We start from the raw sequence: 69,773 nt of genomic DNA, 5'->3' as shown, positions 1-69,773 counted from the left end.
ACCTTGTTCCCTTGCCTCGTTCCCTCACCTCGTTCCCTCGCCCCGTTCCCTTACCCCGTTCCCTCACCTCGTTCCCTCGCCTCGTTCCCTCACCCTGTTCCCTCGCCTTGTTCCCTCGCCTCGTTCCCTCGCCTCGTTCCCTCACCCTGTTCCCTCGCCTCGTTCCCTCGCCTCGTTCCCTTGCCTCGTTCCCTCACCTCGTTCCCTTGCCTCGTTCCCTCACCCTGTTCCCTCGCCTTGTTCCCTCACCTCGTTCCCTTGCCTCGTTCCCTCACCCTGTTCCCTCGCCTCGTTCCCTCGCCTCGTTCCCTCTCATGAAAGACGAGAACTGAAAACAAATAGAACAGAGAACGTGTTCCTGAATGAGGACCGAAGGAGACGAGTGGTGTTGAGTCTGATGCAACAAGCAGGCGACGGGAGGAGGGAAACACACACACACACACACACACACACACACACACACACACGTATGTACACACACACACACACACACGTATGTACACACACACACACACACACACACACACACACGTATGTACACACACACACACACACACGTATGTACACACACACACACACACGTATGTACACACACACACACACACGTATGTACACACACACACACACACGTACGAACACAGAGTTTTAAAAGGAAGCTAAAGGCCAAGAGGAATATTTTTCCACAAATCCATTAGCAGTGGTGAAACACACACACACACACACACACACACACACACACACACACACACACACACACACACACACACACACACACACACACAGGGTATCACTGGGTAAAGATACAGTTTCCATACGAGGATCAGCATGTTAATAAATCATTAGATTTTTAATTATCGTCTGTCAGCGGCTCTAAAGGACAGCGAGCGGAGACTCTCCAGACCTCCTCCAGGACTTCTGGAGATCTTTCCTTCCTTTTGGGTTTTTTTCACCATTCTTCTTCCTCTTCTTCTTCTTCTTCTTCTTCTTTTATGGATTGCACCTACAAAAACACAAAAGAGGTCTGGGCTCAGTGCAAAAGAATAAACATACTCTCATGCCTTTTGAAGTGTAATTTAGGAGCGAACAGGTTAATTTTTATTAAAGGATTAGACTGATTCTCAGTCGCCGAGCCAAAGGAAATACAGCCGACGGCCACGGAGCTTCATTCTTCATTCCTATTGGTTTAGAGCCAGCAAAACAAATGTAACAGCAACACGTTATTAATGGACCAAATACATACATTCAGAAATTATATTAAAACACAACACATTCTTCTACATGTTTCATCTTCATTCAACGTTTTAGGAGATTTCTTTGTTGTTGTTTTTTTACTTCATGGCAGTTTTCCTCGTTGTACTTATATATGGATGTGATTGGCTAAAAGGCGTCAGCCAGACATGAGTGATTTTAAGTATAATTATATAATTTCTGTTTTCTTAAAAAAAAAATTATTAGCGAGGATCGGACGCTGTAATAATTTGGAGATGAAAGAAAACACAGGAAATAAATGTGAGAGTAGAAACCCCCACGTAGATTTATTCCTCTGAAGATGAACTCGTGTAGAACTCGCCGGAGACGGATGGCGGCGGCGGCGGCTGTGTTTAAAAGGCGTGACTAACGGCTCCCTTTGGGCTGCAGTCAGTCTGAGGTCAGAGGTCAGGTCTAATTCCCCGTCTAATGAATACACGAGCATCTTTTTATAACGAGCCGGACGCATCACGTGTTTTCTAAATTACATTTTAGCTATTTGTTTTTGCTTTAGATGATAAGTGTGTGTGTGTGTGTGTGTGTGTGTGTGTGTGTGTGTGTGTGTGTGTGTGTGTGTGTGTGTGTGTGTGTGTGTGTGTGTGTGTGTGTGTGCAGGATGTGCGGCGGGTGCCCAGCATCGCTCCGGCCATCGTGCGGTCGGAAAGCAGCGAGAAGCGTCCCTTCATGTGTGCTTACCCAGGATGCAACAAACGTTACTTCAAGCTGTCTCACCTGCAGATGCACAGCCGCAAACACACAGGTGAGACACACTCTTTATATTTCACACTTTACCTAATAGAGTAAACAAAAACTACACATACACAACTACACAGACTCAAGGAGAAGTACACATACTCATGTAGAAGTACAGATACTCAAGGAGAAGTACAGATACTCGAGTAGAAGTACACATACTCAAATAGAAGTACAGATACTCAAGGAGAAGTACACATACTCAAGGAGAAGTACAGATACTCGAGTAGAAGTACACATACTCAAATAGAAGTACAGATACTCATGTAGAAGTACACATACTCATGTAGAAGTACACATACTCAAGGAGAAGTACACATACTCATGTAGAAGTACACATACTCAAGGAGAAGTACACATACTCATGTAGAAGTACACATACTCAAGGAGAAGTACACATACTCATGTAGAAGTACACATACTCAAGGAGAAGTACACATACTCAAGGAGAAGAACAGATACTTAAATAGAAGTACAGATACTCAAGTAGAAGTATAGATACTCAAGTAGCTCTGAAATGTACTGAAAGTAGAAAGTATCACTATGAAGTACATTTCTACTGGCTGTTTTTGATTATTACGTCATATTGATCTGAAAATTTAAAAAACGATCATTCTCCTCAAATGCATTAAAATGAAAGTTAGGATCCTGTTTGAAAAGTGAGGAGGAGAAAGTACAGATGTTTGTTTTAAAATGTATCGAGGAAAAGAGAAAAGATAGAATAAAACAAATAAAGGAGCAGAATATGTAGAAACTCAGAAACCCAGCAGACGGTCAGACCTGCTGCAGTAAAAACACAAAAACACACGTTTTCTGAATGGAGTCTGGTGCTCGGAGACACTACCGCTTTTGTCCACAGGGGCCGCCAGAATCACCACAGAAGTAAAGTTCCTGGGAGTAACTTTGAACTGTGTGTGTGTGTGTGTGTGTGTGTGTGTGTGTGTGTGTGTGTGCGTGTGTGCGTGTGCGCGTGTGCGCGCGCGTGTGTGTGTGTGTGTGTGTCTCCGTGTCTCCGTGTCTCCGTGTCTCCAGGGGAGAAACCCTACCAGTGTGAGTTCACAGACTGTGGACGGAGGTTTTCTCGCTCCGATCAGCTGAAACGACACCAGAGGAGACACACAGGTTTGATCACACTCTCTCTCTCTTCCTTTTCACTCCTTTGTATTTATTTGCTCTCCACCTCCACCTCTGCTTGTTTGCATGACGGCCATTTTGTTGACCCCCCCCCCCTCAGAAGAAGTTGCTATAAAGGCTGGTCAAACTTTTGGAATGGCTTCCCTCCAAACCTCTGCTCTACTGTATTTTTCTATCTCCCTCTGTGTGTGTGTGTGTGTGTGTGTGTGTGATGTTGAACATGTGTTTTCTGTATGTGTGTGTGTGTGTGTGTGTGTGTGTGTGCATGCACACTGTCCATGTGTTTAGGAGTTAAACCCTTCCAATGCGAGACGTGTCAGAGAAAGTTCTCTCGGTCTGACCACCTTAAGACTCACACCCGGACTCATACAGGTAAAACAAGTGCGTAAACTTTTTATTTTTCCCATTTCTTCTTCCATCCATTTAAAGTGTATTTAAAGTGTATTTATTCTCACTGGAGTCGAGCATTCATATTAGAGATTTAGTATAAATCTTCCCATTCAGGTGACAATCGGCGTAATATTCTAACGTCTTTCTTTTCTCTCCCGCCTCCCGTTGTTATCGTATCCTCCACCTCCTCCTCCTCCCCCTCCTCCTCCTCCCCCTCCTCCTCCTCCTCCTCCTCCCTCCTCCCCGTCTCCCCACCTGTCTCACCTCCCTCTCAGGTGAGAAGCCTTTTAACTGCCGGTGGCCAAACTGCCAGAAGAAGTTCGCCCGGAGCGACGAGCTGGTGCGACACCACAACATGCACCAGAGGAACCTCACCAAGCTGCAGCTCGCCATCTGAGGCCCCAAAAACAAATCTGCTTTTATTTTCTGTTTCTGTCCAAATCCCCAAAAACTGACTCCTTTAACTTAAGTTGCTTTTTGACATTTTTTCCCCAAATGGACAAAAAAAAAAAACCTGTTAATGAAATAAATATAAATATGAAAAGTGCTTTTATTTTCCGGAAGGTTCCTCATCGTTGCACGTCAGACGCTCGTGTTTCCATCTCATCTGTAATATTTCCTGCCGCCACCGTCACGTGTACAGTGAGGTCAAAGGTCAGCTACATACAGGGCCGGCCCAAGCCTTTTGGGGACCCCTAAGCTGAATTAGATTTGGGGACCCCCTCCCACCAACGTGGCGTCACCAGTGCTTGACGATTATTGACCCAAATGTCTCTCTAATGTTACATTTATTTGTATTAATACAGTGTAATCTGGGCACAGATGCATAAGGAACCCACCCCCATCCTATTTGTGCAAACGTGGGTGCAAATGGGGGAGGGGGGCCCATACAATAGCCCATTTGGTTGATGTAATTTCCTGTATTCTGCTGCATTTTGGGGGATGGCTAATACCTGAATTCATTAATATCCGCAGCCTAAAAATCTCCACACACGATGGCCACCAGGGGGCCCCAAGCAGCCGCTGAGTTTGCGTACGCCTCCGGCCGGCCCTACATGCTACCGCTGTAAATATCTGTTATGTTGAAACTACTTTTTTTATTTATTATCTTTTTGTGGGCAAAAAAAAAAAGCTTTCACTGGAATGATTTAAGGGAGCGAGCGTAGTTTCTTATAGTTTTCACAGCTTCGCCTTAAAAGATGATTCCATTCAAACGCATCGGATTCAGTGATTCATTATCATTCCGGTGTCAAACACAAATATGCCTTTATGGTTGTATTTAATTTGTCTTTGTTTTCTCTGTGGTGTGTAAATATTGCCGGACGTTTCTCTAAAATATGTCTGTTTTGGTCACACTGGCTCTGTGACGTCATGGTCGAGATGTAAATAATACTTCTTCACCGTGGGAAGAGGAAAAAAATAATAAAAATATCTGATATATATTTTAGTCTTTGGATGGATCCAGGAGGTGTTTATACGTTTCTTGGTTTATTTCTTTCGTGTGTATTAATATTTAGAGACTGTGTGAGATTATTGGACTTGATGGTTCCTCTCTTTAAATGTAATGTGACTGTTTTGATACCAGTTTGCCTCCGTGGTTTTTATTTATTCATTTCAAGGTTTTTATTTGTTGAAGGAAGGTGAATATAGATATCACCATTTCATTACATACATGTGCTTTTTATATATTATCGTATTAAATCGGAACAGTGGACGAAGCAAAGTTAAAAAAATCGTGTTTTATTTGTTGACGTATTTAAGTCAAAAGGTTTTAAAATAAATCTGAAAATACTGTAAAAAAAATCTGTTTTTTTGAGGAAATTAATGTTCTATAAATGAGGCTTTAGGGTTATAGATTGTAAAGTTACACTACAGTTAAACATTTTAAAGTAATATATATCAAATAAGTTTATTACTGATATTAAGACAGTTATTTTAATTAGAGACCTTATGAATATGCAAGTTCTGCATTATTGTATTAAATCAGTGCTGATTTACCAACATTTCCAGAACAGAAATTGAACGATTGTCGACGTATTTAAAGTCGACAGGTTTTTACAGAGAGGAATTATTTTCATCTCTCCATCAAATGAAAACAGTTCAGTTTAATAAAATGTTGTATAAATGCGGCTGTGAGTGATATATGAACAAACTGAATATAGATAGAACCGAGTTTACTGGAGACTTCTGTAATATTACACACATTTTTAAATAAATAGCTAAATAATACGTTGATTACTGACATTAAGACCATCATTTTGTTGGATGACAAGTTTTGTCAGTAATTCTGTTTAAAATGTTTAAAAACGTTTGGTGAGTTTATGGTAAATCACAAATAGACAAAGTAGTAAAATAAACACAGAGATGAGTATTTTTGGATGTTTTCTCACGGAAGCAGAAATAGCAAAAACTTGACCAGTGCATTGTTTTTCTGTATTTCTCGCCTGACGTCAGCCTTCATTTATTTATGTTGCATTATCGTCATAGAGACCAGCTCCTCCTCCTCCTCACAGGAAGTAATATCCATGAAGTACGGTCGGCCTCGTTATGTGTAATTCCATCTTATTATAATATGAAAAAGAAGAGAATCAGTCATGAGCTGACCTTGACTTTCCCACTGTAAGAAATGATAAAAACAAAGTGTAAAAGCTCTACGCACTAACAGAAACAGTTTCACATCATCATCATCATCATCATCAGTGCGATGCCGTCTGCTCTCCCTCGTTATCTCCAGATTCCTCCACACATTCCTCGGCTCGCCTCTCGCTGGAGAAAAAAATAAAAGGAGCAGCAAAGGAGATAAAAATGTTTTCATTCAAGCCGCGCTCGAATCTATGGAGGCTCATTTCTGCCACAGTCAGAAACAAAGAGAAATGATTTCAAAAGAATGATTTAGTGTGTCATTATTCTGAGATGATCAGTCAATATTTTGAGATACTTAGTCATTAATTACAGATACTTGCCTATTAAAGTCATTATTTTGATAAAGTTTCTCTTTATACTTCCTGTCTTATCTTTGACCTCATCAGCTTCACAATTACTTGTAACGATGCTTTTTTCCTTTCTTTTTAAAGGGAGGAAATTCAAACAGTCAACAACAACTCGTACACCTTCGGTGTATGAAAACAGTAACTCAGCTTTAAAACGCAGGCGACCGACAGCCACACAGTATTTATGGAGAGAGAGAGCGATCAGAAGACAGATGGAGGTAGAGATGGATAAAGACAGATACGGCAATGTTTCTTTTGTGAACTTTTATCATAAGTTTAGCCAAAGTGTTAGTGTAAATCAGACAACGTGTCCGATTCCCTCGCTGGAAATCCCCTGAAACTCCCCAGGGCTCTGGTGCTATATCTCAGCTGTCGGACGAGGCCTATATCTCTCATGTGTGTGTGTGTGTGTGTGTGTGTGTGTGTGTGTTTCATACGAAGCCTTTGAAGCAACAGAGCTGGTCAGTGTAACTGTAGTTTTTGTCCACTTCCAGTAGTCACATTAGACGCTGTATCTAAATGTTCTACTTAGAGTGGATGTAGAAAAACTTGGATTAGGACTCGTTGAAAAATACAGGGGGGGGGGGATCAGCCAATCAGCTTGCTGCTTTATTTTTGACCGCTAGCAAATAGCTCATTAGCTAGATTTAAGCTAATTAGAAAGAGACCCTAACTAAATGTTATTATCAGGCAGCAACCTCCGCCTCTGAAAAGTGAAGCCGAGGCTAAAGTGCCTTAAACCTATCATCCTCTCTGCTGGCCACCAGGGGGCGACTCCAGGGGATGCTTTAGGGGCGGGGCTTACCTGATGATTGACAGGTCACTACCACGCTACCAATGCTAGTTAGCTACTAAGATGACTTTAACACTTAGCTGTGAAGTTGAGTTGATGTCGTCTATGCTACTTACCATAGCGTTGCTGTCGGTGGGAAACCTTGTTTGTCCAAAATTGTTACTTTTGAGGAAAATATGAAACTTTTTTTTTTTACCAAAATCAAACTCACATGGAGTCATGAGGTTTCAGACCAGCGTTGATTTGATCAACGTCCTCTTCTTACATCTCTGGTCTAGTTGAGGCATCTAACGTGAACTGGGTTGCCATAGTAACGGCCATATCCCACCACATAAGTTCCCTCCTCGTCGTCGTTCTCTTGACCTCGCTGAAGAGGATTACCGCGGTGGAAGTGACTCTTCCATTGACCTTCGTTTCGCTCGCCAGGAACTTGTCAAAGCTTTTCGCTCGGTCCGGATCGGGGAGGAACATTCGCCGGCTTCCTGTTTTGTGCCGTCGAGCCGGGGGGGGGGGGGGGGCAAAATGGAAAACGCAGAGTGGCTGTTGTTGGAGGGGCTATAATCAGTGTTTTCTTGATGTTTAAAAAAAGATCACAGGACGCGCGACGAATGTGTTTCCTCGATCGCTCAGCGATGACTCAGCGGTTTTTAACATCAACGTCTTGGATCATCTTCATCCTCTCGGAGCAACTTGAGTCTTTGACAGCGAGTGAAGGAATGCAGCCTCTTGAGTGTGTGTGTGTGTGTGTGTATGTGTGTGTGTGTGTGTGTGTGTGTGTGTGTATGTGTGTGTGTGTGTGTTTGTGTGTGTGTGTGTGTGTGTGTGTGTGTGTGTGTGTGTGTGTGTGTGTGTGTGTGTGTGTGTGTGTATATGTGTGTGTGTGTGTGCATGTGTGTGTGTGGGGAACGGGTTGTGCTGAGTCGTACCAGGACCTATAAACATCCAGAGCATCATCTCCCGTTCTTCCACAGTTCTCAGAACATCATGACCGCAGAGGATGTCTTCTTTTAACTTCTTTTTTTTATCCTTTTAATCTTTCACCCAGCTTCTCTTCTTTCTTATCTCTGACTCTGGTGCTGTTTTATGTTTCAATGTAGCTGTTTATCTGTTGTTGTTGTTGTTTTTGTTTTTGTTTTTGCTCTTTTCCCCTTTTTTCTCTTTGTACTTTGGAGAAAGAATCAGATTTGTTTTTAATTTTTTAGTAATTAAGTGGAGTAAGTGGAAACCAGTGAGAAGGGAAATTTAATTCAGAATGAAGCCAACTCTGAAGTGCCTTAAACTGTCATTCTCTCTGGTTGTATAGAAGTCTATGAGATAATGGTCCTACTTCTCTCTGCTGGCCACCAGGGGGCGACTCCTCTCTGGTTGTATAGAAGTCTATGAGAAAATGGTCCTACTTCTCTCTGCTGGCCACCAGGGGGCGACTCCTCTCTGGTTGTATAGAAGTCTATGAGAAAATGGTCCTACTTCTCTCTGCTGGCCACCAGGGGGCGACTCCTCTCTGGTTGTATAGAAGTCTATGAGAAAATGGTCCTACTTCTCTCTGCTGGCCACCAGGAGGCGACTCCTCTCTGGTTGTATAGAAGTCTATGAGAAAATGGTCCTACTTCTCTCTGCTGGCCACCAGGGGGCGACTCCTCTCTGGTTGTATAGAAGTCTATGAGAAAATGGTCCTACTTCTCTCTGCTGGCCACCAGGGGGCGACTCCTCTCTGGTTGTATAGAAGTCTATGAGAAAATGGTCCTACTTCTCTCTGCTGGCCACCAGGGGGCGACTCCTCTCTGGTTGTATAGAAGTCTATGAGAAAATGGTCCTACTTCTCTCTGCTGGCCACCAGGGGGCGACTCCTCTCTGGTTGTATAGAAGTCTATGAGAAAATGGTCCTACTTCTCTCTGCTGGCCACCAGGGGGCGACTCCTCTCTGGTTGTATAGAAGTCTATGAGAAAATGGTCCTACTTCTCTCTGCTGGCCACCAGGGGGCGACTCCTCTCTGGTTGTATAGAAGTCTATGAGAAAATGGTCCTATGTTGATGATTATCAGGGTAATTATCGAAGGCGTTTTTGATTTTTACATGAAATGTTCCAATCGTCCCAAGATGAGCCCTTGTTTCAGCGTGTTTGCTGTTTGAGCGGAGGGAGGAGACGGTGATCACAAAGAAGAAGAGGCTGGGAGAGAATGATGAGCAGAGATGCTATCAGACAGAGTTTTACATTCCTTTCCCTCTCTGTATCTATCTGTTCCCACTCTGTGAATATATGCAAAAAAACAACATCTTAATCTTCCAAAGGGAATGTGTGGCGTTATTAGTGCAAACTCTGGATGTGATTGGCTGCCGTTACTGGGCTGAACAGCTACATCATCATATTTTTCTGACAACGTATTTAGTTTTACTTCACATTTAACAAAATCAAACACCTGTACTTTATACTTTCTACAGTAGAAATGTCCTTCATATGGGTACTTTTTATTTTATACTTTGAGTACATTTCAGAGAATCTACTGTTTCTACTTTTACTTGAGTAAACAAATTGAAACCGTCTACCAGTCATTTTGAACATGAGTATCTGTACTTCTACTTCAGTACAGCACGTCTATACTTTTACCTGTTAATGTGTATTGCAGGTTTTTATCTCCTTGGTCTTTAATTGGATGGTAAAGACATTTAAAAAATACAAAATATCTCCAGATTTCATCAAGTTACTCTTTTCTTTAGTTTCAGGCCCCGGTCTGTCTGGACCCTCTGGATGTCCACCAGTCCACCTGGAGACAGATCTCTGTCTCCACCTTGTGGTGGATCTCACGTACTGCGTTTAACTCCAGTTAAAGAGGTTTTATTCTCTCTTGTGTTCTGACTTTCTAGTTTTAATAATGACTCGAGATCTTAACGGGTGTTTATTCTGTTAACGGTTTTATTCCAGGTTTTAGTGTGCAGTCTAGTTTGCTAATGAAGTGTAGGATATGACATTGTGATGCATAGTCCATCCATCCATCCATCCATTTTCTACCGCTTATCCTGTATTTAGGGTCACGGGGGGGCTGGAGCCGATCCCAGCTGTCATTGGGCGAAGGCAGGGTACACCCTGGACAGGACGCCAGTCTATCACTGATGCATAGTCCAGTTAAATTAATTAAATTAAATGTATAACACATCTAAAAACAACAGAGGGACAGATATGGCAAGTCGTTTTAACATTTATGGCATTTCCAGTCAAAGTTGTATTCTTACTAATCAGATTTTGTTTGTGGAGCAGAAGATTGGCAGAAAAATAAATAAATAAAATTGAATAAATAAACTAACAAAAGCACTAATAATATGAATAGTATAATTTTAACCGAAATAATTATATTAACTGATCTAAATAACGTAAATTAAACTAAAGTATCTGCATTATTCCTGCTAAATCACTAATTAAAAGGCTTCGAGATTCTTGGATTTGGTGCCTGACTTCTCACCTGTCGCAACATCTCACGTGTCACATGATCGCCTCCCATTGGTTGTTTTTAAACGCTTTAAAATGTGCGGCCACACGGAGGTTTTAAGGTGGAAACATGGCGGTTCTTTTAACGCGTTACCCCGCTGGAATAAATCCTGGTCGCACACAACTTTGTGCGCATGAAACTAACAAAACAACAACAACAAAAAGGCAACGCTGACGCACTTCCGGTCAATTTAAACCTCATTAACATTACATTAATAATAATGAGCGAGTGTTTAACTTTCGTTTCTCTTCAGCCGACTCGTCTGTGTTTAGGGTTCGTTTTCCTCACTGAGAGATCGGGTCTACTTTCAGTTTCGATTCTGGGTCCTGGTGAGTCCCGCACACACACAGAGACGACATGTTTTCATGGGGAGAGGACAGTCAGCGGCTGAAAAGGGGCTCGGATGACGGGGAACGCGGTACGGACGGCGGCGTTCATGAATTAAACCTCGGCTATGACGTCACGGACCTGGCCGCGGGCCGCCGCGCGCTCGCCTTCGTCAAGAGTGACGGGAAGTCGTTCGTGGTCCGCGAGACGAGCAAGGACGGGAGACAGAGTGGGTATCACGTGTTTCTGCTCTTTATTTATAGGACCAAACCAAATAATTCCGATTTAACCTCCATTTATGTTAAACTGTGTAAAAGTCTTAAGTTGATTTAACTCAAATCATCCAACCTTGTTAATATTATCTAAAATAATTGCATTACTGATAAACGCCATTAAAATGCACTCATCAGAAGCAGCTTCTGGGTTAATGTTGGCTGCTTCCAGTTTTACGTTAGTGGCCCGGGTTGAGCTAGCCACTTAAATCAATTTAGATGCAGATTAGTGAAACAATATGTTTAACAATATCCTTTATGATACAAACTTCTGACCCCTAGCCACGCAAAAGAAAACAAAATAAAAAAGAATATTTAATTTTTATTGGCACCGTTGAATTTGTCATGCCAACATACATGTTGATGCTCCTATACTTTGGCCCCGCCCCCTCTGAGCTGTCAATCACAACAGAGCCAAGAGAGCATGAATGTTATTACGCCTAGAAAAATAGTTCCTTACGAGGTCTTGAATTTGAGCTAGAAGGAGGAACGGCGAGGTGAGTTTTAACCTCGACCAACATTTTCAGGTTTATTGAATACAAAAATGTATGTTGGTTTATGTACGATGTTTATTAAGTAACACTGGTTTGTAAACTCTTTATGAAGGTTTTTCACTGTAACCTGTTGGGTTCTGTCAGAGTTTGTGAAGTGCAGAGAGAAGATCCGTGCTGTGTGTTGTGCTGCTGATGATGATGATGATGACGAAGATGGTGAAGATGGTGGTGGTGATGTGGTCATGCTGCTCTCCGAAAAAGGAAAAGTTCTCTGCGTGGAGGCAACTCGCCCTAACGTTCCTCGGTAAGGAGACGGAAACCAGTGATTTTCAAACGTGAGATACAAAATCTTGACATTTTTTGAGCTCTGATTTTTCTGTTTTCTTTTTTCCCTAAGGCCGATGAAAGTGTTGCGCAACATCGCGGTCTCCCAGGTTGCTTGTGGGAACCAGCATTCAGTAGCGCTCACCAAAGGTACCGGCAGGTGTTCGTTAAACTAAATTTAATGTAGCTTTCATGTGCCGCAGTTTGGAGAAGCTTTTCTGCCTCGACCCCAAAACAATCAAATGCTCTGATTTGAAATTAAATTCAATGCCCTTTATTGGCTTGAATGGTATACAGCCGTTGTTGCCCAGGCAGAACAATCAAATACGCAAATAAAGCATTTAATACAATAATAATAAAGTTACTAACTGTGGAAGTCAATACATTTAATGTAATTCTTTTAATATAGAAGGAAACTTTTCAGTGTTTTATGGAGTTTTGGTGTTTTTTGGGTAAACCGACCTTTTAAGGGTTTATAAGGTTTTTTGTTGGCACCACATTGTCTCTACGTGGTCTCAACTGTTTCTTGTATCCAAACAGACGGTCAGGTGTACACGTGGGGGCGGGACTCGCGGGGCCAGCTGGGTCTGGGTGGGGGGAAGCCCGGCACCAGTTCCCCCCAACACCTCCGATCTCTGTCGGTGGTCCCCCTGGTCCAGATCGCCGCCGGGGGACGGCAGAGCTTCGCCCTCTCCATCTCCGGAGCTGTGTTCGGCTGGGGCAGAAACCACCGGGGGCAGCTCGGCCTTGGGGACACAACAGGTACTGCAGCGACAAGTCAGTTAATGAAAGTTATCGATACTATTTCCATCACATGCACATTTTATTTCCTACAGACAGAGATACACCGACTCCTGTCCTTTGCCTCAACATGAAGAAAACTATTCACATTTCCTGTGGAAAGGACCACACCGCCGTTCTGACCAAGGTTGGATCCCTGATCAGTACTTGTTCCTCTGTAACACTGTGTACTACACTGTAACCAGATGTGGTAACTATAGTCTGTAGGGAGGAAGTACAACCTCAGTAAGTACAACCGAATGCTTCCTCAGAACGGTGCAGTGTTAACGTTCGGCTCCGGTCAATATGGACAGCTCGGACACAACTCGTTCAGAGACGAACCGCGGCCTCGGCTCGTCGCGGAGCTCTGGGGGGCAAAGGTCACGGAGGTCGCGTGTGGACGGTATGGTGCATCACCTTTCGTAGTGCAATCATTCTGAGAATTTCATATATATCTATAAATATGTATAAATGTGTGTATCACCTGCTCAGACATCACACGTTAGTGTTGACGGACTCGAGGAGGGTCTACTCCTTCGGGCGTGGGGAGCAGGGGCAGCTGGGACGCCGGCAGGAGAGTCACCCGTCCGTGCCGCTGCCTGTCCAGCTGCCACCAGGTAACTCACATTACTAAAGTAACGCGGTTAAATCATGTGAATGGCAATTTTTAAAATATTATTATTATTATTATTACAGACACCGCTGATGCTACGAACATCAGAAACATCTTCGCAGGAGGAAACTGCTCATACGCGACCTGCACGTCTAACGAGGTGCCAGCACAGACCTGAACACATTAAAGCAGAGATCTTCAACCTGGGGTCTGGGACCCCTAGAGGGTCCACAGGGTTCCTGCAGGGGGTCCCTCCACCGGGTCTCTATAGGCCTTAGGGGTCCTCGGCCTGAAAACCTTGAAGTCCTCTGCATTAAAGACCACGATACTCAGGGTCTTAATGATGCAAATTTCGACTTGTTTATTTCTCAGAACGTCCGTGAGGAGACGAACGCTGCGGACGATGCAACGCCGCACCGCCTCGAAGACATGATCGACCGATGGACCTCCGGATGTGACTGGAGGTCCTGGGAGACGACGCGGCAGTGAGCATGTGGCTTTTTTTGTTTTCAAGATGTAACCCCTTTGTTGAGTCGCCTGTGGTCCCCCAGAGGTCTAGATAGTAGCTCACATTAGTCCAGAGACCAGACCAGACTATGTGGAGGAACCAGAGACTGTCTGTGGTCCCCCAGAGGTCTAGATAGTAGCTCACATTAGTCCAGAGACCAGACCAGACCAGACTATGTGGAGGAACCAGAGACTGTCTGTGGTCCCCCAGAGGTCTAGATAGTAGGTCACATTAGTCCAGAGACCAGACCAGACTATGTGGAGGAACCAGAGACTGTCTGTAGTCCAAACGGTCTCTGCTGTATTTATGTCTAGATGACCTTATTTGGAGTGTTGATGGAGCAGCTACAATGTTAGCGTAGCCTAGCACCCATCAACCAGACTCCATTCAGAAAACCAGCGTTTTAACAGTAGTTATCTTGTGGTCTTGCAGACAGACCTAACAAAGCATGACTCAGCACTTTTTACTGATCACCATCATGATGGAGTTATTTCGGTTTCATTTTTATCTGTTTATTGGAGTTAAATCACAACAAGATTTCTTATTTTGGGTTCATACCGCTGTAGTAAACCAGCAGATGTGTATCTTACTAGATACAGTGAGTACAGCTCAGTGAAATTCACAGCTTTCCCGGCGTATCTGGGACTTCACAGGTTCAAAGCAGCAATAGTGGTGATTTCAAAATGTTAAATCCTTACAGGGAAATCTGCAGGACGTTTTCCTCGGCATCCTGCATGAATGCCAGCTTCCTTGAGCAAAGGTAAACACAGTGTCTCTTTTTGAGAAAAAAAAAATAATAATAATTTGATCATGGTGACTTTTCATTATCGGGAATTAAATATTATAATAATAATATCGAAAAAGCTGTCTAGGTCCCTATCATGGTAGGGAAGTGAAAAATAGAGCCTGATACAAATATATTTTTTGTTTATTTATTCATCCTTTATTTATCCATATTATCTTAAATATCATGATATTTAATATTATTTGATTGTTTTTGACTAAAACAGGGTTTTCATCCATGATGCAATAAAAGTTTTTTTTTTTTTTACAAAATGTAAAGTTCTTCCAGTGTTTTTTTGTGCAATTTTTAAGATTTCAAGCATATTTTGATGATTATCGGGATAATATCACGAATCACAATTATTTCATCTCTTTTGTGATAATCGTGACATGGAATTTGTGAAGTCGTCCCATGCCTCGTATGAACATGAGTCTTTTTCTTTGTGTTTTTAGCAAAGATAAACATTTCCAGACTTCACCGAAGTACTCCGGCTTGGACTTGTCACTTGCTCGACTCGCTTTCAAGAAACTGCTGAAGAAGGCTGATGTTTTCGCAGAGGTACGTAACTGAAACGTGCTAGCGGGTTCTGGATAATCCTGCATGTGTTTCTCGTTGTGTTCGAACTCATCCGAGGCTTTCATTTCTGTCTTTCGAAGGTGGAGGCCGCCGTCCTGCAGCTGCTTCCTTCCCTCGATAAGGACCCGGTGGGGGTGGAGGGCTTGAGGATCTACCTTCTCCTCATCGAGCTCCTACATGGGATCCAGAGACGCAAACGTGGAGACCGGAGCGTGAAGCTCGCCGAGGCGGTCGCTTCGGCTGTACTCGGCTTGTCTGCTGACGGTCTCCAGGTCATCGGTATGGTTTCTACGTTATACAGCCATGAAATCAAAAACCCTGTTTTTTTTCAAATCTATTTATCATCTACATGTTTTCTGCGCCCCCGTGACCCTAAATACAGGATAAGCGGTAGAAAATGGATGGATGGATGGATGTTTTCTGCAACGGTCATTCAATGTATTTACATTTGGCGGTTACCGACAGACTGTGCACAAATTCACCCTTTTTCACGATTTATGCTGATTTATTTTATAGTTATGAATTTGGTTGCAGTGTCTGCTTGGGGAACACGTCTTTAAGGCACATCCAACCAACGACTCCGTTGTCTAAATGCTGTCTGACATCAATGTCCTCCGATCTCCATGTTGTCTCCTTCAGGGGACTGGTGGTCTTTGCTGCCGCCCCCCATCATGGAGACCCACGTGAAGGTGTGGACGAGGTTCCTCTCCGTGACCCTGTACTCGGTGCCTGATCCCCGAGGCTCAGGATCCCGAAACCTGCTGCAGGTCCTCCAGTTTATGTACGACGTAAGTATCAGTCAGCGGCCCTCGGGCCTGAAATGAGTCGATCCCAAACTTTTTTCCTTCCAAAAATGTAAATATGTCCCAAAAAATACACCTTAACATGAATACAACATATATTAAGCAAATATAAATATTCCTGTTTGTTTAATATTATGTTGAGAAATTGTATCACTGTATCCATCCAACATTACAAAGTACTGTTATACCTGAACTACAGGCTGCACTACACATTATTATTGGCTGCTTTAATGAGGAACACAGTTTTATATGACATGTAATAGAGGGTCCCTCCACCGGGTCTCTGTAGGTCTTGGGGTCCCTCCACCAGGTCTCTATAGGTCTTGGGGGTCCCTCCACTGGGTCTGGCCTTGGGGGTCCTCGGCCTGAAAATGTTGAAGACCTGGAAGTACGGCTTCTTACTTCGATGCATTGTTTTCTGTTTTAAAGACCAACAGTCGGACTGCAGGACCTCAAAGGTTGCCGGAAAGTGATTTTTGTGTGTCGATGGATGAAGACTTTCTTGACGAGGAACTGCAGCTCTGGCGTATGCGGGCAGGATCCAAGGTAAACCTAAAACAACACTCGACTGTACGTGTCTATGTTATTGTGGCATTAGCACCGCTGCTGCTTCATACTGTGATATAATAGTCTGCAAAATACGGCTTCTTACTGCGATGCATTGCTTCTCTCATATATCTCTCACACACTTGTTTTTAAGGCCATTGTTCAGACTCTTGAAGAAGCTGATGTAGAAGCTGATGAAGAAGCTGATCTGGAACTGCAGCTCTGTCGTATGTTTGCAGAAAGCGTGGTAAAAATAAAACAAGACATACGACTAATGTACATTTTATATTGTATTCACAATATCAGCTGACCTAGAACTCTGTAGGGGGTCTGAATTTAATGAGCAAGCTCTATTTTATGGGGGTTTGTTGCACTCTGGCAGATGAATTATGAATTGTGATATTAAAATATGTCCTGCAATTTCCAACAATTAAATTTTTTTTCGGTAATTACAATATTTACATTGCACATATATGTATTTGCTTTTTCCCACTTTCAGATAGAAAGTCCCCTTTTCCTTTGTAGCTTTCCAAGCCTGATGGATCTGAAGTCAAAGAAATTTGTCTTGGATCGATATGCTGACCTAATGAAGGTGACTGAACTGTGCCTCATGAGAATTAGCTGCATTTGAGTCCGATAGAATACACATTCTCTGAGTGAGATACACACCGAAGACAGAAATGCTTTGGTGCGTTATGAGAAACGATATCTTGAACTGTATTCCAGGAAGAAGCAGTGCTCGTATGGACAATGTTCTACGACTCTAGAAGCGAACTCCAGCTGCCTGAAGTCCCACTTTTTGTCCTGGACCTGAGGCGAGCATCAGTTTTGGAGGACACCTTTGAACAACTGCCTGTTGCTCATCCCAGTAGCTACAAGTTTCCACTTGTGGTCAGCACCTAGTTTTAATTTGATTATTGCACTATTACAAAGTAACTCTTGTTTAAGCTACTTTCCGTGAGGAAGTCTTAATGTGTGACATTTCTTGCCTTCCAGGTGTATTATGATAAATTCTTTACATTTGATAACTTCTTCATGAAAGACTTCTTCTATGATGTGTTCCACGAGATGGTGTCAGCTGAATCTGGGATGTTCATCTTCAACGACGTCAAAACACTGGCGTGGTTCCCCTCCGAAGTAAGACTTTAGATCCTCGTACAAGAATGTAAACGTAAAGTTAGACGTATTCTTTATTGGTTCTTTCCTCACATCACCGTATACGTCAAAATGTATTTCCACACTGGTGAAACAACAAGATCCTTGAGAGACATATAGAGGTTCTTCAAGGAAACTCTGAGGAACCTTTAATGAAAGGTTCTGAGAAAGAACCTGTGTTTTCTTTTGAAGCTCCGTGAAGAAGTTCACCCAAAGTGCTTCTAACCAACATTTCTACAACTACTACTACTACTAGTGAAATTCATATTCTTTTCCTGCAGATGTTTGATAGGTCTACTTAATAAGTGCTTCATATTAAAACAACATTGAATAACACCAGAGCTATGTGAAACAAACATATACCTTTCTTTCTCATAGAAAGATAACTTTTGAACCCAGAAATCACAGATGGTAATATATTGTAATAAAAAAACTTCTAGTTCAGATCTTAAGGTCCTACTGTATCCATTTTTTTCTGCTATAAATTGTCTCTTCCGTCAACACCAGGCAAAACAGGAAGACCAGAGATACTTCCATTTCGGGGTTCTGTGTGGACTGGCTTTGTACAACCGCTCCATCATATACTTACCCTTCCCACTGGCTCTGTTCAAAAAGCTGCTCGGCGTAAAGCCTTCCCTGGGGGACATGATGGAGTTCAGCCCGTGCATTGGAGAGTAAGAAGAGTCAAATTAATCTACGTCTAAATCAAACTAATTTCTGGTTGCAGGTGCTGATTTCTGCTCAGAACATACTGGAAACATTACACAGCCTCTTTGACTTGTTAAATTCCTTGTATTGTGTTTCAAGGAGTCTGCTGAACATCCTGGAAGACTACAGCGATGATGACTTAGAAAACCTCTACATGGACTTTTCAGTATGTGTCTCAAGTATCTCTTTCATCTTCTTTCGGGTACCTATCGTCATTTCTCAAAGCTCTAAATCTTCTTCTTTCTTATAACTGATGAACAGATCAACTGGGACGGGGCGGAGGTTGACCTTGATCCTGAGCACCCTGAAAAGCCAGTGACAGGCCAAAATAAGTAAGTTCCATTGAGAAGAAGAGCAAAGCGATCTTTAATATCTAGGATAATTGTGTATCATCTACATAGAAATGATAAGACTTCATGTCGACTAATTATGTGACCAAGGGGAGGCATGTAGAAGAGAACATAATGATGCCTAGAGTTGATCCTTGAGGTACACCACAAGTAAGTTTTGTAGATGAGCACATGAAGCTACATGAAACTTTAATCTGTTAAACAGGAAAGAGTTTGTGGAAGCCTACGTGAATCACGCCTTCAACACATCAGTGGAGGGTGTGTTTCAGGAGTTCAAGCGAGGCTTCTTCCAGGCGTGTGACAAGGATCTGGTGGAGCTGCTACGACCAAACGAGCTGCAGGAAGTGATGCTGGGCAAAGACTTCCATGACTGGGAGAAACTGAAACGGGTACGGTCTAAAACAAGAGCGCCTCACAATATGACATTTATGGCATCCGCATTGCCCACATCGTGCTTAATTTGAATGTGATTTGTAACAGAAGTACTTGTAACAATCTGTTTCACTCTAATTAGAACACAACTTATGAGGGGGTGTACAAAACACCATCACATCCCACCATAGGCCTGTTTTGGGAGGTCTTTGATGAACTCACTGAGGATCAGAAGAAAGCTTTCCTTTGTAAGTATTGGACCAGATTATTACAATGTATTATTTTTATGCTCAGACTTTCTATATATGTTATTATATTATATCACTATTGTATTATTCATATATTTAGATCTAGAGGGTTTATGAGTGTTTTCACATCTACTGTTCTGTCGGCCCACTTTTGCCAATTGCCGTATTTATAAGTCATGCAATAAGACTGCCTTTCTTGCTTTTTTAAGTGTCATTTCACGCCATGTAGTCTGTAGTGACTGCATCCGCGTGAATATGCTACACTCTATTTTACTTATCAACGACCAACCAGAGTGTTTTTTGTTGGCTAAACCTAACGTGGAAATCCGTTTCACAACATTATCCCAGTGGTCGTAAAATCACACACAAAAAGCCCAAAATGCGCCCGACCCGAAGTCGCGTCTTTGAGTTTATATACAATTGTGTTGTGTGGGACATTTGCGTTTAGTCTGCTGTGCACGCGCCTTTTAGGATGTCACAAAAAAACAAATGACAGGTCAAGCAACTCACTGATTCCCACTTTTCCCCCTTCACCAGGGTTTGTGACTGGTTTTGAAAGGCTGCCTATCGCCGGCACGGATCATATCAAGATGACAGTCAAAGTCCTCGAGGTCAAGGACCTCTCCTACGACCGATACTACCCTCAGTCACATACTTGCTACTCAACCCTGGAGCTGCCCTTGTACTCCACCAAGGAGGTCATGCAGACCAAGCTGATGGAGGCCCTGAGCAACGATAGAAGAATCTACAAGTGAACAGAGGACTCCACATTTTTTAAGTAACCATCAGGAACATTGTCATGCTTTGCTGCGGTCCAGCTGGTTCAGCTCTTTTGTTCCTCTTTGGTAGTTTTGGGTTGATTACAATACAGTGCCACTACATTTACTTTTTAATAGAGCAAGAAACCAAGGATCAGCCTCTGTAGCTGCTGCTAGCATATATGTTAGCAAACGTGACGGGTTTAAATTTCTTCAAGAAAATGATGATGATGGATGCTACAAATATACTGCATATGTTGAGTGATTTTACAGAGATTTTCTTTTGGGACCAAGTTAAACAAAACATGTTCTTTTTGAAAATAAATGGCATACAGAAAAAAAACATACTAGTCCTCTATACTGACTTTTAAGGTAAGAAGATATTTTTTGCGATTAAGGTGAATTAACTTATAAAACAGGATCCTGGACGCCGTCATTACTTATTGAAGTAAATGAGGTTTAAATTTCTATACAAAGATTTACAAAAAGAAAACATTACTGATTTGAATAATATCAAACAAATTATAATAAGGATATTTTTTTATAATTTCTGGTCTGGTGGACTCTAAATGGACCTGTCAATCAGCAGGTAAGTCCCGCCCCCTAAAGCATCCAAACTAGAGATTGAGACCATAAACTCATGTTAACAATGTTTACTGAGATAATATATCAAGAGAGAAGTAGGACCATTTTCTCATAGACTATACAACCAGAGAGGAGTCGCCCCCTGGTGGCCAGCAGAGAGAAGTAACACCATTTTCTCATAGACTTTTATACAACCAGAGAGGAGTCGCCCCCTCGTGGCCAGCAGAGAGAAGTAGGACCATTTTCTCATAGACTTCTATACAACCAGAGAGGAGTCGCCCCCTGGTGGCCAGCAGAGAGAAATAGGACCATTTTCTCATAGACTTCTATACAACCAGAGAGGAGTCGCCCCCTGGTGGCCAGCAGAGAGAAGTAGGACCATTTTCTCATAGACTTCTATACAACCAGAGAGGAGTCGCCCCCTGGTGGCCAGCAGAGAGAAGTAGGACCATTTTCTAGTAGACTTCTATACAACCAGAGAGGAGTCGCCCCCTGGTGGCCAGCAGAGAGAAGTAGGACCATTTTCTCATAGACTTCTATACAACCAGAGAGGAGTCGCCCCCTGGTGGCCAGCAGAGAGAAGTAGGACCATTTTCTCATAGACTTCTATACAACCAGAGAGGAGTCGCCCCCTGGTGGCCAGCAGAGAGAAGTAGGACCATTTTCTCATAGACTTCTATACAACCAGAGAGGAGTCGCCCCCTGGTGGCCAGCAGAGAGAAGTAGGACCATTTTCTCATAGACTTCTATACAACCAGAGAGGAGTCGCCCCCTGGTGGCCAGCAGAGAGAAGTAGGACCATTTTCTAGTAGACTTCTATACAACCAGAGAGGAGTCGCCCCCTGGTGGCCAGCAGAGAGAAGTAGGACCATTTTCTCATAGACTTCTATACAACCAGAGAGGAGTCGCCCCCTGGTGGCCAGCAGAGAGAAGTAGGACCATTTTCTCATAGACTTCTATACAACCAGAGAGGAGTCGCCCCCTGGTGGCCAGCAGAGAGAAGTAGGACCATTTTCTCATAGACTTCTATACAACCAGAGAGGAGTCGCCCCCTTGTGGCCAGCAGAGAGAAGTAGGACCATTTTCTCATAGACTTCTATACAACCAGAGAGGAGTCGCCCCCTGGTGGCCAGTAGAGAGAAGTAGGACCATTTTCTCATAGACTTCTATACAACCAGAGAGGAGTCGCCCCCTGGTGGCCAGCAGAGAGAAGTAGGACCATTTTCTCATTGACTTCTATACAACCAGAGAGGAGTCGCCCCCTGGTGGCCAGCAGAGAGAAGTAGGACCATTTTCTCATAGACTTCTATACAACCAGAGAGGAGTCGCCCCCTGGTGGCCAGCAGAGAGAAGTAGGACTGTAAAATCAGCAGATTCACTTTCGTTTTTCCTTTCCTCCTCCTCCCTCCGCCTCGCTGGGCGTTTTAGTTTCGTTTCATCACGGTTCATGTGTTTATGTTAAGTTTTGTTTTCCTGATCACAGCTGACTTCTGCGTCATGAGTCAAATGGGAGTTTCGTTTCTGGCTGAGACATAAAGCGCAGCCGGCGGACCTGCAGGACTCTTTGCCGAGATGTTGTCGTGGGGAGCGGACGGAGTTCGCCTTTTAAACCCCGGTTTGCGCGTGACGGGTCTGTCCGCGGGTCGCAGCGCGCTCGCCATCGTCACAGGGGACGGAGACGCGCGCGTCGTGAGCAAAAACGAGAGGGACGACGGGACGAGAGTCGGAGGGAACAACAGTGAGCATCGGTGTTGTGTTTTCTTCTCTCTCATTTCTTACAAACATGTCTCTGTGTGCGCTATAACCTGCTGTGTTGTGTCAGAATGCAGAGAGAAGATTCAGGCTGTGTGTTGTGGTGGTGGTGGTGATGATTATGATGATGATGATGGTGATGACGTGTTCACGCTGCTGTCTGAGAGTGGAAAAGTTCTCTACCTGGACACAACTCGCCCTAACGTTTTTAGGTAAGGAAGAACCAAATGTCCTGTATTCACATTGGTGTCAGCTCTGATTATTGAGCTCTGCTCTTTCCTGTTTTCTTTTTTTCTCTCAGGCCTCTGAAAGGTTTGCGTAACATAGCCGTCTCTCAGGTTGCTTGTGGGAACCAGCATTCAGTGGCCCTCACCAAAGGTACCGTATAAACTTAATCCAGACTTAATACGGAAAGTGCTAAAATATTCCTATACGTCGGAGTTACAGGCAATACAATGAATTCAGTCCATTTCAACCAGGTAGCAACCTCCAGTTCTGAAAAGTGAAGCCAACTGCTGAAGTGCCATAAACTTGCATTCTCTCTGCTGGCCACCAGGGGGCGACTCCTCTCTGGTTGTATAGAAGTCTATGAGAAAATGGTCCTACTTCTCTCTTGATGTATTATCTCAGTAAACATTGTAAACATGAGTTTATGGTCTCAATCTCTAGTTTCAAGTCTTCTTCAATCCAGCATGATGTTCATTTAGTACATTATGGTCCATTTAGAGTCCAACAGACCAGAAAGCAGGGGATGCTTTAGGGGGGGGCGGGGCTTACCTGCTGATTGACAGGTCGCTACCACACTACCAATGCTAGTTAGCTACTAATACGACTTTAACACTTAGCTGTCAAGTTGGACTTTATTCATGAAGCTCACACCAGAATCCACATGAATGCAGATCCAATAAGCGTGCTGTTCATCAGATCCACCTGTTGGTCCTTCACAGTCCAAATATGGTTACTTCCTTCACTGGTTGCAAAGATGGCAACAGCACTTTTTGTGTGTTGACTGGGTGGTAAAAAAAGACGGGACAGAAAAAGTTGACTCAAAGTCCAATAGTTGCTGAAAGTACAAGATAACAATAATTATAATAATAAACTATTTATAAAATCTATTTATAAAGCGGTTCAAAATTATTCCAAAGTTATTTGCAAAATTTGTGTTTTTTCTCCACAGATGGTCAGGTGTACACATGGGGCCAGGCCTCCAGGGGTTCCCCCCAACACCTCCGATCTCTGTCGGCGGTCCCCCTGGTCCAGATCGCCGCCGGGGGAGGGCAGAGCTTCGCCCTCTCCGTCTCCGGAGCTGTGTTCGGCTGGGGCAGAAACCACCGTGGGCAGCTCGGCCTCGGGGACACAACAGGTTAAACAAAAAAAACACATATTAAAATATATGCTACTTCTGACATGTAAACCTGAATGTCAATTTTATTTTGTACAGACAGACTTGCACCAACTCTTGTTCATTGTCTCAACATGAAGAAAACGATTCACATTTCCTGTGGGATGGATCACACCGCCATTGTGACAAAGGTGAGTTTAACACTCTTGCAGTGAAACCTGATCCGCTCCGGTGGTTTAACGGTACACCGGCGTATTTAGAAATCTCTACGGTGTGACTTTCAACACCGGCATAAATCCAGACGCTGCTCTTTCTATGACGCTGTATTGATGTGATGTGTTGAGGTGAACAGTGATGTAGTGATAGAGACTCAGTTTTGCCATAATTTGTTGCCTTAAAAAGCTGATAGTTTATAGTTGGATTGTCAGTTTTGTGTAGTTTTGCTTTTGATAGAAACCCCCCCTCAAATTGACGTTGGAAGTTTTATATCAATCCTGTTTGGATGTGTTGTGTTGTTAATGTATTTTATTTCATTTTCTGTTGGCTTTGCTGAAGTTTATTGCCGCCTTTTGATCAGGTTACGGGCGTGAGTGCAGCAACTGATCAGCTGATATTCCTTCTAAATACTCTCTCTAATTCTGATCAGATGACGCTGATGACGGGATGTATCTGTCTGCCAAATTCAACAGGAATTGTTGGATTAACCAGAGCAATTGTGTGTCAGCTAAACCAAAAATCCCAAACATTTCATTATCAGTCAATCAAATATACGTTTTTTAATATATTTAATGTACACCGACACTGAAAATCAGATGGGAGCAGGGGCAAGATTTCAAAAAGTTTATTAACAAATGCTTTTTGTGAGAAAATGATATCATGTACTAACTTCTTGGATCACCACAGATGTGCTTATAAGTAACAACAAACAAAAGTGGCGCTATAAACTCTGGTTGTCTGGTTGCTTCCTCAGAACGGTGCAGTGTTTACGTTCGGCTCCGGTCAATATGGACAGCTCGGACACAACTCGTTCAGTGATGAACTGCGACCTCGGCTCGTCGCGGAGCTCTGGGGGGCAAAGGTCACAGAGGTCGCGTGTGGACGGTATGGTACAATTATCAGCTTTTTTGAAGTGCGGTTGCATGCAGAAAGCATCTCCGTTGACATTAAAATAGTGTTTGTGTTACATTGCTTTCTCAATCAGACATCACACGTTAGTGTTGACGGACTCAAGGAGGGTCTACTCCTTTGGGCGTGGGGAGCAGGGGCAGCTGGGACGCCGGCAGGAGGGTCACCCGTCCGTGCCGCTGCCTGTGCAGCTTCCACCAGGTAACTCACATTACTAAACCGAATTGATTCTAGCCAAAAAAGGTCAGATATTGCTGCTTTGTACATGTTGTGATGTCCCAGATACACCGGGAAACCAAACAACGTCCTATCTGGGTTCAGAGAAAGACACACGTTGGCTGGTTTACTAAAGCTGTATGATCCCAAAATTTGCAATTTTGTCGTGATTTAATTGCAGCAAACAGATAAAAAAAGGATGCCTAAATAACTACATAATGACGATGTTCTGTAAAAACTCAGAAGTCATGCTTTGTTAGGTCTGTCTGCAAGACCACAAGCCAACAACTTTTAAAATGCTTGTTTTCTGAATGGAGTCTGGTTGATGGGTGCTAGGTTACGCTAACATTGTAGCTGCTCCATCAACACTCCAAATAAGGTCATCTAGACATAAATACAGCAGAGACCTTGTTGTTTGGACCACAGACTTCCTCCACATAGTCTGGTCTGGTCTCTGGACTAATGTGAGCTACTATCTAGACCTCTGGGGGACCACAGACAGTCTCTGGTTCCTCCACATAGTCTGGTCTGGTCTCTGGACTCATGTGAGCTACTATCTAGACCTCTGGGGGACCACAGACAGTCTCTGGTTCCTCCACATAGTCTGGTCTGGTCTCTGGACTAATGTGAGCTACTATCTAGACCTCTGGGGGACCACAGACCACTACAATAGGTTTTGCCTCCTGTTCTGATTCAGCAATGACAGGAGGAGTATCTCAACACTGATAGGCTTTCGCATCAAAATATTTTAAACAGCTGCCCATCGTGAATTTGCGTCAATTCGCATCTTTGCATTGATTTTCTTTGTAATAGCGCCGCACAAAAAAGTAATTTTGCCTTTGCTCTGAATGCACTTTTACACTATGAGACTAACAAGGAATTGCTTGAGGTGGTCAAAGACGTAGGTGTGGCATATTTAAAATGGCTCGGTTTCCATGGCAAACAGCCAACGTATTTCTGTTATTATTCTAGACGCACCTGACGATCTCAATATTAGAAACATCTACGCTGGAAGAAACTGTTCATTTGCAACGTGCACGTCTGTCCAGGTAACAACACAAATGCACAGAAATACACACAATACAGGCCACATTTGTGGGGGGGTTACCCCAATCATCAAGACCAAACCCTTTGTCGTTCCTGTCACAGGATGTTCACGAGGAGCCAAACAACGACTCTATCAATGATATGATTGACCGATGGCTCTCTAAATGTGATTCAAAACCATGGAAGAAGATCAAAGGGTGAGTATAACGCTGCAGCAGGTATTCTATCATAACTGGTTTTGTTGAATATCACCAATCTCCTTTAACGCGGACTCGCCACCACACAGGGAAATCCGCAGGACGTTTTCCTCTGCATCCCGTATGAATCGGATGCTCCTTGACCGAAGGTAAACGCCGTCTGTGCACTCGTTTTCACTCCTTCGTCTGTCGCGCATCACGTCACATTTTCAAAATTGTGTCTCCGCAGCAAAGACAGACATTTCCAGACCTCCTCAAAGTACTCCGGCTTGGACTTGTCACTTGCACAAACTGCTTTCGAGAAACTGGCGAAGAAGGAGAACGTTTTGACAGAGGTATGAAAACTGAAATGTGGTCGATGAATAGATTACTTTCAAAACCTTTAAGCAATGCTCCTTGTGGGTTTTACGTTGTTCTTGACAGGTTGAGGCTGCTGTCCTGCACTTGCTTCCTTCCCTCGGCGAAAAGCCGGCGGGAGTGGAGGGGTTGAGGATCTACCTTCTCCTCAACGAGCTCCTGCATGTGATCCAGAGCCCCAAGCTGGCAGAGGCGGTCGCCGCAGCCGTCCAAAGACTCCCTGCTGAAAGCCTCCAGGTCGTAGGTACTGATGTGCTTCATTTAACGTTAATTTAGCCGCAGCATGAAGCTAGACAGGCATTCTAGGTAGTCTCCGCCAAATCAGGTAAATTAGCTGTGAAGCGAAGTTGTCAGCTGTGTGTCTGCCTGCTAGAATCTGTCAGGGTTTCCACTGATGTACTATAGTTAGCGAGTGTGTGACGGTGAGTATGAAGTGAGCAGTGACATTACAGCATGAATGTAGCAGAATGCAGAATTTTTTTAATTTGTTAATAAATGCTACAACTAGACATGAGCTAATTTCCTGTGCCTCGTTTTCAGCCAGCTGATAATTAAAGTGAGCCTCGAAGTTAGCAACAACTCTGGCCGCTCCGGCTCAGGAACACTTAAGGTGGACTGAGCTTTTAAGGTGGACCAGCGCTATTTTTACTTTTAACTGACGGTTAAATGGTTAATTAATAATATTCCAAATTCTGCTCTGTTTGCATCAGGAAAACACAAAGTTTGATGTTAAAATGTCAACGACAGCATTGAGCAATTTTTTATTTGTCAGAAAGTGTGGAACATCTGATGAAAATAAAAGTTATTGTTAGAACTGTAGTGGTATTATTAAGTACTTGATAAGTACTGAAATGTAAATACTTGTACTTGGTCTGAAAAAAGTGGTATCGGTGTGTTCCTAGTGTTTACATCAAAGATAGAAGTCTATTTGTTTAAGCAGTTATGAAATAGAAATGGTAAAAGGTTAAAGGTGGACACAAATGTTTAATGTCGTCTTCCTCAGTGGACTGGTGGTCCTTGCTGCCGTCCTCCACCAGGGTCAAACATGTAAAGGTCTGGAGGCAGGCCCTCTCCACCATCCTGTCCTTGGATCTGGTTCCTCGCAGCTCTGGAGTCAGAAACCTGCTGCTGGTCCTCCAGCACATGTACAACGTCAGTATCGGCGGCCTTGCTTGTGATCTTTCCTCTGTTTCCCCCACCGGTCTTCTCTCCTGAATTAACTCCTACCTAAATGTACCTGTTTTTAAAGGCCAACGACAGGATCCCAAGACGTCGGAAGATCTCAGAAAAAACCTTCTGTTTGGAGATGAGCCAAACATTTCTTCAGGAGGATCTACAGATTTGGCGTTCAGTGTCAAAAATCCAGGTACAAAATGAATGTCTCTCGTTGTTTCATATAGTGTCTCTTCATGTAAAAAAGACCGATTTTGACGTCTGTGGTCTTTAAGTTGACATTTTTGTGAGTTAATGACTTACTTGCTGTCTTCAGGATACGGACACTCAGCCACTTGTCCTTTGTAACTTCCCGTTTGTGATGGATCTGAAATCGAAGAAAATGGTTTTCGACATCAACGCTTCATGCACTCAGGTAACCTGAGCCTCATGTGACCTAAACTATCCAAACAATATATCAGTGTTAAGATTCTCCTCGTGACTTGGTGGAGACCAAAACAGAGCTCAAAGTAGAATGAAATGTGCCTTTACATTCACCAGTCGGATAGAAACGGGACTCCAAATGAATGTTAACGTTGCTCTGTGTCTGCTGAGTTCGTAAATGGGCAACTTAAGGCATTTTTACACAGCAATCTCACCATAATCATGGCAAGAAGACCTCTCAGTATGCATAGTGTATTAAATAAGCGCCGGGAATATGATTAGACCTAGCATACCAAAACAACAATGTCAGGTGAAGCGAGGGTTGAGTTTCTTTTGCTTGTCGTGCACATTACCACGACTTTTCAAGTTGCCATGCATCATAATGTGAAAGGTCTTCTTCTCAGCTCTTTAAATTGCCCTGGTGGCGGGTCGTTCACATAACATGTCTTCAAAACGTAACCTTCTGTTCCGGCTTCCTGGCTCTCCCCGTTCACACTGAGGTGGTCTCTCCTGGTCTCTTCTGGTTTCTTCTCTGTGACAAGGAACCACTCTGACACCCCCAATCTGTCTCTGGACCTTTTACACCAACAATGTTGTGAAAAATAGAACGATAATCTTGCAACGAAAATGCAGCGTGAAAAAGGCTTTTTGAAGATATATTTCTATAAATTGTATTTTTAATTGTATTATAGATGGAACACCAGGGATACACGAATTGGCTTTTCGGATGGGTTCGCAATACCGATGATTTTTTTCAACTGAAGCTGAAGCGATTGTCACTTTTGGAAGGCACCTTCACACAACTGGCTGCAGCTCATCACAGCACGTTCAAGAAGCCACTTATGGTAAATAGACAAGTTATTTTGTATCTCATCTCATTGTATCCTGTAAGTATTGTCTTGCTTGTTTAATCTAAGCCTAAGTCTACCTAACAGGAAATCTTTTTGCCTCTCAGGTATATTTCGACGACGACCCAAAGCACACGCAGGTCTACAGAAAAGACCTTTTTCACCACTTTTTTCGTGAATTAGTGTCGACTAAATCCGGCATGTTCATGTTCAACGACTCCAAAACGCTGGCGTGGTTCCCCTCCACGGTAAGACCCTAAATCCTGTCGCAGGAACTGTTGACCATGAAACCGTAGACCCAGGGTTCACTTTATTTCGTGAATTTCCCTGCTGAAGGTGACGAGCAACAATGGTACCAGTCAACATACATTTTCATTGTTTCTACTTTTATCAATTCAGGTATCGGACAAGGACAAGACAAGCTTCTTCCTGTTTGGGTTCCTGTGCGGACTGGCCTTGTACAACCAGAGTATCATACACTTACCATTCCCATTGGCTCTGTTCAAGAAGCTGCTCGGTGTGCAGCCGACGCTGGAGGATATGACGGAGTTCAGCCCGGACGTTGGAAAGTCAGTATTCATTTTTATAATTTTGTTCTGCATTCTTGTTGTTTTAGAGTTAACATTTCTTGTAATAAAACTGCTTTTTTTCCCTCTCAGGAGTCTGCAGTACGTCTTGGACTATGACGAGGATGACCTTGAAGACCTGGACATGTGTTTTTCGGTTGGTGTTTAAGGATTTCCTTTTATGAGTCTCGTTTCAAGTCTGGTCTCCTACATAATTATGTTCCTGCGATCTCACTTGTGTTTCCAGGGAAGCATATTTTCCCAGACCTCGTCCCGGCTGAACTTCTGTCGACTCGTTTGAAACAAATTTCTGATACGCCAAGAGTAGACGAAATCCACAACCAAATATGTTTCCCTTGAAATGTGATTCCCAATGTAGTTTCGCTGCATGGGAACATAATGTAAAATGAGAGACCAGGTTGCAGTATTCCGAAGATTTTCCTCTAACCTCCACTCTTTTCTGTGATTGATTAACAGATAAACTGGGATGGCACAGAAGTTGATCTTGATCCCCAAAATCCTGGGAAGCCAGTGACGGGACAAAATAAGTAAGACCTTTAAATATTTAAATCTTAAATTGGTTATGAGACCCTCAACCTGCAAGCAATCATTTAGGGCAACCAACCTGATCAGGAGAGCTGACATTAGGATATAATTGTGTATCATCTGCATAGAAATGAAAAGATATCTTATGTCGACTAATAATGTGACCAAGGGGAGGCAAGTATGTGAGAAAATATGATGCCCAGAATCGATCCTTGAGGTATACCACAAGTAAGTTTTGTAGACAAGCGTATGAAGCTTCATGAAACTTTAATCTGCCGAACAGGAAGGAGTTTGTGGAAGCCTACGTGAATCACGCCTTCAACACATCAGTGGAGGGTGTGTTTCAGGCGTTCAAGCGAGGCTTCTTCCAGGTGTGCGACCAGGATCTGGTGGAGTTGTTTCGGCCGGGGGAGCTGCAGCGAGTGCTGGTAGGCCAGGATGTCTACGACTGGGCAAAACTGAAACAGGTACACCAAATTCCTCTTGTTTACTCTGCAGCTGATTTACGCCACATGCTTGATTTTGCCATCTCAAACAATGTAACAATCTTTTTTTTGTGACTTCAATAAGAACACAGAGTGGGATCTTCGTTTTTCCTCCTCCACCATGCAAATGTTTTGGGAGGTTTTTGATGAGCTGACTGAAGACCAGAGGAAAGATTTCCTGTGTAAGTATTGTACCAAATGTTAAAGGTGCTCAATACAAAATTCAAGGGATCTTTTTCTGCGGTGATCGCAACATTTACAGTATAGTAACTTCCGAGGCAGCAACCGATTCTGAAAAGTGAAGCCCAGGCTAAAGTGCCTTAAACTGTCATTCTCCCTGCTGGCCACCAGGGGGCGACTCCTCTCTGGTTGTATAGAAGTCTATGAGAAAATGGTCCTACTTCTCTCTGCTGGCCACCAGGGGGCGACTCCTCTCTGGTTGTATAGAAGTCTATGAGAAAATGGTCCTACTTCTCTCTGCCGGCCACCAGGGGGCGACTCCTCTCTGGTTATATAGAAGTCTATGAGAAAATGGTCCTACTTCTCTCTGCTGGCCACCAGGCGGCGACTCCTCTCTGGTTGTATAGAAGTCTATGAGAAAATGGTCCTACTTCTCTCTGCTGGCCACCAGGGGGCGACTCCTCTCTGCTTGTATAGAAGTCTATGAGAAAATGGTCCTACTTCTCTCTGCTGGCCACCAGGGGGCGACTCCTCTCTGGTTGTATAGAAGTCTATGAGAAAATTGTCCTACTTCTCTCTGCTGGCCACCAGGGGGCGACTCCTCTCTGGTTGTATAGAAGTCTATGAGAAAATGGTCCTACTTCTCTCTGCTGGCCACCAGGGGGCGACTCCTCTCTGGTTGTATAGAAGTCTATGAGAAAATGGTCCTACTTCTCTCTTGATGTATTATCTCAGTAAACATTGTAAACATGAGTTTATGGTCTCAATCTCTAGTTTCAAGTCTTCTTCAATCCAGCATGATGTTCATTTAGTACATTATGGTCCATTTAGAGTCCACCAGACCAGAAAGCAGGGGATGCTTTAGGGGGCAGGGCTTACCTACTGATTGACAGGTCTCTATTCGCTACCAATGCTAGTTAGCTACTAAGATGACTGTAACACTTAACTGTAAGGTTGAACCTTGAACTATGAAACTAACTTTGTTAGCAGCTTCACACCAGAATCCACATGGATCCAGATCCAGTAAGGTTGCTGCTCAAAGTAACTCACTCTGGTGTTCTCCAGGGTTCCTGACCGGTTTTCGTAGGGCTCCTGTCCTCGGCATGGACCAGGTCCAGATGAAGGTTCGCATTATGCAACGCCAGAGTGGTCAGTGCTATGATCAGCACTTCCCCGAGTCCCTGACGTGTCACTCCATCTTGTACCTGCCTCAGTACTCGTCCAAGAAGATCATGCGTGATAGGCTGACGGAGGCGCTGACCACAGAGATGGGGTTCTTGATGTGACGAGCGTGGACTCTATCTGTCGGGCCACATTTTTATTTTAGGATCATCTTTCCTGTTCTTCCTCGCGATGAAATCTAAATGTATGTACTGAATGCACGTCATGACGTTGTATCGAGAGTATCCTTCAGACCTGGGTGACCAAACAGCAGCCATTCCTTCTTTGCAGCACTAAAAGGCACTTTGTCATTTATTTATTTTTAAACATGGTCTCATTTAATAATTTAAACTATTGATGTTTATTTATTAGCTATATGTTTGAAATCTTAATATTTACTAATCTCATGCTTTAATACATTTTTTTGAGGATCATGTTCTGGGGATTATGTGTCAGAGATGGGTTCGTTAAATTGTGCGGTAATTTGAGTTTGTGGTTCTGTTTAATTGCATTATGTAGTGAGAGGAGTAAATGGTATCACAGTACAAGTACAGACGTTCTCTACTTCAGTAGAACTACTTGTGGTCAAAAAGACACAAAGTAGAAGTACTCAAGTACAAGTGGAAAAGTACAGGCTCAGAAATGTACTCAAAGTATAAAGTGAAACATATCACTATAAAGGACATTTTTACTGGCAGTTATTTTTTGCAAGGCTAAATGAAGCTTGATGAAATCAATAATTCCCCTTGAATGCATTAAAGCTAAAGTAACAAGGCTGTTTTGAAAATGCGAGGAGTAGAAAGTCCAGATATTTGTTTTAAAATGTAGGAAGTAAAGTACAAATACCTGAAAATGTTTCTAAGTACAGTAACAAAGTATTTGTACTGTGGTTTTATTGTTTCATCCCAACTGACTTGTAGATTTAGTTTTTTTATGTTTAAATAAATAAATAAAATAAATGACATCAGAAACTCATGAGCACTGAGCTTTCTCTGCAGATTTCATGTTGGATAATACCAGTTTTTACATAGATTTTACCATCAGGTGGCGCCAAACCCAAAATAAATAAATATTCATACAAGACAAAAAATAATAATAAATGGTAGATAGTTCAGGGTTTGGGCCTTTTTCTATCCATAAATCAGCGTTTGGTTTGGAGCCATGAGAGGAGGAGGTGGTGGGAGGAGTCAAGTGACAGTATGGCACCAGGGCCTTTTAATTATCATTGTGATTTATTAGGAAATAAATGAAGACATGATAAAATACAGGAAATCAATTAAAATAGAACAAAATACAGGAAATACATTAAATTTGAATCAAATGCAAATAAATTAAAATTTAATGAAATATATTAAAATATCAACAGAACTGGATAAAGCCATTAGAGCTGAGTCAGGTGTGTATATGAGAGAAACGAAAGAAAGAGAGAAAAAAGCACCACTAGATGGCCTCATTATTCTGCAGGCTGACTGGAAGAAACAAAGAGCAGCTGGGATGAGATCATCCAGTAGACTGTAATATATATATATATATATATAGGTTACAGAATATATATATATATATATATATATATATATATATATTCTGTAACCTATAGATAAAAATAAAAATTGCCTTTTAAATGCAGCCAGTTCAAGAATGTGGATTGGTCAGTATGACAATTTACTACATTTATGATGGGGTCATAGGTAGATAGATAGATAGATAGATAGATAGATAGATAGATAGATAGATAGATAGATAGATAGATAGATAGATAGATAGGTAGATAGATAGATAGATAGATAGATAGATAGATAGATAGATAGATAGATAGATAGATAGATAGATAGATAGATAGATAGATCTTTAAAATACACAAGCTAAAATATTAGTATACCAGACTAGACAACTCCAGTATAAACTATAGAACTAGTATACTCATGTCGATATTTTGATTTTTTAATGAGTAATTGTGATAAACTTGGATAATATCCTTTAAAAATACCTTGGGAGAGATCGTGTTATGAATAGAAACATGTTTTCCGTCCGTTGAGTCTTCCGTGTGAATGAATAACACGTAATTATAATGGGAGGAATAGCTCTTATTATCCCCGCTAATGAGCACACAGAGAAAAGGTCAGTTACATAAGTTGTTGGACTTCCATTCACTCGTTCGCTCTCTCCGCTGCGCGCGAGCACGACGAGGCTGCGCCGCGGGAGCGAGTCGGAATGCATTGACGTCAGAAGGAAGCGGGACACACGCGCGCGCGCGCTCACACAGCTGCGGAGAGAGAGCGAGAGCGAGGGAGAGAGACTCTGGGAAGGAGCACTCGAGGCGGGCGGTCATGAGAAAAGTATGTGTGCTCATGTCCCGCGAACATGGAGTGTTATGAAAGAGCGCGAGGAGGCGCCGCCGCCGCCGCTGTCTGCGTCTGAGTTCACCGCGGCGACGGGAAGAAGCGCCGCTGCGGGATATTTGCCCCCACGATGGTAAGTTGGGTACCGGGGGGTCTCTGTCTCTGTCTCTGTCTCTGTCTCTGTCTCTGTCTCTCTGTCTGTCTCTCTGTCTCTCTGTCTCTGTCGGTCTCTCCTGTGTTTTCGTAGCTGCCGTTGTGTTCCCGCGTCCCCGCGAAGGTTTGCTAGTTCGCGGTTGTATTGTTTTTTTTTTTGAGCTGCGTATGTGAGTCTGACTCCGGGTGCCGGGGCGGTGAAACCGTAGAACCGTCTTGAGGACGGCCTCTGGACGCTCGCGCCCCCCAGCGGAGGTGGCGCGTGAGTCGGCTTTAACCCGCTGTGTTGTCTCGCGGGAGTAAATGAACGGCGGGACAGTGATGAAGTAGACAGGGGTGCTTGTCTTCATGATGATGGAGATGGAGATGAACTTGTTGCCCCCCCCCCCCCCCCCTCCCGTAGGGGAGAGAGGGGGGTGTCTAATGATGACATCATCGGGTCCAATGCCACCTTTTGACCCCTCTTAGCAGAACTAATGACACACACGCATTATGGTTTCCTGTTACACTATTGATCCAGCGTGCCGATTGTGCCTGATGGGTGTTATTTGAGACGGAGCCGAACACAATATCCACTTCAGTATCAGCAGAGGATGAAATAAATAATTGACCCTCCGCTGAGAGTCTTATCTCCTGATACATCTTATATACATGACTATGATAAACACACACACATATTTCTCTCTGCATTATTTGAAGGATGTGACGTATCATTGTGGTCCAGTGTACGTTTTTTTGTCTAATTGTGTGTTTTGTCTAATTGTGTGTTGCCAGGCAACCCCCCATCAGTGAGGACCTGAGCCGCCCTGCACCCCCTCCTCCCTCTGCCCCCGACACCTCGACACAACTATTCTCCCGTTTCCCTTGTCGTCCCTCCCTCCATCCTCCCCAAGCCCCGAGGTTCGGTCCCCTCTGAATCCCCTCCTTGTTCCAAACATGGAAGAGGCGACCTCGGCCGACCCCGGCAGACGCCTCGACCCCGGCGACGGACGCCTCGACCCCGGCGGACGCTGCGACCTCAGCGGACTGTACCACCTGGGTCGGACGTTGGGCAGGGGCCACTTTGCTGTGGTCAAACTGGCTCGTCACGTCATCACCAGGCAACTGGTAGCCGTCAAGATGATCGACAAGACGAAACTTGACGTCATGGCAACGAGCCACCTCTTACAGGAAGTGAGGTAAACAATAGAAGTTAAGAAGTTTAGAAAAAAGGTTAAAAATAGAGTCTGAATGATAAGGGATGATTTGGATATAACTTATTCTATTCTTGAGAAGTTTAAAAAAAGGTTAAAAATAGGACCGATAAGGGACTATCATGTGATATTGATGTATGTATACGTGTTCGTATGTGTATCAGTTTATATGTAAATATATACACACATAATTATTAGCATAGTGTCTTCTTTTATGGGTCTTCTAAAAACTTTCTTTTATCAGAAAACATATCCTGATTTTATCTGACATGTTTTATTATTTAACTCTTTTCATTCACATATTTTATCATTCGACTATTATTTTCTCCCTGCTGGACAAACTGTGTTATGACACCATTTCTGAATTCAAAAGATTACAGCTTTTATATCTGAGATTGGATAATATTGGTGGATTGACCAATAAAATCTGTTTTCAGGTGCATGAGGCTGGTGCAGCACCCCAACGTAGTTCGCCTCCACGAGGTCATCGACACGCCCACCACCCTCTACCTGGTCATGGAGCTGGCCGAGGGCGGCGACCTCTACGACTACATCCTCCGCCACGAGGGCGGCGTGGCCGAGGCCACCGCCAAGCGCCACTTCGCCCAGATCGTGCGCGCCGTGTCCTACTGCCACCAGCTCCACGTGGTCCACCGGGACCTGAAGCCTGAGAACGTGGTGTTCTTTCCCCAGCAGGGGGCGGTGAAGCTGACGGACTTTGGGTTCAGCAACTTATTCCAACCCGGGACGATGTTGGCAACCAGCTGTGGGTCTCTGGCGTACTCCGCTCCCGAGATCCTGCTGGGAGAAGAGTACGACGCGCCGGCCGTCGGTAAGAAACTTCTCTTAATAAGCAACACACTTTTATTTACGCTATGAAGAAAATGCGTTGAATGTGTTTTTGACGGTTTTATTTAAAGATGCTGAAGTGCCTTAAACTTGCATTCTCTCTGCTGGCCATCAGGGGGCGACTCACAAACTCTAGAAACTATATAATTGTATTGAATCTTTATCATATTATATATTCGTAATAATGTAATTGATAACGAGCTCTGAAAGCAGAAGACAAGCAGACATTCAAGTGTACAACTGTTTAATTCATCTAAAAACAGGAGTTGGGAAAACCTACACGTACGTTAAAAAACAAAAACAAGTTGCTTTTCTTCGTGGCTAAGGTTAGCATACTTAGCTCGCGGTCGCGGTACATTGTATGTCTTCTTGGTTTGTCCTTGATGGGCTTCCGTAGGGCTGAGTCCGCTGATCCACCAATCAGTCATCCAACTTCTCCGTGGGCAGATCTTTATCTCCCGATCCCCAGGGGTTGTACCCCCGCTGACTCCAGCTGTCCAGAACCTGTTCCTTGGTGGAATCTTATTGTCTTTGTTTCCACTTCCTGGAAAAAAGGCATGTGACCTCGTCCCGGCCGGCGAGTTGTTGGGTGTTCTCCTGCCTCCCAGAGTCACTTCCTGTAAAACAAACGAGCTTCGGTTATGTAACGTTTCACAACTTTATTTCTTAAAATCAGGTTCTGTCCTCGTTCCTTTCAGTGTCTTTATTATTATTATTATTATTATTATTATTATTATTATCAATAATATATAATTATTATATAATAATAATATATAAAATGTTTATTAATAATAATACTAGTGGTTTTATATAAATTATTATTACATTTATTTGATATGTATAAAATAATATATGAAATAATTATTCATATTTATAATGATAATAGTTATTCTATATAATTATTATTATGGGTGTGACGGTGCACAAAATCCATTTTTGTGAGACAACCCGAGTGACCAGCTCACACTGGCGAAAGAAAAACTTTGGATTGGAGCAATAAATCAGAATTGAGCAGTGTGAACGTAGCCTAATTGTGTCTGTTTGGATTAGCCTGTGTGTGTGTGTGTGTGTGTGTGTGTGTGTGTGTGTGTGTGTGTGTGTGTGTGTGAAATGTAAAATGTCCGTAATGGATTAGTGTGTGTATCTGGGTCAGTCCAAGCAAGCCAGCACGTTCTGCAGGGGAACCAAACGCTGCAGCTCACCACTGGTCCCTCACACTGCCAAGCAAGCATTTCTGTGTGTGTGTGTGTGTGTGTGTGTGTGTGTGTGTGTGTGTGTGTGTGTGTGTGTGTGTGTGTGTGTGTGCGTGCGTGTGCGTGTGCGTGTGTGTGTGTGACAAACAGCATAAAGAGAACGTCCCATGCATCCCGTTCATCCATAGTAGAAAGGTGCTGCAGGGATGTGTGAGCCGTTAGAGGGGAGGCCTGCTCTCTGATTGGTTGTAGGGTTTGAAGGGAAACTGTGGGATTTGATCCCTTGTCGACTTCACAGAGGTTAGTGGTCTAAGTGGGGCCGCTAAGCCGGACGTGGATGGAAGTGTTTGGGTCGTGTTTAGCCCAAGTGTAAGTTGCAGATCGTTATTAAAAAAGACAAAACAGTTTGAGGTGATAATCAAAAATATCGAGTAATTTGCAAAGAGCTGTCTGAGTCGCCATCATGGAAGAGAAAGAAATGGATTATCGCAGTTATTTTGGGCGGGATATTCCTAATGTGACATTTTCATATTGTAGTCCCGTCTGTGATGCAATAAAAATATTGTTTCTTTAGAAAAAACAATCAATTTAATCATCATAATCAGCCACGTCTCGGTGGAGTGAAGAAACTCCTCACATGTTGCGTTACTTCCTCTTTTTTATTTGTCTCATGTTATTTCCTGTTTCCATTTCAGTCCGTTTGTGTGCGTTGTTGTTATTATTATTATTCTCATTATATCCTCCGAGACTTCTTTCTGTTTCACCGCGGCTCAAGTTTCCGTTCTGTTTTGTGGATGCCAGGGTTACATCATCGCTTTATTAGAAATGCACACACACACACACACACACACACTCACACACACACACACTGCTAAATATACGTGTAGGCCGCTGTGTGATAACGCTGAGCTGCACAGAGGAAGAGATGTACTTTGGTGATCTCAGCTTAGTAAGGTGACTCATAAACCTCCACGCAGATTATTCTGTGTCTTTAATATTTCTGGCAGCTGGAAGTGTATGCAGTGTGTGTGTGTGTGTGTGTGTGTGTGTGTGTGTGTGTGTGTGTGTGTGTGTGTGTGTGTGTGTGTGTTTGTTGTTGTGTGTGTGTGTGTGTGTCTTTGTGTGTGTGTGTGTGTTTGATGACAGTCATGTGACGAGAGGAGAGACACACCGGGGTCAATTTGTTCCGTCGCCTTTGGCAAACAAACAGCCTACAGTTGGATGATATTAAAACACTGCCCATGATAAATGTTTGCCTTTTTTATTTCATAATTAGCACTATAGATTCGGATTGTAACTTCAGGAATGAGTAGTTTGCATGTGTGTGAATGTGCTCTGCCTGCAGCGACCTAAACGTGAGTTATGACGGCGAAGAGGAAGTGAGGGAGGAAGTTCTGCATTCAGCAGATACGGTGAAGCCTGCCTGACTTCATTGAATCCGCTGTGAAGTGGAAATAAAGCGTTGGATGTGTGTTTGACGTGTGGTTAGAATTCTGAAGTGCCTTAAACTGTCATTCTCTCTATACATATGAACTACAAACTACAGCTGGAAGGTGCTGGTAAAGCATGGAAATGCACCTGGAGTGCTTGAAAAGTGCTTGAATTTGACTTGAGAAGGTGTAGGAACCCTGTGATCTGTTACGTGAGAGGGTTTTTGTGCCGTCGGCAGACGGTGAGGGTGTGATATTCCTCAGCGAGCTGAGAGAAGGCACGGCGTCTCCTCCCCGTTACATAACGCTCGCGGGGCGGCGGCGGGGCGGCGTGCACACGAGTGTACTGAGGGCCCTTGTTTGGACCATCATGGGTGTGATGCGGGACAATGGCTGATGGTTGTGACGGATGAGGGTGTGACACAACCACAGTGTTTGGGTTTTTATGATCTCTCTAATGTGGTTATTAGAATGAAGAAGTGAATAAGAAAAGGCAGCTGTGACATCATCAGGCCTTCTTTCTGTAAAGACGATCCCTGCAACGATTATCTTCTGCCTCTAAACGTGTTATTTTAAATTCAACTAATTGGCAAGTTGATGGCACAGGCAGTGGTGCTGCTCATCTTATTTAATTCAATTCAATTAGGAAAAACAACTTAATTTGTCCCCCGGGGGGGCAATTAAGGGCACAAAGCGGAGGCAAGCGACAAAAACTGTACTGATAATATGAAACAAAACAAGGAAGATATATTTATATTATTTATTAAAAATGTTTTACCCTGATATATTTAGGTATTAGAATAGAGTAGAGCAGAGATACGGTGATAATATAAGGTGCATTATGCCAGTGAATGATCACTTAAATATACAAAGTGCTATATAATAGCTTACGGTGCATGTTCATAGTGGTTCATAGTGAGGTATGTGTCCATCATGAGGTAGCAGAATGCTAGTAATACTGTTTAGATGTGTGTGTTTGTGTATATTCTCAGAAGAGATGATGATATGAGGGATTTTTGCCGTGAGAAACTCAAAGAGAGACAGAAGGAAAGAAAAAAGAAATGAGGGAAAAACCAGAATAGACACACAACACCACAACAAGCCCTCTGTTTGGTGTGTGTGTGTGTGTGTGTTAGTGTGTGTGTGTGTGTTCCACTGTCCTCTTCGCGCATCCGCATGAGGATGAGGGAGGGAGGGGGAGGAAGGAAGGAAAAGGGAGGAGATGGGGAAAGAACACACTGTCAGCACTGTTGGTGTGTGTGTGAGTGTGTGTGTGTGTGTGTGTGTGTGTGTGTGTGTGTGTGTGTGTGTGTGTGTGTGTGTGTGTGTGTGTCTGAAGCTTCACACTTTTTCGACACATAAAACCCATTCGTCATTCAGCTCATGCACTTCCCTCTTATGTAGTCTCACTTCCTTGAGGGGACAACTTGTCGTAACCTTGTGTACCACTGTGCCGCCCTGTGGTATACCCTGACCTCTGACCTCTCTGTCCAAGATATGGAGGAGGCGAGAGAAGAAACAGAGCCGATAAATAATGCCTTTTTTAAGGAGAATCCATCAAGTCAGTCTTCGAGTAATGTGTTAGTGTCTGATAAGCAAGAGCACCGACCAATCGGTGTCCCGTGAGGAGCTACTGGCAGCTAGGGGGCGTGGCTTAGTTTACTTTCTGGTCTGGTGGACTCTAAATGGACCATAATGTACTAAATGAACATCATGCTGGATTGAAGAAGACTTGAAACTAGAGATTGAGACCATAAACTCATGTTTACAATGTTTACTGAGATAATACATCAAGAGAGAAGTAGGACCATTTTCTCATAGACTTCTATACAACCAGAGAGGAGTCGCCCCCTGGTGGCCAGCAGAGAGAAGTAGGACCATTTTCTCATAGACTTCTATACAACCAGAGAGGAGTCGCCCCCTGGTGGCCAGCAGAGAGAAGTAGGACCATTTTCTCATAGACTTCTATACAACCAGAGAGGAGTCGCCCCCTGGTGGCCAGCAGAGAGAAGTAGGACCATTTTCTCATAGACTTCTATACAACCAGAGAGGAGTCGCCCCCTGGTGGCCAGCAGAGAGAACTAGGACCATTTTCTCATAGACTTCTATACAACCAGAGAGAAGTCGCCCCCTGGTGGCCAGCAGAGAGAAGTAGGACCATTTTCTCATAGACTTCTATACAACCAGAGAGGAGTCTTCCCCTGGTGGCCAGCAGAGAGAAGTAGGACCATTTTCTCATAGACTTCTATACAACCAGAGAGGAGTCGCCCCCTGGTGGCCAGCAGAGAGAAGTAGGACCATTTTCTCATAGACTTCTATACAACCAGAGAGGAGTCGCCCCCTGGTGGCCAGCAGAGAGAAGTAGGACAATTTTCTCATAGACTTCTATACAACCAGAGAGGAGTCGCCCCCTGGTGGCCAGCAGAGAGAATGCAGCTTTATGGCACTTCACTGTCTGCTTGTTGAAAAGAGGTTTACGTTGCAGTAGCTTCAGTTCTATCAGAACTGGACAGTATTTCTTCATTGACCTAAAGACGAAGCATTTGATTGACAGATGCTTCGTCCAATCAGCTGCCTGCCCTGTTTTCCACAACATATTTCCACCGACGGCTTCTGGCCGGGTCAGGTTGTTTTTTTTTCTCCAGCATCCAGATCTCTTTTTTTATGTAGATTTTGTAGGACAGGATGAGAGATTTTCACCTCATCTTTGGGCTGCTTTTGGAAAAAATAACCGCAGGGGTGTTTTTTTTTTTTTTTGTTTTTTTTCAAGTCAAACCCAAAAAGGGCATTTATTTTTAAATATCCCCCTCATGAAACATGAGGCTCACTGAATTCTAAATATGTTCTGATAGCAGGGGACGTGATTTGCTATTTGAGGGTAATGTTTTGTGCTTTTCTGTGTGTGTGTGTGTGTGTGTGTGTGTGTGTGTGTGTGTGTGTGTGTGTGTGTGTGTGTGTGTGTGTGTGTGTGGTCCAGATATCTGGTCTCTCGGGGTGATCCTGTACATGCTGGTCTGTGGAGTCCCTCCCTTCCAGGAAACCAACGACAGTGAGACCCTGGTCATGATCCTGGACTGCCGCTACCGCGTCCCCGAACACGTCTCCGAAGACTGCAGAGAGTGAGTTTGTGTTTTGTTTTTTGTAAATTGATTTGATTGAGATTTCCAGACGCAGGTCGAGTTCATCCCTCGCGTTAAGAAGCCGCTGACCGTGAAATAATCCTATCAGTGTTGCGTTTCGGTGGATTGTGTTTTGGTGTCCCAGTTATCTCGGAGGCTTCGGTTCCTCACTAAAAATTACTTTAAACAGAGAACTAATGAATGAATTTTCTTTTCATTATTTTTTATTTTTATTTTTATTTCCAGTGGTATTAAACCTTTGCCTGCTCATTTTACTGTTTGGGTCTTACACAATCTTTAATCACGTGAAGCTCTTTGTGACTTTGTCTGTATAAGGTGTTATATCAAATAAACTGATTACTATTTAAAAAAAATAAATGAAAAGCACATTACAGGTTGGATGTAAAACAGCTGCGTGAGGCTTTTTAAAGCCCTGAATGAACCTTTGTGTTCTCATTTCCTGTTTCTTTGAGAAGGCGAGAAGCATAAATCCCCCCCCAACCAAAACCTCTGACCCGGCTCTCGTCATGTGACTCGGCCTCGGGTCGCAAATTCATTGATTTCAGAAAAAAAGCAGCCGACCGGAACAGAACAACCTCCTGGACATTTGTTCCACGTGGATGTTTCTATTTCAGTCGGATGTAAAGACGCGTGGAGACGACCTTTATACAGGGTTGTACAGGTGCTGGAAATCCTTGAAAACACTTGAATGTGTGTGAAAAGTGCTTGGATGTAGACTAAGGTCTTGAAGTGTGTGTTGTATGTGATGACATCTATGATAGAACAGAGAAAAGAAGATCTCCATATTTGAGGGACTGAAAACAGCATTTTCTGACATTTCTTTATGAAAAATGACTTTTGATGATGAACAGATGATGAAAATAGTTGGTGATTATATTTCTGTGGATCTGTTAGTGGAATTAGTTTTCCTTTCATTTGTGGTCCTTCTGTAAAAAGCTGTCTCCAAACATCATGTTGGTTGTTTAGAGGACAATAACTTTTCATTTAATGTGATGAACAAGTGACAGAATAAGTAGACTGAATACTGACCATTGGATTGGTACAAATATGGAGTTTAGCTGGAAGGGGCTGGAAAAGCATGGAAATGCACAAAATGTGAATATTATTATGAATAATAACAATAATCTGTCTGTCGGCAGTCTGATCTCCAGGATGCTCCAGAAGGAGCCGTGCCGCCGTGCGTCGCTCCAGGAGATCGAGACTCATCATTGGCTGCAGGGGTTGGACGACGCACTGCTCAGCCCAGAGGCTCCGCCCCATTGGCTCTCAGGGGCCCTCTCCCCCAGCTCGCCCCGCTCAGGAGCGCCCGAGTGTGGGGACCTGCTGGCGGCGAGGCCCCCGCCTCAGCAGGCTTTCCCCGGCCCCTGGCAGCCGAGCCTCAGCCTCACCCTCCGCCCGGCTCCAGCCGAAGAGCCTCCGGTCGCCAGAGAGCCGCCGGCGCTGCAGCAGATCTGTGAGGAAGACGAGGAGGAGGAGGAGGAGGAGGAGAAAGAAGTGGAGGAGTCACAAGAGTGCAGGGAGGAGGAACAACGAGAAGAGTTAGGAAGCCTAGCCAAGATAGCGGAGGAGGAGGAGGAGGAGGAGGAGGATGACGGGTGTGTGATTTCGGACCAGCCAGTCAGTCACGGAGACAAACCGGCGAGTCAGACACCCGAACTCCCGTCGCCGCCGTCTCCGCCTGGTTTGGCGGTGCCGTGCTGTCGAGGGCAGGAAGTGAACGACGAGGAGACCGAACCGAACAACAACACCAACAAACCTCCTCCCTTCCTCCTCCCCGAGCCCTCCTACGTCCCGCCGTCCTCCCCCACACTCGCCCCGGACAAGAAGGAGGTGCAGAAACGAGGAGAGACAGAGGAGGAGGGTGGACGGGACGACCTCTCGACGGCCAGATCTCAACCCCAAAACGCCCCGACGCCCCGGGACGACGCGACCCCGGCGCCCCAGCAGGGAAAACGGCACAGCTTGAAGCTGCGCGAGAGACTCTTCCAGTTCCCGCTGTGTGAGAAAGCTCTGGCCTTCAACATCCCGACGCACAACAAGCCCAAGATCCTGCCGCTGGCTCAGTACAACTGCTGCCATGTGCTCTAAAACCGGACCTGTGCAGACGGACCAAACGCTGGTCTACCTGCTGCAGAGAGAGTGTACAGCTTCACACCCCCAAACACTGGGTTCTAGCGTCCCAGTGCTCACGTAACAAACATTTGTGTTGAGCTCGAGACGGTGTACAGCACAGTAAACACACACCAAACACGCCAGCGAAGTTTGACCCCAGGGATCGGTTGTTGTTGTTCTTTCCTGTCACTGGCGCTAGTCGACCAGAGAGGGAGGCGGGGCTTACCTCCATCGTAGACACCGACGGCTGAAATCACCAGAATTGCTGCTTTCTGCGTGTTGTGAAAGTCCCAGATACGCCGGGAAAAACAAACGGCGTCCTGTCTGAGTTCATGACATCATCCAGAGGAGCAAGAAACACATCGGCTGGTTTACTACAGCAGTATGAACCCAAGATTTGTTGCAATTTAACTCCAATAAACAGATAAAAATGATGCCGAAACAACTCCATCATGATGGTGATCAGTAAAAAGTGCTGAGTCATGCTTTGTTAGCTTGTGGTCTTGCAGACAGACCTAAGTACTTTTAAAACGCTGGTTTTCTGAATGGAGTCTGGTTGATGGTGCTAGGCTACGCTAACATTGTAGCTGCTCCATCAACACTCCAAATAAGGTCATCTAGACATAAATACAGCAGAGACCTTGTTGTTTGGACCACAGACAGTCTCTGGTTCCTCCACATAGTCTGGTCTGGTCTCTGAGCTACTATCTAGACCTCTGGGGGACCACAGACAGTCTCTGGTTCCTCCACATAGTCTGAATATTTTTTTGGGGGGGGGATTTGGTGTAAACACGCACACTTTAGTAGAACCTCATGCATTTGCTGCTGTCGTCGATGTGACCTGTGGTTAGAAACTGGACCTGCGGTTTAGAAACTGGTCCTGGACCTGTGGTTAGAAACTGATCCTGGACCTATGGTTTAGAAACTGGTCCTGGACCTGTGGTTAGAAACTGGACCTGTGGCTTAGAAACTGGTCCTGGACCTGTGGTTTAGAAACTGGTCCTGGACCTGTGGTTAGAAACTGGTCCTGGACCTGCGGTTTAGAAACTGGTCCTGGACCTGTGGTTAGAAACTGGTCCTGGACCTGCGGTTTAGAAACTGGTCCTGGACCTGTGGTTAGAAACTGGTCCTGGACCTGAAGGAAGGAGACCGGAAGAAAAGAGGCAGACATGACTTCTTGAATAAGCTATGGTCGGTCTGTTAGTTTTTAAAACGGTGCCTACAAGGATGGGATGGGTTTCATACGGGACATGCATGGCCACTGTGTCAGCTCTAAAAAAGCCCTCGCTAGATCCACGGTTTCATATTTTATAATATATGAATTAGAGCGAGCTTTGGAACCAGCACTCCTTCCTCTCTTCCCTTTGCACAGCCTGCTTCGCTATATAAGCTCCATTAAAGACTGTTATATGATACGATGCTGTGTAATATAAGCCGAAGATGATGATGATGATGATGGGGATATTATTTTCTGTTCATCATAATGTCTAATTGATAAATAACAACGTTGTCCTAACACTCTTGTGTAATACGATTGGGATGCAGGTCTTCCATGGTATTTTTATTTTGAATCCGCCATTTTTAATATTTGCTCAGAACAAGTTTTATTTTGGATGTGTGGATTTATTTTATTTTTTTTAATATATAACGTGACAAAGATATTGATTCTCTGGGGAGATATGCGACTTTGTGCATGTTGTTACTGTTATTTATCACGATATACCTCCGTGTGTCTTGGCTCTGACGGGACATTGTTCACCCACCGAGTGATGAAGTGCGACTACTGTAGCTGGAGGTTTTCTTTGGACTGATGGATGTGATGTTATTATGTAGCCGAGGCGTCCCTCCATGTGGTATTATCTTTTGTTTTTACCATTCAATGCCTCTGTATTTTCACTGTATTTGTTTTCCCCTCTCTTTTGAAACAAGAACTTTTGTAAAAGTTAAAGAAGACCAAAGCTCTACAATAAGCTACATCTTCCTCGTATGGCTCAGTAAACGTATATTCCTCTCAGTCGCTTCATGGGTACAACAGATTGGATTTCGGGCTGTCGCCTCCTGTACGAGGAGCGGATGTTAAATCGGCTTATCGTTTATATTTAATCAGCGATGGAAGCACCAAATCTGTGCAGAAGAGGGATAAAATTCCATTGTTTGTTCCTGTCCTCAGTGTGTCTACTGACCTGCATTGTAACTAGGACCACGTCTCCACGGAACCATGAACTTATTTTTCTGTATTTATTTATTAAAACGGATCAAATCAACAGGATGACGGTTGTGTGCTGATTTTCTCCCATACACAACAGAAACTAAATATCCCCCTTCTGGACGAGGCTGGATTACCAACCAGGCAACACAGGTTGCGTGTCAATAAATGTGCACTGCCCCAAAGTATGATATCCAGTGGATTGGGAGGTAATAGGATACATGCAAAGTGGGTGGGGATGGTGGATCAATAGGACCCCACATTTTGTTTTTGCCTCGGGGACCCGGTGAAGTCATTTGTGTTTCTCGGATATTCTGACACATGACGACAAGCCAAATGTTCATGGGAGGAGGAACACAATGCAAAAACAAAATCACCAACTACAGTACGACCAGCGGCAATCAGATCGTTGAAGCAATTAAAGTAGCAATGCCACACTATTATTATTTACTCACATATGTACAGCAGTAGTATCAGCTAAATGCACTTGATCAAGATTCATGAACATTCTATATTGTATAGGCTTCGGCCTCTAAGAGCAACTTGCATGCATCCCATGTGACCTGTGGTAACTTGAGCCATGGCCATCTTCGGCATACTATACTGTGACTTTTGGACTTCGATGACCATAATAAAGAATGACGAACGAAGTACAGTTTGACGAAAAAGTATTGAAAAAAGTCATAATATAGAAGGTTGAAAAGAAGTTCTGCAAAAAAGTCCTCGTATAGTTTGTGGAAAACGTCATGAAAAAAGTCATCGTATAGAATGTTGAAAAAAGTAATGAAAAACATCATCATTTAGTTTGTCTTAAAAAGTCATGGAAAAAGTCATGGTATAGGGTTGGAAAGGCCGATTCCTTTCACCAAATAACTCATCATAAAGAGAAGACACGGTAAAACAACTAGTTTCCTTTTTGTGAGTTTTATTGCAGGACAACCAGGAAAAACATCCAGCCTCACACACACACACACACACACTCGCACACACACACACACACACACACACACACACAACTCGGTACAACCGCCAGGGCTTGTGGAAAGCTGCATGTGGAGTCACATGGAAGGGGTAACAGTGCCCCCTGGTGGCTGGAGAGAATACTACTTCCAAAACATCAATAACTTAAACAATGTGCCGCGGTTGAACCAGTGTGGAAGAAATGGTGGATTAATCTGCACATCCATGGTTTTACACGTGAAGACTATAGAGTGAGTGAGTTGTTGCAGCGCAGTGAAGTCCAGCAGTCATTCATGTTGGCAGGTCCAACCAAAGCCTCAAATCCACATCACAAAAACTCAAAACAGTTCTGATAGCAAAAAGCACATAGCGGTTCTTTGGTAGCTCCTCATCACTTTCAATGCAAATCTTCCTACATAATTGAGTGTGTTCATAGTCCTGTAGCCTTACTTATTTAAGGAGAGGGCAACATTCTCTACGAACTACTCAAACGGAGGCAAATCTTATATTTTAACAAATTCTTAAACATCAATTCAACAAGAAAGTGAATTAAACATAATAACATAATAAACCCAACATTCGTAAATACATTTTGTAAAATACTCCACTGTTACATCCCTCTGTAAGGACTCAGTATCGGACTTTTTTCATTGTCAACACTGACTAAACTCACCTACTTTTACTTTTCTGAAAGTAAAGCTGCAAATACAGTTTTTGTCCACTTGGGGGCAGGATAACACATTATGAATGCAACATATATATTATACACTAATGTATATATACCCTTTATAATGTTGACATTGCTAACTTGTTAATAAACGTTTTCCCAGCAGTTATGGAGCAACATTAGCATTTTTTTTTAGGATTTTTAGCTCTGTTTATGGTCTCCACCTTCTCCCGAGGTCAATATGCTAAATGCTCCATTATGTTCACCTGCAAGTCTTCTGTTTGGTAGCATACAGCGGGTTTGCTGGAAAATAGCTGACTTCAGCCTGATGAGACGATCAAAACGGCAACGCTTTGGGCCAGAAAACCAAAACAATGAGCTTAAAGGTGCTAAAATGCGTTGTTGAGGTGAGTGGAAGTGCACTGTTTGGTGATGATACGAGCCAATCCTTTCAAAAGTAAATATAAAAGTTATTAAAGGGGCAGAATGTGAAATACAAAATTGCTTTTTGTGTTGTACACTTACAGACTTTTAGATTTGCACTCTTCCTACTAGATCTAACATATAATCCATCCAGTGATGAAACTGTCCTCTAATTATGAACCCCGATCGCCAACTGTAGGTTATCATTCGGTAATCAAAAAAACAAACAAACTCCGTCTACCTATCTGGCCAAACCCTGTGAAAACCAGTGAAAAGTTTGTCAGAACACAGTCAGTTTGAAAGGCACTGCACACGTGAGAAATACTTTCCATTCGCAGGCTAATATTTACAAAAAACACTTGTAGCAGCTGTTTGAATTGCACTTGCAGTGTAGATGGTCATATGAGCGTTGCAGCAGCAGCCTTGTGTTAACTAAAGTGTACAAGGAGGCACAGCAGAATGCATTGTGGGTCCTTCTCCTCTGCGGGTCCACACAACACTGACATTGGTACTATCTTCAAGGCTTTGAAATGCAATCAAGACTCTTCGGGATGCAGTTTCTGGAAGAGAGGAAAGAACATGTTCACACGGATGACAGAGAAAATCGCCAAAAATGCTGAGTAATGAAATGTGAGGTCAGAGCTGTTTCTTGCCTTGGGGGGGGGGGGGCTATTTTGTCAAACACCAGATGGATAAGCCCGTTTTGGTGCCATATCTACCGCTATACCGCTATCATGACGTCCGCCGTCATTCATCCTACCATACCTGGCAGATGTAAAACTTGCAGCTTGGGGACCCCCTAGTGGCTGCGGGGGGCGCTATGCACCCACATAGTCCGCTTGTAGCAAGAAACACTCTAAGTGAGGTCGAGGGGTTTAACCTGCTCTCTTAAGGCCTGCATGGATGTGTACTCGATATGCTCTCGTTTTTTCCGGAGCCAGTCCGGTTCATCAGGGATCAGCACCGCTAAAACCACCTTCACCAAGACCAGCACGTGCTGCAAACACAAAACACAAATACAGGTAAAAATGTCAGGGTGCAATTATTCTGGATGCGACGTCTCGGTCCTTTCTCTTACCTCCAACAACACCGCCAGCAGCAGGATGTTGGTGCTGCTCATCCCGCCCTCCTGACTCAGCCCTCGTACCCATGGCGACAGCAGCAGCAGCCAGCAGTTGGACACGACGGAGACAAAACTCAGGACCTCGAAAGCGATCTGAAACACAAAGAGGATGACGCAAAGTTGTTCACTCACAAACCGGGACGCGTCTCATTTCTCTTGTTTGTTGCTTTTTTTCTGCTGACCCGCCACACGCCCATGTTAGCCACGGGGGCAGAGAAGGGTTTCCGGAAGAGCTTGCAGATCTTGTAGGCGTCAGATCGGATCTCCGTCAGGTTGTTGATAAGCAGCAACACGGCCGTCAGAGGGAACACGCAGGAGAAGAGACTCAAATAGCCAAACTGCACCAGGAGCTCGATGTACTCTGCAAACAAGCCCTGTGACAAAACCAGAAGGAGGTGTCAGACACCGCCAGAGTGTTTCCTAAGGGCCTTTTTCTGAGCACAACATATCGTCAGATTGTCCATATTAGGTATGAAGCAGCATCCTTTGGTGCTCATAGTGGAGAAACGGGGTCAAACAAGTCGAAAGTAGCCCAAAAAGATAATGAAAGCAAAGCTAGTCTATCATACAATAGTTGTGATATATTCTGAATCCTGTACACTCACAGGGAAAGCAGGCAGGGTGCTCTGTTTTCTAAATTTGTCCTCAGGTGGGTCGTCTTCACTCTCTGTCCTATGGGGGGCGCTGATGAACCGATCCACCAGGAAGGGTATGGCCACCTCTGTCACCTGGTTCAACACCTGGGTTATTATCAGCAAAGACGCTAAACGCTGCAGACAGAAAAAGAGAATATGTGAACTTATTGTTACTCAGGAACCTTTTTTTCCTTCATCCGCAGCAGTTTTGCCACAGTCTAGGTCTATAGCAGCTTAACTAAGGGCTGGCTCAGGCTTGTATTGGACCAACCCTTTGTTAAGCTGCTATAGGCTTAGACTGCTTGGGGACTTTCTTTGATACACTGAGCTAGTTCCTGGACAGTCTAGGGATATGGCAGCTTAACTAAGGGCTGGCTCAGGCTTGGACCACCCCTTAGTTAAGGTGCTAGAGGCCCAGACTTCTGGGGGACTTTCTATGATACACTGAGCTCATTCACTGAGGTTTCTTCCTTTTTTTTACCCCTTTTTGATGAAGGGTCCCGGCACAGAGGATGTTGTACGCTGTGTTTTGGGGCTATATATAAACAAAACTGAAATCAACTTGTGGAGCTTGGCGTTTACCTTACGTAGCAGAGGCACATCCTGCTTGAAGAATGCTATGTGGAAGAGCACCGCAAAGTAGTTGAAGAAGGTGAACTGGGGGAAGAGAGACAAGAGCTTGGTTAGAGAGTTTGCTGGGTTAAGAGGATCTAATGGTTGGAGGGCAGTGGCGAGGCGAGGAGGAACTAACCACCAAGACTTTGGCTGTCAGATGGTTCTCGAAGGCAGATTGCTCTCTGTGGTTCTCTAAAGGGAAATATAAGGGAAATTAAATGTCCATTGTTGTAATAATTTGTCTTGTTGCCATCTGTTGTGGACTCCTTTTCCAAATGAATTTTGGAATGTTTTGAGTCCACTATAAAGAATAATAATTCTCACTCTACATTCAGATAGCACTACAATGCTTTCTCAATGCTAACTCTGCTTGCATTCTCCCCATGGCATCCCCCTGTCCGTCTCACTTACCATATTCAGTCAAAGACTTTGCCGCCATCCTGTAAACAGTCGCCAGTACGTTTGTATAGACGATGTGAAGCACCGAGGGCATGAAAAGCAAAGTCTGAGACAGCATGGAGTCCCAGTCTGTGTGGAGCTGCTGTACCTGGGCCTCCCCCCAGTAGAAACACACCATTCCCAGAACCACCAAGCCTGCAGAAAGAGACGTGACAGGACAGGCTTTTTAAAGAGCAGAGCATACATTCTAGCATCGGAGTGATTTCACATACTTCTGTAGGCAAATGCGTTACTTGGTGACACCACCAAAGGCAAGATATTAATTGTTTCCAGCTGTTCAGGAGCAGAGTTTCTGTGACTCCCTTTGGATGTGGACTTTAGGCTTTGAGCGGAAATAACGGAAAGGGAAGAGGCCGTAAAGCACAATAGGTCCTCTTTAAAGCTCATGTTGTACCTAGAAACAGCCCCACCACTGGAACTGACACCAATGCCATACGCAGGTCCCGCTGCCATTCAGGGAACAGCGGCTCCACGCGACCCGTGACGGGGTTGGTGCCGAGTTCGCCGTGGAAGTCGGGTCGGGGCTCTGCGAAGCGCTCGGCGAGGTGCATGGTCCCCCAGCGGTAGGACAGTGAGGAGCTCCGACGCTTCCACAGCTCCATAACCACAGTTGACCAAAGCATGCTGAAGACCGCCTGGATCATGAAACCGCCAACAGTCTGTCCCGAGTCGTCTTCGACACTTGTGACCGGCGAGCCCGAGACCGACTCGTCCATCTCCTTCTGAACCTCTCCTGTGATGGGGCAACAAGACGTTGTCAAACTTAGCGTGAAGCCAATAACTTGAACCTGTTTTCTAAAGACCCCTTACCTGAGAAGTATGTGATGGACAGGCCCAGGATCGCCGGTGGGAGCAGAGACCAGGTGTAGAAGTCAAGGAAGCTGAAGTAGAAAGCCACAGAGCTTCCAAAATACTCATTAACGGAATCTGGATGAAGCAGCAGACAGGTGGCTGGTATAAGTACCTGCATCGTTTAAGTCACACACCAAACGCAAGGCAATTTTTTGTACGGGACTATTGTATACAAAGTATCTACCTCTTATAAAATACAGCAGTTATGAACTCAGACAGGATGGTGTTTGGGTTTCCTGGCATATCTGGGACTATTTCAGCCATGACTGATGAAATTTGACTACATGGAGGTAAGCCTCCACTCTGGCATGTCTAATACATTTATAAATATTTTTGCATCAGTTTCTGCATGTGTCATGTGGTAGACCCACCCAGCGGCTGAGCCAGCTGATTCCCTGCGTACCAGGCCTCGCTCAGATCCTTCAGTTTGTCCGGGTTGTGGAGGGGAATTGTGTCCACAATAACACCAGCTGACCCGAGCTTCTGCCCTGCAATGACATTCACTGGTTCACATGTGACAAAGTAACGCTCACAACCCGGAGTGACCTGAGCACATGGGTGAAAGAGAAAGCAGCTAAGTGATGATTCATTGTATGAAAGGGTGCTCACAGATGTTGTCACGGCGATGCAGTGTGAAGCTGTCGGGCAGACCAGGGATCCTCAGGTCTCTTTGCGCCCGCAGACCGTCCAGCTCGTACTTCACTATGTACTGCCGCTCGGCCAGAGTCAGGAACACCTCCATGTTGTCTGTCACACACATTCATAGACACACACATGAATACAAACACAAACAGTAATCTTAGTAGCTAACTAGCACTGGTAGTGTGGTAGTGATCTGTCAATCAGCAGGTAAGCTCCGCCCTCTAAAGCATCCCCTGCTTTCTGGTCTGGTGGACTCTAAATGGACCATAATGTACTAAATGAACATCATGCTGGATTGAAGAAGACTTGAAACTAGAGATTGAGACCATAAACTCATGTTTACAATGTTTACTGAGATAATACATCAAGAGAGAAGTAGGACCATTTTCTCATAGACTTCTATACAACCAGAGAGGAGTCGCCCCCTGGTGGCCAGCAGAGAGAAGTAGGACCATTTTCTCATAGACTTCTATACAACCAGAGAGGCAGGGCCGGCCGCTGGCATAAACACTCTATGCGGTTGTTTAGGGCCACAACCACCAGAGGGGGCCACACGATCAATGTGTTTTGCATTTTGTCCCTCTCTTTATTCCAATACAACAAATCACGGTAACATATCAATTTAAACTGACGTATTATTAGCAAACTATACAGGGAAAATACACAGGAGTGAAAAAATAAACCAATAAAGTCAGTTTGTGACTTGCTGCTTCGTGCGTAACCATGGTGACACGGCACCGCAGCCGGGGCATTATGGGTAATGTAACGTTCCGATCTTTATTAAGCCCTTGGCTTTGTATACTTGCTGGTCTGACTGGGAAAACAGCATTATGGCTCCTAAAAGAAAATTTAAGAGTGGTGCTGAAGGACGGAAGAAAAAAAAGATGGAGATGGAGAGAAGAGCACAAGATAAAGGTATGTTATAATGTGACTGTTTAATCTCAGTGAATTAACTGGAGCAATCTGCCGTTTTGCTTGCTAGCACGCTGCATTGCAGCTATTGTAAAAAAAAAATAGCATTGTGAGAGCACTTTAGTGTTGTGTCCGATATGTCGGCAACACTTATAAGCAGGGGGTTATTAAACGTAATAATACATAAGCAAGCTAGCCTGTAAGCTAGCCGGGCAGTCAATCTCAACACTGCAGCTGGGGGCGGGGATGACGAGGGCTCTCTGCTGGCTGCGTGTCAAGAGATGTGAAAAGTAGACGGTGAAAACACAGCTTTTAATCAAGAATGGACTATGAACAGACTCTTGCAGGCAGTTCAATGTGTCAAATAAGCAAAACTCTTTTGTGATATTATATAGTCAATCCATTTTATTTTAGGATGCACATTTTTGTCAAAAGCTCACTAGCCCCCTCACTATACTTGAAAAGAGAAAAAAATAAACTATAACAATAATTAACATCTGTGTATAATGTGAATGATAGTTTCTTGGGGTATACACTCATTCACACATCACATCAATAGTATGTGTTGTAGCTACAGGCCAAGCAATAACATGAATAGGAGTCTGGCTTTAATGTTTTAATTCAATTACGAGCAGTGCGTGTGATTTGGTGGTTGCCCTGTGCTCGTTTTGGGGCCACAAACAAAATCTTGCTTAGGGCCTCCAAAGTCCTAGGGCCGGCCCTGCAGAGAGGAGTCCCCCCCTGGTGGCCAGCAGGGAGAATGACAGTTTAAAGCACTTCATTGCATTTTTCAGATGGGTTTTTAATGGTTTATTTAACTTAAGAACAGGGATATTACATTTAATCCTCCAGTTTTTCCTGAAAAATGTACCAAAATTGGACCTATGTGATTTTCACTGGACATTTACGATGTGCTTTGGGTAAAAAATACAAAACTGAACTTCAGTGTGCAACTGCCAGACTGAGTGTGTGTAGCTTTCATTTTTATGGCTTAGAAACAGGATGTTAGATTACAGGGGCAATATAACATCATCCCTTTATAGACTGCGAGAATGACTGTGAGTTTTAGTTTTTTTTTTATCCAAAAGATACAGCCGGTGTAACAACTGGTAAAGTAAGTATTGCGATGATAATGCTTAACTTGCTTACCAAGATCAACCATTGTGAACATCTTTGTGTTGTTAATATTGCATCAAACAACTCCGGTTAATGTCCTCTCGCTTCATGGTTACATGTAAAGTACATTCAAAGTACCTGAATCTTTAAAGTTGTCTCTGTCACTGTCGGAGAAGGCCTCCATGTCCCCGCTGCGGTAAGTCTTACATAAACCCAACTCTTCGGTGGCTTTGAGTAACGTACAACGTGGGGCGGAGACCACGATGATGTCACCACCGGCGTCCTCGCCCGGGTGGGCCAGTAATGCAGCACCTAGGGGTGAGAGAGTCAAAGGTGTCCAAAGTACAGACGTTCTATACTCAAGTACAAGTACAGATACTTGGTAGAAGTACTGATTCATCTTCTTTATTAAAGTAAAACTGAAAAAGTACAGGCTCTGAAATGTACTCAAGTTATAAAGCATTATATATATATTTAAAATGTAATCAAGCCATGCAATCTGACTTCTGTTTTCAACCAGAAGAACAAAACTAAACTTTATTGTACAAGTGCCAGACTGTGTGTGTGTGTGTGTGTGTGTGTGTGTGTGTGTGTGTGTGTGTGTGTGTGTGTGTGTGTGTGTGTGTGTGTGTCTCCATGTGTGTAGCTTTAGCTTTATAGCTTAATGCAACTGTTTACTTCTAAAGAACTTGTAGCTTTCAAAGATACAAAACATGGTGTCTTTAACTGTTCCTTAGAAAGATCATTTCGAGTGTCATCGGCATAGAAGAAAATATGAAAGGAGCCCGAATATGGAGAGAAATAAAAACACTCATAAGAGCCAAGAAGAGAAGACTGTATGTTCGCAGTTACAATTACACGATTCCGTCAAATTAAAATATTCTTGTGACTCGTGTGTAATTCACATTTCCCACAAAGATTCAGACATATTTGGTGTTTTTTGGACACTCTCTACAAAGTGTGTCCAAAAATGAAGACAAAATGGAAATGAACTAATCCAACAAATTATCCATTCAAGCCCAAATAAAGTAGTTAGAATATTGAAATGATATGTATTTTTTCCCCTCCTATTTAAATATAAACCACCTCTGACCTTCATTTACATAGGAATAATTTTATTATATTTATTTATTTTGCCAGCTGGCATGCAAACGCAATTTTTCCTCTTGCAGCTCGAACCCTCACCTCCATCTTTCTGAGATGCTCCGATCGCTTTGATGAGCCACCTCTTCGTCTCCGGGCGAACCTTCTCTCCGAGCTGCACCAGGACCAGCGGCTCGACGCGCTCCGATCTGCAGCAGGGGCAGCTGACTTTGGTCCAGCCCTGTCCGCTAGAGGCAGCACTCAGTTTACTCTGAGTCTTATCCTCCAGCTGCTCGGCTGCTTCCTCGCCGCCGCCGCCGCCGCCTTCATCGCCACCGGCCTTACTCATGCTGAGACTGAGAAGAAATGTTGCCAAAACAGTTTTAGTTTCTTTGTTCCTCAAAGAAACTACTGAGGGTTTGGTGAAACTCAACGACTACCGGTGGATTCACTTTGGTGATCACTAAACTTTTCATCATCAGGTCAAATTGTCCAATATGGTTTGTCACCAAATCCTATCCAGACCAGAAGGGCATTCCGGAGAGCGCTCGGTTCGGCCTTTTAGTGATTATTTAAAGGACGCCAAAGGCCTCGTACTCCGAAAGGATGGATAGAACTTGAGCTCCTATTCTGTTTCTATGCTATGCTAACATGCTAAGCCAAGATGGAGTCATGTGGATGTGTTTGCATTGCATTTTGTGGGGCATGTTAACAAGCAGGTATTGAGTTTAGTTCACCATTATCACTTGGCTCTTTACATATCTTGACAGTTATGATTTTCATTTTTCATTTCTGCATTTGCATCACCGTCTTGAACAACTGAACAGGTGGTGGAGCTCTTAGATTTGCATGTGAGACTCAACTAGCAGCGTAGTTTCCAATATTGTGCATAATATACATCATTCCCACCCTGGATGTGAATTCAGTTACTTGCTGGACCCTTAACGTCGTTTCCACTGAGAAAAACAACTTCCTCTGCTTTGACAGCAAATCAACCGAGATTAACACAGGAAGACAGGAGAGAACGTGTGATTGAGTTATGTGCAGGCAGACAGCGAGAGACAGACAGACAGACAGACAGACATGTACGGGGCGAACGAGGATGATGAGTCAGGAAATACAACACACAGGGAGCGTTGTTGATAAGGTTCTGGTCCAACAGGAGGCCCACACCACCACCACCACCACCAAACTCCTGTTTGGACACACACACACACACACACGCACACACACAGATGCATATGAAGACAGAAACATCCATTTAGTTTTTTCCTGAAAAGAAACCAGAAACTGTACGTACCCAGTCTCAGTGTTTGGTTCCTCCCAGCTTTCCGGTAGTGTATGTATGTGTGTGTGTGTGTGTGTGTGTGTGTGTGTGTGTGTGTGTGTGTGTGTGTGTGTGTGTGAGTGTGTGTGCACTTACGGCAGGAATGCGGAGGAACTTCCAGAGACTGAAGGGTGTGGAGGGTTGTTTGGTTTTTTTATTCAGGCTCCTCCCTTCCTGCCTGCTCTCTGCATTGCTGCTGCTGCAGCTCCAGGGTCCTACTGCTCCACCCGCCTCTGCTGCGCCACGATAAAAAACAAGCTGCTCAGAAAGAAACATCAGACAATCTGCTGCTTTAGAAAGTCAGTTCTGTCAGTTAAACCAGATTAGAGCAGCATTTCATGTGTGGGGGGGGGGGGGGGGTTCGGGGTCCTCCCCCAGAACTTGGAATTAAGTAGATGCAATTTCCCACATTCTGGTGCCTTCTAACATGTTTTTAGAAAAATGTCTCTTTTGTATCTAATGTCTCTTGTTCCTAGAAATGATAATGATAATGAAATAGGCCTATCATTGTTATACAGATTTTTTTTATAATGCCTTTGCAATAGCAGTTATACAACTGACTACAAATGATAATAATATTAATAATAATCATCATAATAACAACAATAAAAGATGTTATTTATATAGCCCTTATAAAAAAACAGATACACATTTAATATAGGATAACTGTCAAACTTTACTTATGTGCACTATTATATTTATATACTATTATACTACTATACACTATCACATTATATGATACTACTGCAAAAGCAGATACACTACTTTACCATATCATGTTTTATATACATACATTATGTTCATGTATTTAGTGGCATTATTTTATACTTTATATGTTACTTATACTTATTTGACTCTTTCTTTCCTCTCTTTCTCTTATAAAGCAACTGCAGCTGTACATTTTCCCGAGGTTTTACTAAACTATTCTGATTTCCACGGATATTTATGAACAAATATAAATAAAATCAAAACTGCATAGCAGTATTGGACGGGCCCTCGCTCATATGCGCTTGTGGACTGCCTGCGGTCACAGGGCAGTGTCGTGGACGCTACCCTTGGTGCGGCCGCCTCTTGTGCCGCAAGTTGAGACACAAGCGATTGACACCGAAAGGCATCCGTCTCTCACGTGCGGTCGTGGAGTGCCTGCATTCACACGGCAGCGTGGCAGCCGCCTACCTGTGCAGCGGCCACCTCCTCGTGGTGCAAGTTTAGACACAAGTGATGGACATTCAAAGCCATCTATCTGTCGTGGAGTGGCACACAAGTGAAACTACATTTCAGTAACAGAGCTCACACACGTGTCCCTGTCTTCCTGACATCTCTCCTCCTCCCCCTGTGTGACATCTCTCCTCCTCCCCCTGTGTGACATCTCTCCTCCTCCCCCTGTGTCCTCCTTGCAGGCTGAAATGAGAGGAATTAGTCAAAAAATAACCAGGTGTGGCTTTTACTTGGAAAAATTCACAAAATCAATGACATTTCCTGTCACCAGTAGGTGGCGCTCTGACTGTGAGTGAATATCAAAGGGCAGATGTGTTCAGGAAGGAACTCTTATCAGGTATGGAAAGTTTGGAGCAGATCAGAGAAGAAACACTGAAGTTATAATAGTTTTGATGTTTATGGCAGAGTTCAGCTGACAGCTGTGTGAGATGCATGTAAAGTGTGCCATCTCTCCTCCTCTCTGTGTCCAGGCTGAAATGAGAGGAATTTAAAAAAGGGAATTAAAAGTGGCATGACTGTTGATCTGGTGTAAAGCAGACTGCAACTGCATGTGAGATTCACAGTTCTCCATGTGTCACTGATAGATCTCTGACTCCCCCTGGTGGTCGCTGGCCCCATGTGTCTCTCCCCCCTATGTGTCCTGAGTGAAAACCTGGCTGAACAAAACATTTTTTTTACCAACTTTATCATGACTTGAGGCGGTGGGTCCAAGAGGCTTTTTGGTACATCTCCACATGGGCTATCTAGGAAAAAATATTTCATGCGTGTACGACCAACCTAGAGGGGGGGCTGTTGCTCAGAAAAAGGGCATAAAATCAGTCACATTTCATGTCGCCATTAGGTGGCGCTCTGACTGTGAGTCAAAATTGCAGTGCAGTTGTGCTCAGGACTTAGGCTGGGTGAACCCTGCCTGAACTTCCGGGAAATTTGGATTTCGCTCGGCAGTTCAGGCTGGACACCCTCAGGCTTACTTTCGCTGTTACATTGCCAGAATCTTTGGCTCCAATCAGAAACGGCCATTCTCTCCTGGCACGCTATTGGCCGGTGACGTGACGATGACGAAACATAATGGGCATCGTTCATTTGAACGATGCCCATTGATCCCGCCTCTTGAGCAGTAGAAACAAAGCGCAGCTTCCCCAGACTAATGTTCAATCTTAAAAGATTGACCTTAGTATGGTGAAAACCAGACTACTCAGGACTCTTATCAAGCATGAATATTTTGGAGCAGATCGGAGAAGAAACAGCTTTAATGCCTATGGCGAAGGTTGAAAATAGTAGCGCAGTCATGGCGTCGCTGTGGCCACGCCCCTAGACTTTTGGAGCATCTTTGAGAAACGTTTTGTCCTTAAGGCCTTTCCAACCACATATCCAATTTTGGTATCAATCGGATCAACGGTATAGTACAAGTTCGATTTAGTACGACCCCTGTGAATGGCCAAAAACGGCCAAAAATTGCACTTTTTGGAAATTTGTGGCAGCGCCAAACTCAATTTTGATGAAAATTGACATGTATGTTCTATGAAGCTATGGCAACATATGTTTCAAATTTCGTAATTTTATAGAGTTATGCTAATTGCGTTTTGGTGGCCCAACCCTTTTATGTTCATTGACCGATATCTTCTGATTAAATGCATATTTTCAAAACATTTTTGGACCATCACCCCAGCTAGGTCTAACGAGTATGCGTACCAAATTTCGGATCAACGGTGTCCAAGGAATGAGCAAAGTCGGGTTTTTCATAAAATCCAAGATGGTGGAAGATTTCGGTAGGCGGACGTTGGTACTCCAAGAGGATTTTTTGTAGAGGAGACTTGTCTGCACATGTGTGCAAAATTTCATGTCAATCGGAGTTACGGTGTGGCGGGGCTGGCGAATAGACACGCTAGGTGGCGCTAGCGAGCAACGTTTTCGTGACCGAATGCGAAACCGCCAAAATCTCAAATTTTTCACCAGGCCGCATGGACACACCAAATTTGGTTAGTTTTTTTTAAAGCTCATTCATACACCGATGCTGCCATTGGTGTATGAATGAGTTAGATCCTTTTTTAAATTGGCTGTATCTCCAGAACGGTTAGTCGTAGAGACTCGGTTCAAAGACTGGCGTGTTCAGCAGGGTCGAATTAGGAGAAACGCCACCCACTCCCGAGTCTCTACGACCCTCCGACTCCCGAGATATAAGCAAAAACGTGAAAATTAGGTCAGTGTTTTTGTTTAATTGGCCGTATCTCCAGAACGGTTAATCGTAGAGACTCGTGTCAAAGATTGGCGTGTTCAGAAGTGTCGAATTAGGGGACACGCCACCCACTCCCGAGTCTCTACGACCCTCCGTTCCCGAGATATAATCAAACGTGAAAATTAGTGTTTGTGTTTTATTTTACATTGGCTGTATCTCCAGAACGGTAAGTCGTAGAGACTCGGTTCAAAGACTGGCGTGTTCAGCAGGGTCGAATTAGGAGAAACGCCACCCACTCCCGAGTCTCTACGACCCTCCGACTCCCGAGATATAATCAAAAACGTGAAAATTAGGTCAGTGTTTTTGTTTAATTGGCCGTATCTCCAGAACGGTTAATCGTAGAGACTCGTGTCAAAGATTGGCGTGTTCAGAAGTGTCGAATTAGGGGACACGCCACCCACTCCCGAGTCTCTACGACCCTCCGTTCCCGAGATATAATCAAACGTGAAAATTAGTGTTTGTGTTTTATTTTACATTGGCTGTATCTCCAGAACGGTAAGTCGTAGAGACTCGGTTCAAAGACTGGCGTGTTCAGAAGGGTCGAATTAGGGGACACGCCACCCACTCACGAGTCTCTACGACCCTCCGTTCCCGAGATATAATCAAAAACGTGAACATTAGGTCAGTGTTTTTGTTTAATTGGCCGTATCTCCAGAACGGTTAGTCGTAGAGACTCGGTTCAAAGACTGGCGTGTTCAGAAGGGTCGAATTTGGGGACACGCCACCCACTCCCGAGTCTCTACGACCCTCCGTTCCCGAGATATAATCAAAAACGTGAACATTAGGTCAGTGTTTTTGTTTAATTGGCCGTATCTCCAGAACGGTTAGTCGTAGAGACTCGGTTCAAAGACTGGCGTGTTCAGAAGGGTCGAATTTGGGGACACGCCACCCACTCCCGAGTCTCTACGACCCTCCGTTCCCGAGATATAATCAAAAACGTGAAAATTAGTGTTTGTGTTTTATTTTACATTGGCTGTATCTCCAGAACGGTTAATCGTAGAGACTCGTTTCAAAGATTGGCGTGTTCAGAACGGTCGAATTAGGGGACACGCCACCCACTCCATAGTGTCTACGACCCTCCGTTCCCGAGATATAATCAAAGACGTGAAAATTAGGTCAGTGTTTTATTTTACATCTCCAGAACGGTTAGTCGTAGAGACTCGGTTCAAAGACTGGCGTTTTCAGGACGGTCGAATTAGGGGACATGCCACCCACTCCCGAGTCTCTACGACCCTCCGTTCCCGAGATATAAGCAAAAACGTGAAAATTAGGTCAGTGTTTTTTTTAAATTGGCTGTATTTTCAGAACGGTTAATCGTAGAGACTCGTGTCAAAGATTGGCGTGTTCAGAAGGGTCGAATTAGGGGACACGCCAACAACTCCCGAGTCTCAACGACCCTCCGTTCCCGAGATATAATCAAAGACGTGAAAATTAGGTCAGTGTTTTATTTTACATCTCCAGAACGGTTAGTCGTAGAGACTCGGTTCAAAGACTGGCGTTTTCAGAAGGGTCGAGTTAGGGGACATGCCAACAACTCCCGAGTCTCTACGACCCTCCGTTCCCAAGATATAAGCAAAAACGTGAAAATTAGTGTTTGTGTTTTATTTTACATTGGCTGTATCTCCAGAACGGTTAATCGTAGAGACTCGTGTCAAAGATTGGCGTGTTCAGAAGGGTCGAGTTAGGGGACATGCCAACCACTCCCCAGTCTCTACGACCCTCCGTTCCCGAGATATAAGCAAAAACGTGAAAATTAGGTCAGTGTTTTTTTTAAATTGGCTGTATTTTCAGAACGGTTAGTCGTAGAGACTCGGTTCAAAGACTGCCGTGTTCAGAAGGGTCCAATTAGGGTTCACGTCACCCACTCCTGAGTCTCTACGACCCTCCGTTCCCGAGATATAAGCAAAAACGTGAAAATTAGGTCAGTGTTTTTTTTAAATTGGCTGTATTTTCAGAACGGTTAATCGTAGAGACTCGTGTCAAAGATTGGCGTGTTCAGAAGGGTCGAATTAGGGGACACGCCAACAACTCCCGAGTCTCAACGACCCTCCGTTCCCGAGATATAATCAAAAACGTGAAAATTAGGGTTTGTGTTTTATTTTACATTGCCTGTATCTCCAGAACGGTTAATCGTAGAGACTCGTGTCAAAGATTGGCGTGTTCAGAAGGGTCGAGTTAGGGGACATGCCAACCACTCCCCAGTCTCTACGACCCTCCGTTCCCGAGATATAAGCAAAAACGTGAAAATTAGGTCAGTGTTTTTTTTAAATTGGCTGTATTTTCAGAACGGTTAGTCGTAGAGACTCGGTTCAAAGACTGCCGTGTTCAGAAGGGTCGAATTAGGGTACAGGCCACCCACTCCTGAGTCTCTACGACCCTCCGTTCCCAAGATATAAGCAAAAACGTCAAAATTAGGGTGTTTTTTTACATTGGCTGTATCTCCAGAATGGTAAGTCGTAGAGACTCGGTTCACAGACTGGCGTGTTCAGAAGGGTCGAATTAGGGGACACGCCACCCACTCCTGAGTCTCTACAATCCTCCGTTCCAAGGGAATAAGGAACTAACCCTAATAGCATTTCTGCTTATATCTCGGGAATGGAGGGTTGAGAGTTCAGGGATTTGATGACTTCTGACCTAATTGAACCCTTCTGAACACACCATACTTTGGACCGTATCTCTACGACTTACCGATACAGCCAAAGTAAAAAAAGGAAGTCACCCTAACACTAATCCTAACCCTACCTCTAACATCAACCCCAACCCTAGCCATAACCCTAACAACCACCCCAATCCTAACCCCATGACTTTCACAATTAGCTGTAAAGTTGAAACTTGAATAATGATGCTAACTTTGTTAGCAGCTTCACACCAGAATCCACATGGATCCAGATCCAGTAAGGTTGCTGCTCAGGGTACAATGTATAATAAAACAAAGTACAAGACATCAGAAATATACAGACATTTATTTACAATTTTTTTGCATTTGCATAGACATTTAAAATTCCAAAATAAATGTTATACGATATTGTAGTAAACAGATTTAGGAAATATTATCATAAAAAAAAATTATGCTGCATAATTTCGCACAAGGAAAAAGTCCACGTGTCAGAATCGAGGCATACAAACTGTTAGTCTTTTATCCGTCTCGTATAAATATACATAAATAAGATCCGTGTGCACTTCATTTCAACAGGTGGAATCGTTTCACTTACGCTGAGCAGCGACTCAGGATGCATTATTACACTAATCATCATCATCATCATCATCATTGTCATCATTAATATTATTATTATGGTCATCACCGTCATTATCCAACACGTCTTTGGTTCCTTCTCATTGTGGCCTCGAACATTAATTTATAAACTGTGTGCAACTTTAAGACAGAAGGGGTTTGTGTATATATATATATATATATGTATATATGTATGTATGAACTGATCAGAAAAACCGAAACATTTTTAATGCAGTTACAGCTCAATCCTGTGAAGCCCCCGTGAAAATTAACTCATAGACTTCCATTATTATTATTATTATTGCTCTACCTATTCATATAAATTATTACGTTTGTTCTGCTTTGGTTATCGGCGTCACCGTCGAGGCGTCGGAGGAGACATTTTGAGAATCCGCCAGTTGCCATGGAGACTTCCTGCTGTCCAGTCAGACGGTTTATCCATCGTCATCCTGGTGGGATCTGCAGCGGCTTTGATTGGAAACATTGGGTTTGTTTTAACTCTTGCACCTTGCTGACACTGTGACCTTTGACCCACCGCACTTCCTCACAGCAGGAAGTCTGAGAAGCTGGCCTCATGCCTTCAGCTATGCCCCCCCCCCCCCCCCCCAGCCATGGTGACCCACGTCCATCCATCTTTGCAATCCTGCTTTCTGAGAAAACGTCAAATAAAAAGTTAAAAGCTGCTGCGATTAACGAATCTCCTCTTTTGTACAAAGCATCTTATAAAATATTTTTCTCTACATCTTTGTTGAATCATTTAACGACGAAAAAAGAGAAAGAAAAAAGAAAAGGGAGGGAAATATTACAAAAGACTTGCAAAAATATATCTCCACAGTGGTTTGGAACATTTAGGACTCTGCTTTACATGACATTAACATTGCATTAGTGCCCCCCCCGTCCCCTGCACCCCCAACAGGAGAATTTTACTCGTTTCTGCAGCTCAGCCGTTATTTATTACATTAAAATATAAACTGTGAGCACATTCAAGCATCTGAAACCAAATGTGGTCTGTTCAAGGCTGTTTCCAAAAAGTGTCTGTCCTGAGTTGGTTCACTAGTTTGTGGGCTCTCACCTTGCTTTACACACTTCGGCTGGTTTACTACATCGGTATGACCTCAAATTAAAACAATTTTTGTTATGATATCAATAAACGGATAAACAAGGATGCTGAAATAACTCCATCATGATGGTGATCAGTAAAAAGTGCTGAGTCTTTGTTAGGTCTGTCTGCAAGACCACAAGATAACTACTGTTAAAACGCTGGTTTTCTGAATGGAGTCTGGTTGATGGTGCTAGGCTACGCTAACATTGTAGCTGCTCCATCAACACTCCAAATAAGGTCATCTAGACATAAATACAGCAGAGACCTTGTTGTTTGGACCACAGACAGTCTCTGGTTCCTCCACATAGTCTGGTCTGGTCTCTGGACTAATGTGGTTCATGGTGGTAATTGGTTTTGCAGTTTTTTGGAAGAAAAGATTCTAAAAGAGCAGATTGGTTGAAGCAGCGACCTCGCGGGAACAGCCTGAGTATATCTCTAGTGTGATTTTGAACGTGCTCTGCAGTATTCTACCCCTAAACGGAGGAATCGTATCATTCTTTCAGGTTAAATTAAACCACAAACAATCAAAATGTGCACAGCTTCACTTCCTCTCCAGGTCAACCTGCGATGACCTGGCTGCTGAGGCCGGTACTACATGTTGGTTTTGGGGGGTTTGAAAAAGAAATGGAAAAAAAAAAAAATGGCACAGAAAGGCCTTTACGCCCACATGACCGAGCTCAGGCAAAGAATGTGGAATCAAAAAAGAAATATGATATCAAACAAATAGGCGTGCAGTGGAAGTGGAACTTCCTCTGTGGTCGTGGAAAGCTTGAAGCGTGTGGACGGGATGCTAAAGGAGTGTGGGGGGGTCTGTTGGTGGGATAAGTCCTGGGGCCCTTTAGCAGAGCCGCTTCTGTGTTAGAACTTCTCATCGGGGATGACTGTGTTGAACGGGTGATCCCAGAACGTGGAGGTGATTCCAAAACCTGCAGAGAGAAATACAAGATCACATGAGATGGATCACAGAAACACAGTCACATGAGTCCAAAGACCAGATCAGATTATGTGGAGGAACCAGAGGCTGTCTGTGGTCCCCCAGAGGTCTAGATAGTAGCTCACATTAGTCCAGAGACCAGACCAGACTATGTGGAGGAACCAGAGACTGTCTGTGGTCCCCCAGAGGTCTAGATAGTAGCTCACATTAGTCCAGAGACCAGACCAGACTATGTGGAGGAACCAGAGGCTGTCTGTGGTCCCCCAGAGGTCTAGATAGTAGCTCACATTAGTCCAGAGACCAGACCAGACTATGTGGAGGAACCAGAGACTGTCTGTGGTCCCCCAGAGGTCTAGATAGTAGCTCACATTAGTCCAGAGACCAGACCAGACTATGTGGAGGAACCAGAGACTGTCTGTGGTCCCCCAGAGGTCTAGATAGTAGCTCACATTAGTCCAGAGACCAGACCAGACTATGTGGAGGAACCAGAGACTGTCTGTGGTCCAAACAACAAGGTCTCTGCTGTATTTATGTCTAGATGACCTTATTTGGAGTGTTGATGGAGCAGCTACAATGTTACTTTTTACAAATCATCATGCTGTTACTTCGGCATTATTTTTTATCTGTTTATTGTTATTGAATCACAACAAAATTGTTTATTTCGGGTTGATACTGCTGTAGTAAAACAGCCAACCACATGTCTTCTGGATGATGTCATGAACTCTAAAAATAGCACAGTAAGTCAGCGGCAAAGCTTTCTTAGATTGGGATTGCCCTTCAGGTGGCTCTCGAGTCTCAAAAGGTCTGCGAGCCCTGAGTCTAGGACCTCACCTGCCCTCTGGTGCTCAAAGTGGTGTTTGACGTGGTAGGCCTTCAGGCCGTACATGTACGAGCCCCTCTTCGGCGAGCCGTAGTGAAGGTAGTAGTGGATCATGTCGTAGACAACGTAGCCGCACAGTCCGCCCACAAACACGGAGGTCCCGAGGATCCCGGGCAGCATGCTGCAGAGGATCAGGTAGAAGCACCCCACCACCAGGGAGGCCAGGCCGGGGGGGAAGACCAGCCGGGAGCCGTCGAACGGAGACTGTGGAGGGGAGGCTTGTTTATTCACAGCAACAATAAGAAACAGGAGTTGATGGCGGGCCTCCCTCGGCGGCGGCGGCGTGCCCGTACCTTGTGGTGCTGCCCGTGCAGCAGGAAGTGGATGGTGATGAGGTAGTAGTTGTGGGCCGGCGGCTTCATGTGGAAGACGAAGCGATGGATGCAGTACTCGATGAACGACCACAAGAACCAGCCCATCAGGAAGAGCAGCAGGGGGAAGATGTGCTTATGGATGGGGACAGAGAAGTCTGGAACACAGACACACATATATATTTAATATATATATATATATATATATATATATATATATATACAGATACATTCACATTGGATGCAAATGAAAATGATGAAGAAATAAGACGTGATTTAAAAAAAAAACGATTAAAAACCCCAGGAATTATCAGAAAGAACAGAAAATGTTGTTTAAAAAAAAAAAAAGTAATTCTTTTTGTGTTCCATCTGTGATTAAATAAAATATGTATGTAACAAAATGTGATTCCCGTATGTTTTACTATCATTTTAAATGTTTAAGCCAAAATATGAGTGTGTGTGTGTGTGTGTGTGTGTGTGTGTGTGTCTGTGTGTGTGTGTGTGTGTGAGTGTGTGTGTGTGTGTGTGTGAGTGAGTGAGTGTGTGTGTGTGTGTGTGTGTGTGTGTGTGTGTGTGAGTGAGTGAGTGTGTGTGTGTGTCTGTGTGTGTCTGTGTGTGTGTCTGTGTGTGTGTGTGTGTGTGTGTGTGTGTGTGTGTGTGTGTGTGTGTGTGTGTGTGTGTCTGTGTGTGTGTGTGTGTGTGTGTGTGTGTGTGTGTCTGTGTGTGTGTGTGTCTGTGTGTGTGTGTGTGTGTGTGTGAGTGAGTGTGTGTGTGAGTGTGTGTGTGTGTGTGTGTCTGTGTGTGTGTGTGTGTGTGTGTTTTACCTGAAGTGAGGTGTAGTCGGGTGGTGCCCTCTGCCAGGGTGGTGTAGCACTGCCAGCTGTAATATAACACAATAGGAAGCCAGACCACCGGGACCCAGTACCTGGAGAGAGAGAGAGGGAGAGAGACATCAGTCATCATCACACTCATGACTCATTGTTGAATTGTATTTATTTTCACCATTTAATGCTTGTATTGTTTTATGTTGTTTGCTGATTCACTGTTTTGATGTCTTGTCTGTAAAGCACTTTGTAACCTCGTTAACGAAGATGCTATCCAAAAACAAAAAATAAATAAGTCATTATTATTGTAGTACCAGGAGGTCTTGGTGCTGGCCTCCAGGAACGGGTTCCCGAACAGCCTGATGGGTCTGTCGACCGGCTGGTGGACCCACGCGTCGTACTTCTCCCCGAGGTGGCCCACCTGCCAGGCCAGGGGCTTCCTCCAGTCCACCAAGTCCTGCAGAGACACCACACGTTAAAGACAACAACTGGTTTCCCTCCAGCAGGGGGCAGCAGAGAGTTAAACAAAACCCAGACGAGTCAGTCCAGGAAGTGACAGCTTCTGCAATTTAAGATTACGAGTCCAACGACCACGAAAGAGAGTTTTACAAGCCGACAATATGAGTCATGCAGCAACACACACACACACACACACACACACACACACACACACACACACACACACACAAACACACACGTCATCCTTTATCATTATCTTTTCTACTAAAGTATTCAAATCAAATATAAGCATTCAAATAATGCAAATCAATTAAGTTATTGATGAGGGGTTTTCCCTTGAAGGAGGTCCAGGTTCTGTAATCTCGTCTGTGCCCGTTGCCTAGGCGACAGTCGTTTGGCTGATGATGACACTGTTCCGGGGACGTTGGTGTCATGCACGGACGATTACGAGTTTTTTTTAACGATGACAGCGGTGTGATAACGATGGGTTTAATCACACACTCCTTCAGGCACAAAGAGATTGAAGACGGAGACATTCTTCAGCAGCACGAAGTCGTTTCCTCTCGCTGGTTTTTATCAGCATCCGATCGTTCAATCAGCAAAAAATCACAATATTGATAATGGATAATCGTCAATATCGTCACAAAAAAACGGCAAGCTCGATACGGTGGCTGAGATGTGAGGATTATTTAAAATATACAGGAATATAAAAAATATATTCATTTATTGTTTATTTA

At 43.9% G+C, this 69,773-nt stretch overlaps 5 protein-coding genes and 1 long non-coding RNA gene across 14 annotated transcripts in view; 3 read left to right on the top strand and 3 right to left on the bottom strand.

Moving 5' to 3' along the window:
• LOC311018095 (Wilms tumor protein homolog A-like) overlaps nt 1–4,384 on the top strand; it is an 11,048-nt gene extending 6,664 nt beyond the window's left edge. The window contains exons 4-7 of the mRNA XM_084016872.1: nt 1,864–2,008; nt 3,034–3,123; nt 3,424–3,516; nt 3,801–4,384. Of these exons, the coding sequence (XP_083872998.1) occupies nt 1,864–2,008; nt 3,034–3,123; nt 3,424–3,516; nt 3,801–3,922 (450 nt within the window). The 3' untranslated portion in view covers nt 3,923–4,384. The remainder of the gene's footprint in view (nt 1–1,863; nt 2,009–3,033; nt 3,124–3,423; nt 3,517–3,800) is intronic.
• Nucleotides 4,385–10,907: 6,523 nt separating this feature from the next.
• Nucleotides 10,908–33,386, top strand: LOC311018010 (putative E3 ubiquitin-protein ligase HERC4). Of its 4 annotated transcripts, none has more exons than XM_084016735.1 (24): nt 10,911–11,346; nt 12,028–12,187; nt 12,281–12,357; nt 12,748–12,969; nt 13,044–13,135; nt 13,260–13,390; nt 13,480–13,604; nt 13,684–13,760; nt 13,973–14,085; nt 14,809–14,868; nt 15,345–15,450; nt 15,549–15,747; nt 16,108–16,256; nt 16,701–16,817; nt 16,972–17,064; nt 17,317–17,409; nt 17,544–17,708; nt 17,814–17,954; nt 18,480–18,646; nt 18,780–18,846; nt 18,942–19,012; nt 30,869–31,052; nt 31,156–31,252; nt 32,316–33,386. In XM_084016735.1, the coding sequence occupies exons 1-24, from the start codon at nt 11,148–11,150 to the stop codon at nt 32,534–32,536; spliced, it is 3,126 nt and encodes a 1,041-aa protein (XP_083872861.1). In that variant the 5' UTR covers nt 10,911–11,147; the 3' UTR covers nt 32,537–33,386. The 4 variants fall into 4 exon arrangements, with proteins under 4 accessions (XP_083872862.1, XP_083872861.1, XP_083872860.1 ...); XM_084016734.1 differs by lacking the exons at nt 30,869–31,052; nt 31,156–31,252; nt 32,316–33,386 and adding exons at nt 19,236–19,419; nt 19,545–19,650; nt 20,188–20,737 and having other exon boundaries at nt 10,917–11,346; XM_084016736.1 differs by lacking the exons at nt 16,108–16,256; nt 16,701–16,817; nt 16,972–17,064; ... (4 more) ...; nt 18,780–18,846; nt 18,942–19,012 and adding exons at nt 28,033–28,181; nt 28,279–28,395; nt 28,519–28,617; ... (3 more) ...; nt 30,133–30,196; nt 30,517–30,587 and having other exon boundaries at nt 10,908–11,346.
• On the bottom strand, nt 25,866–47,097 carry LOC311018028. Of its 2 annotated transcripts, XR_014597676.1 has the most exons (4): nt 45,905–47,097; nt 45,777–45,828; nt 45,535–45,661; nt 25,866–25,991 (listed from the first exon to the last, which is right to left on the bottom strand). It is a non-coding gene; the product is annotated as an uncharacterized lncRNA (long non-coding RNA). The 2 variants fall into 2 exon arrangements; XR_014597677.1 differs by lacking the exon at nt 25,866–25,991 and having other exon boundaries at nt 45,501–45,661.
• Nucleotides 34,714–45,311, top strand: snrkb (SNF related kinase b). The gene is made up of 5 exons (XM_084016741.1): nt 34,714–34,883; nt 35,678–36,081; nt 36,534–36,928; nt 42,546–42,687; nt 43,848–45,311. The coding sequence occupies exons 2-5, from the start codon at nt 35,840–35,842 to the stop codon at nt 44,794–44,796; spliced, it is 1,728 nt and encodes a 575-aa protein (XP_083872867.1). The 5' UTR covers nt 34,714–34,883; nt 35,678–35,839; the 3' UTR covers nt 44,797–45,311.
• Nucleotides 47,098–47,943: 846 nt separating the features above from the next.
• ano10b (anoctamin 10b) lies at nt 47,944–58,182 on the bottom strand. 5 transcript variants are annotated; one of them, XM_084018160.1, is made up of 15 exons: nt 57,937–58,182; nt 56,616–56,869; nt 55,569–55,742; nt 53,370–53,507; nt 53,132–53,248; nt 52,719–52,835; nt 52,303–52,641; nt 51,861–52,043; nt 51,586–51,641; nt 51,417–51,491; nt 50,805–50,969; nt 50,382–50,573; nt 50,155–50,292; nt 49,957–50,073; nt 47,944–49,636 (listed from the first exon to the last, which is right to left on the bottom strand). In XM_084018160.1, exons 2-15 carry the CDS (start codon nt 56,860–56,862, stop codon nt 49,613–49,615), a joined length of 2,082 nt encoding a protein of 693 aa, XP_083874286.1. In that variant the 5' UTR covers nt 56,863–56,869; nt 57,937–58,182; the 3' UTR covers nt 47,944–49,612. The 5 variants fall into 5 exon arrangements, with proteins under 5 accessions (XP_083874286.1, XP_083874285.1, XP_083874284.1 ...); XM_084018159.1 differs by lacking the exon at nt 57,937–58,182 and adding an exon at nt 57,814–57,926; XM_084018158.1 differs by lacking the exon at nt 57,937–58,182 and adding an exon at nt 57,814–57,881 and having other exon boundaries at nt 56,616–57,705.
• Nucleotides 58,183–64,240: 6,058 nt separating this feature from the next.
• fa2h (fatty acid 2-hydroxylase) overlaps nt 64,241–69,773 on the bottom strand; it is a 26,755-nt gene continuing 21,222 nt past the window's right edge. The window contains exons 3-7 of the mRNA XM_084016751.1: nt 68,892–69,034; nt 68,578–68,678; nt 67,736–67,911; nt 67,394–67,646; nt 64,241–66,554 (exon numbers count right to left, since the gene is read on the bottom strand). Coding sequence (XP_083872877.1) covers nt 66,487–66,554; nt 67,394–67,646; nt 67,736–67,911; nt 68,578–68,678; nt 68,892–69,034 — 741 coding nt within the window. The 3' untranslated portion in view covers nt 64,241–66,486. The remainder of the gene's footprint in view (nt 66,555–67,393; nt 67,647–67,735; nt 67,912–68,577; nt 68,679–68,891; nt 69,035–69,773) is intronic.

The sequence above is a fragment of the Eutrigla gurnardus genome (genome assembly GCF_963514095.1).
Source record: "Eutrigla gurnardus genome assembly, chromosome: 9".
Classification (NCBI taxonomy): Eukaryota; Metazoa; Chordata; class Actinopteri; order Perciformes; family Triglidae; genus Eutrigla; species Eutrigla gurnardus.
The sequence above is the reverse complement of the archived record's forward strand: the minus strand, read 5'-3'. Positions and strand labels throughout refer to the sequence as shown.

Bases quoted from the DNA above. Each gene is read 5' to 3' on its own strand.
- ano10b (XM_084018160.1), bottom strand. From the start codon at position 56,862: ATGAGTAAGGCCGGTGGCGATGAAGGCGGCGGCGGCGGCGGCGAGGAA. The intron at 55,743-56,615 runs GTGAGGGTTCGA...TCTCACCCCTAG, and splicing joins AGCATCTCAGAAAGATGGAG to GTGCTGCATTACTGGCCCAC. The intron at 52,642-52,718 runs GTAAGGGGTCTT...GCCCCATCACAG, and splicing joins GTCCATCACATACTTCTCAG to GAGAGGTTCAGAAGGAGATG.
- snrkb (XM_084016741.1), top strand. From the start codon at position 35,840: ATGGAAGAGGCGACCTCGGCCGACCCCGGCAGACGCCTCGACCCCGGC. The intron at 36,082-36,533 runs GTAAACAATAGA...ATCTGTTTTCAG, and splicing joins CACCTCTTACAGGAAGTGAG to GTGCATGAGGCTGGTGCAGC. The intron at 36,929-42,545 runs GTAAGAAACTTC...TGTGTGGTCCAG, and splicing joins GTACGACGCGCCGGCCGTCG to ATATCTGGTCTCTCGGGGTG.
- LOC311018010 (XM_084016734.1), top strand. From the start codon at position 11,148: ATGTTTTCATGGGGAGAGGACAGTCAGCGGCTGAAAAGGGGCTCGGAT. The intron at 13,605-13,683 runs GTAACTCACATT...TTATTATTACAG, and splicing joins GCCTGTCCAGCTGCCACCAG to ACACCGCTGATGCTACGAAC. The intron at 17,709-17,813 runs GTCAGCACCTAG...CTTGCCTTCCAG, and splicing joins GCTACAAGTTTCCACTTGTG to GTGTATTATGATAAATTCTT.